Below are 70,934 nucleotides of genomic sequence, written 5' to 3' on the forward strand. Positions count from 1 at the left end.
TTTTTATTGTAGAGTTGCATTATCACCTCTTTGCCTCTAGCGCAAAAAAAACACGAAAGAAGTAAACATAGAAGATGAACTCCAAAATAGAGGAGACCATATTTGATGCAGTTTCAAGTTAAGAAAACGGCCACAAGGTGGCAGAAAAGTACAGTATTTTGTAAAACGCAAGGCATGAATCCCCCATTGAAATACATGCAGCAACCAGGAAACGAAAAGGTGTCTTGCTGTGTTGCACCAAGGAGGTTACGAATTAACGGGAAATTTGAACGCATGCATGCATTTTTTTTGCTGCTGTTCTGACCCGTATGTTGATCAACGTTCTTCTTGTCGTTTCCAGGTCTTTGCTGACGTCCAGCTCATCTTGAACAAAGAAGGTTGACTTCTCTCCCACTGTCGGCACTGCTCATTTTTTTTACCTTTTTACTTTTCTTTTTATCATCTGCCAGTTCATCATGATTACCATAATGTTTATATGTGCATTCATTCACGTCTTTATACTTTCCGTTACTTTATGATTTTCTTTATCTTAAAAAATCTGCACTGTTTTGTTGTTGTGTAGGAAGCAGTATAAACGAATAATGAAAAGTAGAGCAGCTCATAGAGAAAACAACGGAGGCTCATCTGCACTTTTGTCTTCCGTCATAGTTTGAGGGCTTTGTATAGGAACAAAATGTTCTGTTGCCAGACATGAATCGCAGATGTCCTTGCAATATGTGGTTGAAACAGGAAGCAAGTGGTGCTTTCAGACCAAACCATGTTGTCATGAATGAAGGGAAGCCTATAAGGTCTAAAACTGCTGGTTTTCACATCGTTATCTGCCTTATATATTTCATGAACGTGTTTTCACGGTCGTGACCAAGTAGGGCTTTGTCACATGGAGTATTTGTTAACAAAACTGCACAGTGTCATATCCACACCTCCTGACATGACAGACAGTTTGTTACATCTGCAGAAAATAAAACAAGTTGAAACAATTCTTTTCAGTTTTGACTTTGGCTTTATTTGGAGCATGGTAAAAAAAAATACAGATAAGCATAAATCACTTGCAGACCCCAAATGATTCACAATTTGAAGTTAATGTGACAAATTGAATATCAGTTTTCTATCATGCTTGTCTTCCCTGGGGTTGTGGGACATCTAGATCTAGATCAGTGGTTCTCAACTGGCTGCGGGACCCACCATCACCCCTCAGTGAACCCCTTCAGTATCTCCAGCAGATATCTGCAACTGTGCAGTTGCCTGACATTGGGTCATTACATTTTTTTTTCTTTTGGTAAAGCAACCCACTAAAATAGGCTCTCCGACCCACTATTTGAGAACCACTGCTCTAAATATAGTTGGTTTAAGCGATTGAGGTTTCTATATCGCTGTCCAAATTAGCATTATGGGTAACCTACCAACTGACCTCCATTGAGTGGTGTTCCTCATAATTGGCAGCGATATTGCATTCCTGGAAACAAAAACCTTTTAATTTCTAATGTACAATAATTTCTACAGTTTACTTTGGGCCTGCATACAAGTTAACAAGTTAACTAAAGGATTATCCAGCAGGGGGCATCAGTTTGCTGTTTACTCATCGCAAATGAATGTTATTTGGTGTCTCTTCTGTCAAGATATTAACATGCAGTTTAATAGAGTGCTGTTGTTGCAGTATGCATATTTATTTCATAAATATAAATATATATATTATGTATTCTGCAGTTACAAAGACATAAGCAATATTCCTGAGCATGTTTTCCGCTTTTCTGCATCTTAAGAGCCACATACAGTGAAAAAAACTTACACAGAATACACAGAAAGAGCATAAATGTACATCGCATCAACATAAGTCTGGGACTGTAACCAATATAATGTTTGAATATAAGGCACTATAATACACTGGATCAAATGGAGCTAAAAGTTAACAGTTAGCTCAGGACAACATGGCAGCACCAAACATTGTGACAATCAGGCAAGCGTAGATTTGAATATAAATAATAAATGATCAACTATAACATGTTAGTAACACTTGAGAAAAAAAAAATTGAAAAGTCTCAAGACATTTTGAATAACAGCAACATGTGTGTGCAAAAACAACAATGACGGCTTATGTCATATTGGAAAAGATGATACTGTATTAAGCAAAAATGTATATGTACACATATAGTACGTAACAAAAGTGACAACCTCTTTTAGCTACTGTCCTTCAGTAAAGCTCACCAGGGCAAGAAAACCAACGTTATCAAACCCATGCTCTGCCAGCAGATGGCAATGTAATAACATATTTACAAATAGACTTGAAGACGTACCAATGACTTGTACCAATACTACAGCAATACTGTAACATGCATGCTGTTTTACCAATAACTGCTAACAGGAAACACGCGTATGTATCTGCTCAAATTCACATTCAAATTGTACATTCAGTTGTGGTCAAGAATAAACCTGTCACTCTAAAATATATACAAAATATGGTTCTTTGGATTAAAAAAAATATTATTCACCACATGGTGCAAAAAAAAAAAAAAGAAAAGGTCAGCCATGGCCTCAGCAGGGGGTCAAGCTGCTGGGCGTGGGGCGATACTGCGCCTTGGTGTTAGTGATGGCGCCGTGCTTCTGTCGCAGATGTAGCCTCAGCTGACTCTTGTGTCTGAAGTGGAGGTCACACGTTTCACACTGTGGAACAAAAGGAAAAGGCGTAAGTTTAGAATCACGTACAGGGCGGTCGATGCCGCCTCTGCTAATTTCCATAACCCAGTTGGATTAGCAGTCTGGGTCACAACGGTGAGGGGATTACTCCCATTTCCTATCAGCAGGACACGGTGGATAAGGAAAGGAGACTTGACTTGGCACGCTTACATGATAAGGCTTCTCTCCGGTATGAATGCGCATGTGACTCTTGAGCGTCTGTAAGTGGCGAAAGTGTGTTCCGCAGATTTCACAAGGGTATGGCTTTTCGCCTGTGTGAATTAACACATGGGCACGAAGGTGGGCCACCTGAAAAACAAGTAGTAATGATTAACATACATAATAAACATAATTATTTGACAAAATTACATAAAGAAGCAGAAATAAATTAATTAATTCACTTATTACAGTTGGGTTTGGAATCAATTAACAGCAATAAATGTTTTTTTCCCGTAAATTCCGTTGTATGAGCTGCACCAAGTAAATTTAGAGGAAAAAGTTGAATACCATACTAACACTAAATTCATCACACAGCAACTTAATACCCAAAAGGTGTATATAAAAATATACAAACATGTCTAAATACATATTTTCCCATAATGCATTTTGTTTTAGAAAACCACGCTGCAATGTTGTTTTTGTTGAGAGTGAGCCAGAGGACCCCGAGCCTGAATCCCACAGGGAAGCTGACGCCATTGCAGCGCCCCAATGAATGAATGTCTAATGGGAAAAAATTGAATTGTTTTAAACTCATATTGAGACATGTTTGTGTATCTGTATACACACCTTTTGAGTGTTAAGCTGTTGTGTGATGAATTTACGTGCTTGTGTATTTGTATACACACCTTTTGAGTGTTAAGCTGCTGTGTGATGAATTTACGTGCCTGTGTATTTGTATACACACCTTTTGAGTGTTAAGCTGCTGTGTGATGAATTTACACGTTTGTGTATTTGTATACACACCTTTTGAGTGTTAAACTGCTGTGTGATGAATTTACGTGTTTGTGTATTTGTATACACACCTTTTGAGTGTTAAGTTGCTGTGTGATGAATTTAGCGTGTTTGAAAGATGACACAGAGAGTCACACTGTTCTGTTGTTTTACTGTTATATGTAACAGCGATTTCCAATGAGTTGACGAGCTTGCGGTGAGTGCAGTGATAGCTTGTGATTGGCTTCTGCCAAAGAAAGCTATTGTTTCCTCACTGACTTGTGAGCGCCACAGAATTTAAACAATTAGTAGTACTTCTGAAGAAGGAAATGTCACGAGATTACAATTTAGTGATGTATAAGCTGAGGGGGTCAAAGTTTAAGTTGTGGCTTATACACTGGAATTTACAGTAACTTATATACAGAGCCGACTGGCCCGTTAGGCAATAACTGCAGATTGTCCTTCCTACTTTCTCATGCACTTCAAGTCATTATGTTTGTCGTCAATTAAGTTGTCATGTACAATGACTTTTCAAATTTCTGAAATACCAGCCTCTCTCTGATCATCGCCTGTTTCCACTGAACATCCCGCCCTTGTTGTGGCAGAGACAAATACATTCCTCAGCTATAATTAGAGTGAATTTGGGTGTCACTTGGATGCCAACCAACTCTTCAAATAAATACAAAATGTCCTTGAAACCCTGTAAAGGGTGGTGTCACAGAGGCCACAGAAGACACCGTTACTTTACATTTGTTTTACGCACATTACTGCCACCTACAGGCCGAGACGGGAACAGCATCTACTATTGCTATTGATGTTTAACACAACAAACTGACGTCTAAGATATTTTTTATTGTTTAAGGATCTGTTTTCTGCTATTTTGTGATACAGTCCAATCGAGGGTGGAGCTAAGTACACTGCTGTCTGTTGATTGGTCAACTAATGTGTATCTTCGGTTCTCACCTGAACAAATCTGGACCCGCACGTGTCACACTTATATGGCTTCTCCCCAGAGTGGATACGAGCGTGCGTCTTCAGGTTAGCTGGCCGGTTGAACTGAGCACCACAGATGTTGCAGCAGTATGGCTTTGCACCTACAAGGGATTTGAACAGGCGTGAGCTTGATGAATCTTCCGTAACTGCAAAGTGGGAGACTTTGACCTCTCATCTCACCTGTGTGAACGGTCTTGTGGCTGGCCAGGTTCCCCTTGTAGCGAAAGGCGGCTTGGCAGCAGTCACACTTGTATGGCTTCTTCCTGTGGAGCTGGTCTGCGTGCTCTTTGGGGGAGTCTTCTTCTGTGAACTTGGCGTCGCTGCCGTTACAGAAGAAAGAGCTTTCTGCAACCAAAGCCGAAAGATGTGTCATGGTTTTGGGCATTGTGTTTTGTGTCTGCTACACAAAATGAGCGGGATTGTAGTTACCACAGCTAGAAGGGGACAACTTTGAGTCCCTGCAGTAAGAGTCGGGAAAGGGGTGAGCGGCCTCCACGTGCTGAGGGCTGTCACCGCCACAGGAGGAGCATTTGCTGTGGCTGCTAGCAAAGACGGCCCATTCGTGAATAGGAACACAACAAAGTCACTCTGTGTAGCTGTGGATGAAGCTTTTACCTGACAACAGTCATGGGGAGTTCTTCTCTGGCTGCTTCTTCCGTTTGGGGTTCCCTCTGCTCACCGGCGCCCCTGCAGGGACTAAGTGTAGGGGATCCACCTTCGGGACTGCCTCTCCGAACATCGGCTTCCTCGTTCAGAGGGGTTTGGTTCATAACAATGAATTTGTACTTCTTCCAATTTCGGACCTTGGCTTCTTTCGGACAATCCGCGGGCTGTTTGAGGCTCAGGGTGGCGTTCCTGCTGCTGCTGGACTCGGTGGGAGAATTGGGCTGGCAATCAGATCTGAGAGGGCTTTGAGGGCTGCAAATGACACCTTTCCCAAAACCTGGAGACAACCCATGGCAGTTAGGAGGAAGGTGCCGGACACTGTCTTCTTCCGTGTGGGTGGAAGGTGCTGGTCGAATAATCGTGGGGTGGAAAGCCGGGTACGTGATGATGGAGGTGGACTCTTTGTGAGGCACGCTGGTGCTGGGGACTTGCATACGTTGATTGTGGGACAAAGATGATTCTCCGGGAGTGGTGCTGATGTTTTGGGAAGCTTCATGCTTCTCTGCGGCGATATGCCGATCACCATATACATAATAGGAACCAGAGGTGTTGATGCCCCTAAAGACATTGTAACCCTTGCACTCCTGAAGAGGGGGCGAGGTAGCTGTGTATCTGTTTTTGACATCCAGCTCCTTTACATCAATGGGTCGGAAATTAGGGAGCTGATCAACCAACGGTAGCTTGCTCATCTGCACTTCTTCCATGTGCACATTGAAAGACGGCCTAAGAAGATGGGGAGAAAAAACACCTCAACATAAGTCCCACTCAACTTCACAATTCCATGAACACACCACATGGTGCGCTACACTTACCTGGACTTGATGAACCTGTGACAGGTATCAGCCACATGCTCCATCTGAAGGTAGAGGGCGGTGTTCATGGTGCCTACCAGCATACTGTCTGTCAGGTTCAGGCACGACGTGTACATGAAGTCCAAGAGGTTGGAAAAGCTCTTAGGGTCTATTTTGGGGTCCAAACTGATGCCGCTCAGGTTTGCATTCTCAGGGTTCATAAAGACGGAATAAAAGAAGCCGCTGTAAAGAAAACATAGGAGTTAGGATCGGTCACCGCAGCCTCATGATGCTGCACATGTACCTGCACGCCACCAAGATGGCCTTGTGTGCGTAAAAATGCTGTCCGTTCACTTGGATAGTGACATCCGTTAGAATATTCCTACTGCGCAGGCGGTTGAAGTTGAGCAGGACATCCCCTGCATGGCGCGTAAATTGAACGCACCCATTTGCAGTCATGGCCATGCTGTGAAAACTGACAGAGAGGACATGGTTCATTTATATTGGAAATCCCGTATTCGACTTATATTCATATATTCGTATAAGCACCATTGTTGTAAGGTTTGCACCAAAGGGAGCATGACACACGATAATCGAGAAGCATTGCAGTGTTTACCACAGGACTGCACCGTGTCCAAATGGTTTGCCTGTTGGCCTCACAGTGATGAGATCAAAGGTTTGAACATTTGTTTAGGTTAATGGAAGCCTCTAAATCAGGGGTGTCCAAACTTTTTCCTTGAAAAATAAAAGGATGCGCAGATGTAGCTGTGCTGAGATGGTTTTTATATTTAAAGAAAAAAAACAGCCCTCGTCACAGTTTTGTGTGTATTAATAGGATTTTTTCCTTCTTCCATTCCACTTGTTTTTAAACAAATGTCATCTTTATCCTTATAATTTTTTTCTTGTAACATTATGACTTATCTCATAATATTTTGACTTTATTATATTGTTATAACTTTTTTCTAAAATTATTATTCTTAGTTTTGTTTTTCTCACATTACACATTTTTCCTTTGATATTTCAAATTTATGCTAAAATTTGCTTAACATTCGGACTTTACTGTCTTAATATTTAGTCTTTCTTTCTAAGATGACTTACTTTTTTTGTTGTGTAATTGCATTTTTAGAATGTGCCGGCGGCCGTAAATGGCCCCAAGGCCACACTTTGGATACCCCTGCTCCATAGGTGTGAATGCTTGTTTGTTTATGTGTCCTGTGATTGGCAGGTAACCACTCCACTCTTGCCCAAAATCAGCTGGGATAGGCTCCAGCTCGCCTGTGACCCCAATGACGGCAAGCGATATAGAAAATGGATGAATTGATTGTATTAGTTATTTAAAGTGAAGACAGACAATATAGCTAATATATATATAGAAATATATACAATAGAAGTGGGTGGATCAATACTATCAATACTAGGGCACTGTCACTGCATCAGATCAATATTACGGTGATGATATTGCTCTTTATGTTTATTTTCACATTTCTGTTTTTGTCTTGTATACACAACATTACATTTCTATACTGTTAACAAACTCTGAATACATTTTTAATATGTCCACCTCTTAATATACATTATATTTGAACAATATTTGTGACAATAAAATAAAAGATGAGTAGAAAAATATCCATCTGCTACTACTAGTTAATACGGTACAACGAATGTTGCATTCAAGGACAGGTATGCTCGTGCTGCGCAGTAACTTGGGGGCATGTCGGTGCGTTCAAGTTCAGATCCAGTCCGCACGTCGCCATAGTTTCACCACGACTGTCTGCCTACATGGCGTTTTGGATGTTAGGGAGTTTCAGTAAAAAAAAAAAAGTTGTAGTGCTTACTCACAATACTGTAAAGGCAAACGCTGATAAATAAGACACGCAAACCAGAAAGACCAGTTCGATTGCGCTACTTTTTGCGCCTACGCTGTCAGGTAGTAGGCATACCAAACATTACTGAAAAAGCAAGGGCGAGCCAATGTGGTTATGATTAGCATAGTCTGAGTTTATAAAGTATAAACAACCCACTAGCTGCTTTAATTAAATGAATCAAAAGCCTTTTCAAGTGTCAATGAGCACATCCGCTTCGTGTGCACACAACAAGTCACAAAGTGTTCCGCACTGTAGCTTTAAGCTTCTATTAAGGTTCTTTCCAGCTCCAACAAACATAACATATAAGAAAATAGTAGCCAGCTGAGGAAGCAAACAGGAGAAAGTAGTGCGCCTTGCTAACGTTGTGTCCCGGCCCTAGTGAGGAGAGAAAAGGGAAGGCAAGGGAAAAAAAACTAACCTTATAAAAAAGTTTCCTCGAAAATCCGAGCCACTCCACTTCTGTGAATCCAGTTCTAAGAAACTGAGCCGCTCAATTCTCGGAATTTCAACATCGGACCGTACCATGTAGGAAGCGGCGGGGTGGCTTCTGTAACACTCTCCGCCTCATTTCAGGACATCGTGTATAAAAATGTTATCACAACACATAGATTGTGTTTTCAACTATATTGTCGATATATTTGTTGTCTTTTTTTCAAATGCGGTATTTTTAACGTGGTTTTGATGTGTTTTTTTTGAGGCGAACCCATCTTGTCTCGCGGTGGAACATTCCGAGCAAACAGTCAGCTGACCAAGTTATAAATACGGAGAGGAAAACGAGAACATGTTGAACTTGTGGCCGCAGACTCTCACGCATTGGACAGAGTCAGAGTCTCTTTACTGACTACAAATATGGCGACAATGGCTATAAATGTAATCTCATGGTATTATGATGGCTATAGTGTACAGCATCTATTCTATTTAGCAATATTTCACAAGTAATACCGCATTTATTCATACATTATACACCAGTTTTCAACTGTGTTTGTTAATTGTTAGTATTTTTGGTAGTAAAAGAACTAAACAAAATTATTTCAGATTTGTATTTTGAATTTTACCTATGTAAAAAGTGAAGAAATGTGTCACACATGAATGATGTTCCTTTGGGTAACTTTAGGTTAGGTATGTCAGAAAGAAATAAACCAGTGGTGTCCAAATTGCACCCCAGGGGGCATTTACGACTCATGGTTAGTTTTTTATTGGCCAGCAGCACATTGTACAAAATAAATGTAATATATATTAATAAACATATGTACACTTAAAAAAAATAATTAAAAAAATTGTGACACCCCCCTTCACATTATTATTATTTTTTAATATTTTTTTTCTCCATTAGAAAATTTTAAACACAAGAAGTAAAATCCTCCTCCTCAGACCTGTTGAATTGTACAAGTGCAATGTTAAGCCATAACCCGTTTATCATCAGATTTCACGAGAATATTTAAGCGATGTTATTACTAAAAATATCCGTTCTTCCGTTGAAAATCATGTGCTCAACTTTCCACTTGCATGTACGTATATATTCTCTCGTTTGTGTTCCCACCACTTCCTGTCTCACCGCCCCACGGGTATCCATCAAGTATTACAAGGTGCAATAAAAATGACACAGTACACGTGTTAATGAGACATGAAGCAAATGATCTTTAATCAGGGATAAACTACTGTTTATGCTGCATAACATAAAACAACAGTCGTGGGTGGATGTGGAAAAGGGCAGTGTTCATTGAAATACCGTTTCCTCTGTGTGCTATATAAAGCTGATAATGATGTACTGCAGCTTTTTATAAGCGCGCACCAACCACAGTAACGGCTGCACCTACACACTCTATTGAAAGCACTTTCCAAGTATTAATGAAACAATATATTTATCATTGTGGCGACAGTTGTGTGGGTTTGTACGCCACAGCAAACTGCAACCATAATGAGAAACATTGGATCAGATTCATGTTTCTGATTTCTTTGTAAAGGTAAAATTTTTAAATTTTTTTAATTATGCAAATGGGTGGAAATGATTTTTACACTGATTTGTGTTGATGCTGTATTTTCTAAAGCATTCTTTCAAGTCCATCCAGCCTTGAAATCAAACAAAAGACAAACACAAGTCTTATATCCCGTGATTTGTTTTGAAAGAATGTGCTATTTGAAATGAAACGAAATCTTTCTTTGTGACGAGAAACTGTGCAGTGCAGCTCAACAGGTTTCAAATACTGCCGTTCAGGTCACTATGGCAACTAAGAGGTCTATATCTGGTTAATGTTTTCACTTTAGATGTTTTTCCCCTGCGGTTATCTTTAGTAGCACAAGAGTGGGTTTTTCTTCTTCCTTTTCAATCAAAAATCTTTTCTCTGCCCTACATGTAAGAAGACAGAGCTTTTTTTTGTTCAGCAAAAAAAATGGAAACGCAAAAGAAATGACACGACTGAAGTTGAATAAGTTTAGCTCTTAAAGTGAATGTTTTGAATCAGATGAATGGCGTCTTATGTCTGGTGTTTGCTTCAACAATAACGTGAGAGGACAATACTTTTGGCATCACATGTCGGTACGGTGCAGCAGTGGTTAGCATACTGGCCACACAGTCGCATCTCGGTGTGGAGTTTGCATGTTCTCCCCTTGCGTGTGTTTTCCCACATTCATGTTAGTAGGTTCATTGGTGACTGTAAATTATCCATAGTCATCAATGTGAATGGTTGTTTGTCTATATGTGCCCTGTGATTGGCTGTACACCGTCTCTCGTCTGAAGTCACCTGGGATAGGCTCCAGCATACCCCCTCCCCACAATGCTGATGAGGATAAGCGGAATAGAAAATGGATGAATGGAAGTCAGCTGTATAGTAACACATTAACATAAATCCATTCATTTTCAAGACCATTTGTTCTCATTGGTCACATGAGAGCTGGAGCCTATCCCAGGTGACTTCGGGCGAGAGGCGGCATACACCAGAGCCAATTACAGGACACACCATCCATTTATTTTCTATGCCGCTTATCCTCACTTGGGTGGAGGGTGTATGCTGGAGCCTATCCCAGCTGACTTTGATCACCTAAATGTTGTTTTTCTCACATTACACACTTTTCCTTTGATATTTAAAATTCATGCTAAATTTTGCTTAACATTCGGACTTTACTGTCTTAATAATTAGTCGTTCTTTCTGAGATGACTTACTTTTTTCTTGTGTAATTGCATTTTTAGAATGTGCCGGCGGCCGTAAATGGCCCCAAGGCCACACTTTGGATACCCCTGCTCCATAGGTGCGAATGCTTGTTTGTTTATGTGTCCTGTGATTGGCAGGTAACCACTCCAGGGTGTATCCCCTCTTGCCCAAATCAGATCAGCTGGGATAGGCTCCAGCTCACCTGTGACCCCAATGACGACAAGCGATATAGAAAATGGATGGATGGCATGAATTTATTGTATTAGTTATTAAAAGTGAAGACAGACAATATAGCTAGCATATATAGAAATATATACAATAGAAGTGGGTGGATCAATACTTTTGATCATTTTGATCATTCATTCATTTTCTACCGCTTTTTTCTCACGAGGGTCGCGGGGGTACTGGAGCCTATCCCAGCTGTCTTCGGGCGAGAGGCGGGGTACACCCTGGACTGGTGGCCAGCCAATCACAGGGCACATATAGACAAACAACCATTCCCACTCACATTCATACCTATGGACAATTTGGAGTCGCCAATTAACCTCGCATGTTTTTGGAATGTGGGAAGAAAACCGGAGAACCCGGAGAAAACACACGCATGCACGGGGAGAACATGCAAACTGTGGAATTGAACCCTGGTCTCCTCGCTGTGAGGTCTGCGCGCTAACCACTAAATCGCCGTGCCGCCTGGATCAATACTATCAATACTAATACACACCTAAATAAAGCAATGATGACAAATGTAACAAGAGGGCGGGGGTGGGGATGGGGTACCTGACAGGAAAACATGCCATGTTTGATTTCATCTCCTTTATCCATAAAAATCATTTCAAACTCAATTTTTTAAATAGCCAATAGCAAGCATGTGACAGCTCTGCATGGAATTAAACAAAGCGACCCTTGGAGCAAACTTCTTCTGGTGTGTTAACAAGAGCGCCCCCCCCCCCCCCCCCACCCCCCCTCCAATGAACTCGACTAACCCAGAACCTCGACTCAGACGGGATTTCAATGCGCCTGTCCCAAAACATGACCCAGGCACATGGTTGCCTGACAGGGATCAAAGGTCACGTCAGTAAAATATGACTCTAAAACTAGTTTGGTCTCCTCACATGTACAGCCACAGGACGAGGCGTTTTTTTTTTTTTTTCTACTCAACGACAAACTTGCCCTTGAAATTGGGCCAAACATAAATCAAACCAATAAAAAAAATGTTTTAAATTTTTTATGAAATTTATCTCGCCGCAAAACTGCATGTGATTGGGAACAAACAAGGTTCTGTGATGTGTAAACAAGCCCAACAGCTACTGTACCTGCCTTGTTTATTTATAACCTGGAGCTCTCAGTGTCTTTTTCCGCAGCTGCTGCTGAAACGCATGTTCACCGTGTTAAAAACATTCTGGTACGTATGGACAGTCCATGTGAGCTGTGCATTTTTTTTTTTTTAACTTTAAGCTGCTCTAATTACATCTGTCTGAGACTTGACTGCTGGTATGTAGCCTTTGCGTTGCGCAATTCATCACACAACTGATGCTTCACATACTACGTGGCAATGGTGCCTTTAAGAAACAGTATGGAACAATTGTCCAAACACTACAAATACCCGAAACACACAAACACAACAAAACTAGGTCATATAATATTAATAATGAATGTATTTTGCTAACACAATGCGGGAGCTGTCATGCTTGGTTCTATTAAATTAGTCACCATAACAGTGACAACCATTCTATTCTTCTTCTGACCATCAGAACGCTTTTTGAAGTCGCATTTGAGAATAATATTGATTGTTGAGCATAAAAACTATTTCCTGTTTCAGTCAACTCACTAATCTCATTTTATAATTTTTTAAGTGAGGATGGAGGTTATTAGTCAGAGCCACACATGAGTGTTTATATGTCCGTGTAATGGGTCATGTGATTGAAGTTAAGTTTCCATCAAACAGGAACTTTCCTCATTATTCATATTGTTGGTTTCCACGTTCAGGCTCAGCACTAGAGTGCATATTGTGATGTAATGCTCCTAAAATCACGTGTTGCTTTTTCTTATTTACACTGTTGCGGCACGTCATCCTTCACTTAAGAGTGCTCACCTGCTTTTTTTCCCCTCAGTTTTTTCCACTAAAGTTTTTAATTCAGCATCAAATGAACTAAAATACATACGTAAGGCATTCGGAAGACACATATAAAAACCACAATATAATATAATATATTATTCTACACTGCTCACGAGGGGTCAGTTATGTTCCTGTAATATTATGAGAGACACACAAACACCAGACATGATGAACTATCTTGAACTATCTCACAAAAGGTACAAGAATTAGGACTAAAAACCCTGCTGTGGCAGTAACTAAACTATGTCAAGCTAAAACTCAACTCTGAACCTCACTTCCTGTCCACACTCTAGGGAAGACATTTGTAGCAACACACACATATTTTTATTTATATCTTAAATGGCTCATTGACTCTTACCATGTTTACTATTTGGGGTAATATGAGTATAAAGGTGAATATAGGGGTGTTATTTAATGTCTAGAGGGCTCTAATAATGTAAAATCATATTTACAAAGTGCCAAATAGGTTTTCTATGCTCTCAGTATAAAAATAAAAAAAAAATAAAAATCCCAGAAATTCATTAGCTGCGATAAACGCGGGATTCCTGTGTTTCACAAAAATAGAAACATTATTATATAATATATTGTAGCATCGCTGGGAGGGCTTCCAGCTTCCCAGCATGCCCTGCGGCACTTGTTTTCTAAAAAGTAGCCAAAACTACATAGTTAAAGTTAAGTTAGTTGTTGTTTATTATATTATATGTTGTTTATTATATATGTTCTATCTACGTAGTGACCCTACTGTTTTCATTTCACTGTAGGACAAGCTCATGGCGAGTTTAGGTTTGGCTAATGCTAAAGGTGACTATAGGGGTGTTAGATCATGTCTAGAGGGCTCTAATAATATTAAACCATATTTACAAAGTGGCAAAAAATTCTATGCTGTAAGTATAAAAAATGTACATTAATAAATATGGAATCATACTTCATGGAAAATCTAAAAAAATACAAATATTATATTATTATAATATAATATGATATTAAATCAAATCATATCAAATCAACTTTATTTGTAGAGCACTTTTCCTGCAAAGACATGCAACACAAAGTTCTTTACAGAATTAGAAACAATTACCACAATTATTATTTACATTATTATTACATTATTATATATATACATATATACACACACACATATATATAATGTGTATATATGTTGACTATCTCGTATCTTCCTGATACACCATGGCCTTCAATACAGAATAATGAACAGGCTAATTAGCAGCATAATTGACATGCATGATGACATTCATGTAACATACTCAACTATCAGTAGTGTCTAAATATTTATCATCAAGGGCGGGGCATTGGATCAGTAGCTCTCTAATAGTATATCTCATTAGATATATTGGCTGAACCTATGTTTTTTGCCTTATTTTCTATTTTTCTATCAATCAATATTCTACTAAAATGAGTAAAAAGTTTCAGATATTTTGCAGCAGCCTTTGTATGTTTGATAAAAGAGGAAAAAAAAAAGTTTGACGACATGAGGAATTGATCATCGTGCACCTTGACTGTATGGAATGTTAAGCAATAAATGCACAAAACAAACAAAAACACATTGCAACACCACCCGCCCCTTTCACTGTGGAAAAGTACCAGGGTACACCATGTCAATATGGCAGATTCCCCTGTTGTTTTACAGCAAAGCCTGCAGGATTGGTTCCTGGGGCGCTCTGTGCATAAACGGGGGGAGGCGTGGCCAGCGTATGCTTCTGTCTGTGTGTGTGTGTGTGTGTATATGTGTGTATAAACGTGCATGCATGTGAGAAGCACAGGAATGTTATTGATGTTTTCCTGGGCGCTTCTCCAGTAGCTGAGGTTTGGAAGCGTAAGTCGTAATTGAAGAGCTGGGAAAGTTTGGGCGAGGAAAATGAATGAGGTGATGTATTTTTCCTCAACAAGCTTATTCTACGACAGCAGACTCAAACGTCCGTGTGTATATCCGAAAGCTCTCTCTTTAGCCTCGACATTCACTCATTTGACACTGCAAAAAAAAAAAAAAACAGCCTCTGCTCCCAGAATCTCTGTAGAAACGTCATACAAAGTGAACTGGGCTGTTGTTTAATGTCACTGAAATGTAAACAGTAGTCCTGGATGGTGCCGGAAGGTAGCTGCCTATCTTCTGTGTGTTTATTCAACTTTTTGTAAATGGAGGGGGGGAGGAAAAATTCCAATGCTTAAAAAAAAGAGTGTCATTTTATGACATTTTGAAAAAGACACAATAAGTTAGTGTTTTAGCATTCCCGGCTGTGAAAACAAGTGTGCGTGTTTAGTGTGTAATGTTCTCAGCCCAGACAACACTAAAGTGTCCAATGGAGATGCAGTATTTGCAGTATCTCACAAAAATTAGAATTCAGAGTAGCCAACAAACCGACCCAAACTATTTATAAATGGAAATTTTCATAGTTGAAGCATATAAAACCTCCTAAATTCATTTTTTAACATTATTAGAACCCACTAGACATGAACTAACACCCCTATAGTCACATTTACATTCGTATTACCCAATAGAGCGGACATAATAACAGAAAATAAGCCATTTAAGACATAAAAAAGAGTGTTACAGTAAATGTGTTTCATAGGGAAGCTGAATGGCGGCCAGACAGGAAGTGATGTTGGGAGTTCAGATTTGAGTTTCAGATTGACATAGGTTACAGCCACAATGGTAACCAGTGTTTTTTATGAGCGTGAAATCTGGTGCTTGTGTGTCTCAGCGAACATTACAGTAACGTTACTGACACAATTTAGCAATTTTTTATGCCTTAACATGCTCAGTTTAATTAAACAGTTTTAATTAAACAGTGGTCAGTGGTGATTTGTTTCGGACATATGTTCTCAGCCCAGACAACACTTTGCTAAAGTGTCCAATGGAGATGCAGTACTTGTGTCTCACAAAAATGTAGAACTTAGAATTCAGAGTAGTCAACAAACCTACCCGAACTATTTATAAATGGAAATTTTCATAGTTAAAGCATATAAAACCTCCTAAATGTGTTTTTTAACATTATTAGAGCCCACTAGGCATGAACTAACACCCTTATAGTCACATTTACATTAGGAGTACCCAATATAGTGGATATAATAACAGAAAATAAGCCATTTAAGACATAAAAAAGAGGTGCGCCGTGGTGTTGCAGTAAATGTGTTTTGTAGGGAAGTTGAATGGCGGCCAGACAGGAAGTGACATTGGGAGTTCAGTTTCAGATTGACATGGGTTACAGCCACAATGGTAACCGGTGTTTTTTATGTATAAAAAATATACAAAAATATACATAAATATAAGTTTTTATGTATTTTTATTTTTATTTTTATTTTTATTTTTATTTTTATTTTTATTTTTATTTTTATTTTTATTTTTATTTTTATTTTTATTTTTATTTTTATTTTTATTTTTATTTTTATTTTTATTTTTATTTTTATTTTTATTTTTATTTTTATTTTTATTTTTATTTTTATTTTTGTGTGTCTCAGTGAACATTACAGTAACATTACTGACACAATTTAGCCCTTTTTTATGCCTTAACATGCTCAATTTAATTAAACAGGTTTTTTTTTTTACCTGAATCCTCCTCCACGATCATGGTCATAGTTGATTTGTTTCGGACATATTATCATATATGCTCCTTCACCTTCCATGAGCCACTCCATCACGTTCATCTTCATCTTCCTCAGCAAGGCGCTTGTTATCTGTGCCCCTATTTACCAATGGAGGAGATCATGCTGTGATCAAAATGTCACAGTTCATTGGAATGTGTGCTTTGGAACAGATCGCAATGTACATTGATGTTTGTACATTGAGCAAACTTAGAGTTTGATTGGTCAATGGCATTGCATGCAAAGGTGAATATCCATAGTTATATCACAACATTTGTACAAGTTCAAATAGATTAAGACGACAAATGAAAAGAAGAAAGCAAGCATTGTCATTCCAGAGGAAGATCAGATGGAGATACTTTTCTTTAACGCTAAGCCATAGACGAAACAGAACACTCCTGACTGGGGGACGACTGCCAGCTTCTGCCGTGAAGGCCATATGGTCAGCATGTGATGTGTGTGGAGAGGGAAAATTCATCTCATCCTTTGCTGGGGGTTCATCCATATTCAATTGACAACACTCAGTAGGATAAATGAAATGGTCCGTTTCTCCCAGCGATTTGCATTTAACTTGATATTCAAATGGAATGTTAAGAGTCATCAAGTACAATGTCTACTAGTAAAATGCTTGGTGTAAGTCACTTATAAAGACAAAGTAAATCAGAAGTGCAGATTGGCTATCGTTTCCAAGATACAGTATTGGGTCTTCATATTCTAATACATTCATTTTAATATGTCTACAGTTTTTACATCAAATGTTTTGTTTTTATTTGCAGAAATCCCTCTTTTGGAAGTGGAAATGTATGCATGAGAAATGTCATGAACGGTAGCAGAAATTGATTTTTCTTGGAAACTACAAGGCATATAATTATAAGCAGCTGGTGGCAAAACTCCTGAAGTCCTACAAAGCTGCAATATGTCGCATAGTATGTGTGTAAACTCTCATGTGATGCTTTCTCCGGATCTGCAGAGATCTTTTTAGGGGATCTTCTATTCATGTATACTGGATTTTGAAATGCTTAGCTGGAGGTACAATGGAAATTCCATAGGGGTAATTATTACATTATTAAAGTATAACGCTAAAAATGATCTGCTATCAAATAATTTTATATATGGATAATATACAGATATGCAATAACAATCGTTACCTTTGGTGTCAAAAAGGAGTAGGAAGAAGCAAAGCTTATTAAATCCTACCCCTCCATCTGGTACTTTTACAATCAGTAACTGTTACATTTGTTCACTTCCTGCTTTCCTAACATAATTGAAGTTTTTTTTAATTTATTTTTTTAATTGTAATTAATTTTTTTTTTTTTTTTTTACAAATTTTTTAATTTTTTTAAATTTAATTTAGGGTGGAAAGTATCTTGAACGCCTTCTGTTTTACTTTAACACACACCAGTTGCAAAGCAAGAAGCTAAGCTACAGTTTTGGTGCCAATTATGTATTTATTTCTAAAAATCATGTGGTTTCCAATATGATATATTTTTGTTGTCATCATTATATTTGTCCAAACATATGTACTTTTAGACTATAAATTGTCCATAGGTATGAATGTGAGTGTGAATGGTTGTTTGTCTATATGTGCCCTGTGATTGGCTGGCCACCAGTCCAGGGTGTAACCCGCCTCTCACCTGAAGACAGCTGGGATAGGCTCCAGCACTCCCCGTGACCCTCGTGAGGATAAGCGGTAGAAAATGAATGAATGAATGAATGAATATGTATCTTTAGTTTTACCAGACATTATGATAATTTTTCCATGATTGTCGTGTATTTGAAACCATAGAAATTCTTAATAGTCTTGAGTCTTAATCTCATCCTTCATGTATCATAGTTTATAAATCACTGTCAGGTTCAGCTGCGTTCTTGTGAACATTCTTTGCACGTCCAAGCCACAGATACACCCTTGACCTTAAAAGCAGGGGTCAAATCCCAGGCAGGCGACCATAGTGTAAATATCACAGTACGCTATGTCACTGGCAAAGGCATCATTTACATTTGCTGCTTTGCGGATACTTCTGCTAAATATCTATCACCGTAGCAGCCTGAGCTGGGAATGTGAAAACAATGACGAAGTACCGCAAAATAGCTCATTGCATCAACTTCACTCATGTTCCTTGAAGTCAATGATGTACTCAGTGTGGATTTTGAAAACAAAATTGGTCCAATAACTGAACATTTGTTGCTGTCAGTCATGCTATGAAGAAGAAACATCTCGGAAAAAAAAAGCGCTCTTCTCCAGTGACTATAAAACATTCTGGTTAATGTTTAATCTATGCTGTGTGTGTGTGTGTGTGTGTGTGTTGCTCAGAAAATATGACGTTCCCTGCAGCATTGGATGCGTGCCGCTCTTTGCAAGACAGTGTGGAAGATTCACATGGCTTGCCTGACAACTACAATTTATGTGCTTACTCGTCTTAGGAATGCTTGTGTAACATGGAAAAGTGGAGACCACCAAGCAGCACCCTGTACTTCATATTGTGTTGTTATTTTTTGACTTTTTATCTCATATATGTCATTCAATGATTTTGACTTATTTATTCTTATGTTTCCTCCTTAATGTACGTCATGTCGTTATTCTTTCTAATCAGACAACATAACGTAGAAGCTGGAAGGTGCTTGTCCGTGCAGAGAAAGCCACCCGGGTTTTTTTTTTTTTTATAGCAGAAGCACCAGCTGGAGGACAACAAATCATATGCAAGATATTTTTATGCTCTTCTTAATGATGTATGGGCTGCACGGTGGTCGAGTGGTTAGCGAGCAGACCTCACACCTAGGAGACCCAAGCTCAATTCCACTCTCGGGCATCTCTGTGTGGAGTTTGCATGTTTTCTGCGGGTACTCCGGTTTCCTCCCATATTCCAAAAAACATGCTAGGTTAATTGGCGACTCCAAATTGTCCATAGGTATGAATGTGAGTGTGAATGGTTGTTTGTCTATATGTGCCCTGTGATTGGCTGGCCACCAGCCCAGGATGTACCCCGCCTCTCGCCCGAAGACAGCAAATCATATGCAAGATATTTTTATGCTCTGCTTAATGAGGTATGGGCTGCACGGTGGACAAGTGGTTAGCGCGCAGACCTCACAGCTAGGAGACCCGAGCTCAATTCCACTCTCGGGCATCTCTGTGTGGAGTTTGCATGTTTTCTCAGAGTATTCGGGTTTCCTCCCATATTCCAAAAAACATACTAGGTTAATTGGCGACTCCAAATTGTCCATAGGTATGAATGTGAGTGTGAATGGTTGTTTGTCTATATGTGCCCTGTGATTGGCTGGCCACCTGGAGATGCAAAATTGGTTTCCCAGCACATGCTCGTACCTTGACGCCTCTTCTCTGCTTATTGGATACCTGCTTACATAATCGCTAGTTGTGTTCCGTTCCTCCTCTGGCAAGTAAGATCTATATTTAGCTCTGGCGTCTGGCCTACTGCCCGTTTTTTTGTACTAGCATTCAGCTATGTGTTTTACTTGCTCCGCCCTTAGTTCAGCCATACCGTTTTATTAGCATCTTGCTACGTCTTTTTGGGACTTTTTTCAGTGGAACTTTTTCCTAGCCTCTGAGCAATGTCTTCATATTTTTTTGCCATGAAGACCGGAATAATGACTTCCTCACTGTCCATTTTTAAACCGCATATTTTTCTATGCATTTTTCTATGGGTTTTATCCTTAAAGGGGATTTGTTATGCTCATTTTCAGCCCTTTGCATTGAATTGTGGACTCCTATAGAACAGCTACACACAATAACTGGCGCAGACAGCACCTCTTTCTGCACCGTTTCCATATTCATTCATTCCTCACGAGGGTCGCGGGGGGTGCTGGAGCCTAACCCAGCTGTCTTCGGGCGAGAGGCGGGGTACAACCTGGACTGGTGGCCAGCCAATCACAGGGCACATATAGACAAACAACCATTCACACTCACATTCATACCTATGGACAATTTGGAGTGGCCAATTAACCTAGCATGTTTTTGGAATGTGGGAGGAAACCCGAGTACCCGGAGAAAACCCACGCATGCACGGGGAGAACATGCAAACTCTACACAGAGATGGCCGAGGGTGGAATTGAACCCTGGTCTCCTAGCTGTGAGGTCTGCGTGCTAACCACTCGACCGCCGTGCCGCCCCCGTTTCCATATATCTCCTGCTTTTAATTAACTCCACCCACCGGCCCTCCTCAGGGGTACGCCCAATACTACTGTGATTGGTCACACTCCCTAGCGCTCCAGAGGACTTTCAGACAGCTGCCGAGCTCATATTGCTCGATTAGGTACACAAAATTGTTAGGATTCTGGTAAATTGTTACTGACAGCTTGTTCTTTTGACTCTTCAACATGACCGAGTAACATCGGACTTCAGCAACAGTTTGGCGGACAGTCTAATTTCGCCCATAATTTTCTCTTAGTGGCTGGGAATCACAAACTCCAACCACTTTTGTCTGTTGCTTTGTTCTTTAGGCAAGTTGGCTTTCCCTCACACATGAACAAACATTTCCTGGAAGCCATTGCTCCGTGCTAACATGGCGAAATCTTCAAGAAGAGTGAAGCAGAGCGGAGAGGCCTACAGCTTTTTCCCGGGAATGCCTGCATAAGGAAGTCCGCAAACCTCATTATTTGACGTTTTGCCATCGTTTAACACAAGAATACAACATTGTAACAATATTTATTGTTCAGAAAAGTAAAAAAAGGTCCCCTTTAACGGAAAACTAACTAACGGAAAACCAACTGGTTATATAACTTTAGGTCTTGTTCACACTCCATATTTGCAAAGAGACTTAATTCCCTGTGAAGTAACTGCCAGGTGCTCTGCTCGTCACCTCTACTTATGTCATCATGAATATTCAAACGTTTGCTCTCTGCAACAAGTTGTTTATAGCACTCGTAAACAGAGCGATCCCTGCTTTGTCAGCCGCCGCTTTCATTCTCCAACCGTTCAAGGTCAGACTATAAATTGTGGCGGATCCGGTGTGAGAGTTGTGACTTGAAATAAGACACCGATGTTTGTTTATTGCAGTGCTAAATGATACTTCACACAGATAGTAAGCCAACTTTTAAAGATGTAAAGTTCGACTATCGGGAAAACGAAAGGCACGACGCATAAATACTGCAGCTGTGTGATGGGATAACGTCAACAATATTCAACAACAATAGCTTTACAACACAAAAGATGTGGTACTTGAAACGTAACACCACACTTACAGCAGCAACATTCATTTAACAGCAACTACCGTTTTCTTTCGTAACAGTATGCCAATTTTTCCACAAAATCCATCAGTAAGTTTCTGTCACATATTTACCCCAATATTTATGATCTATTGCTTATTTTTCCATATGCAGTGAAACCTTGGTTAGTGTCTTTTACACCCAATTGCTTCAATTTGCATAATATCATGTGCGTCCTGTTGTGTTATTAATACACTGTGTGAGTCCTAACTGTGTTCTTAAAGGGATACTTGGGATTTTTTGACATGAAATTGAATGACATCCCCATCAGCAGTGTAGTGCAGCAACGGTGACTTACCCCCACTCCATCTTGTGAGCAGAGTTCTGGTTGAATTTCGGTGATCACAATCGCTCTGCGCTACTTTCGATGCCGTCGTATCCCTGCGCGCTGTTGCCTGTCTATTGTTCCACAGCAGATGAATCTGTGGCCTTCCTTTGTCCTTCCTTTTCCTCCCCATTGTGGGTTATTTTGCAGCCATAATAAAAAAAAGCACAGTCTCAAGGTGAGGAACACTATGGAATTCCAAAAATAACTGGATTATTATTGCTATTATTATTATTTTCTGAGCATTATTATGTTTACATTGTACAATAATACCTCATTTATCGCGGTTAATTGGTTGCAGACCCGAATGTGATAAGTGAATTTCTGCAAAGTATGATTTTTTTTGTACATAAAAAGATATTTTCATAGTTAGAGCATAGAAAACCTGTTTACAACCTAAACATAAATAAACAATTAAACATTATTAGAGCCATCTACACATTAAATAACACCCATTACATTCATATTACCCAATATAGTAGATATAGTCAGAGAAAATAAAGCATTTAACAGCTAAATACAACTTGCCCAGATGTGTGGAGTACAGGATGTGTCATTGGGGGTTACATTACTGACACCAAGTGACCAGTGTAGAATACTACATTCACAATTTCAATGCCTTTTCTTAATGCTTTGTATTTGTATTTAAGTTAATTTTATGCCATTTTTATGCATGAAAATTCTTCATGAAAATGGGACCTATTATTCTTTTTCCACTTTATTGACCTATAAATGTAGTTAGAATGTTATATTCTCACGTTAAACGATGCCAAAGTTTCAGATAATGAGGTTTATGTATTTGGACGTTAGCCCCAAAAGAAGTTTAGGATGGCTGAAAATGCTCAGTTTGAAAAGGCGTGGTAAAAGTGTTCCTTTGTGATGTCACACAGGGGCAGACTTCCTTATATGGTAAATTAGGAAGTAAGTTAGGAAGCACTTTGGGCATGTGACCAATTACAGGGTATTTATTTATGAAAAACACTTGATCTAAGAAAGTAGCAGAAGACTGTATTTATCAGTGTCATTTATATTTTGTATTCAATTGTTTATTGTTTTTGTATGAATAAAAGGAAAATAAGTAAATAAAACATATTCATTATCGTGTCAACATACAGGATTGAATATGCTTTGCTTCTTCCTACTCCTGTTTGGATATGGTTGTGGAACTGATGTTCCTCAATGTAAAATATTATGCATGTCTGTAACAAATCATAAATCAGATTACTTCTTCAAAATTGCTTATGAACTTTGCCTAGCGACAAGTGGCTGAGCAACCACATGACATAGCCAGAAAAACACACACAAAAGAAATCATCTATGTGGTTGCGTCAGCTTGTGAGGTAATACAATAATGTTTTTTGTTGTTTTTCTGCTACTGCTGATAACATTGCCGTTGGAAAAAAGAAATCGGCATGTTTAAAAAAAAACGTCACAGGAGTACCATTCATGTCGGGGGGGTCACAGGATAGAATTCCAGGTCATCTCTTTGGTTTCACAAGACTTGTCAAGGCACACGTGAAATGGGAGCATGTGGTAAATAAGTAGCTCACACAGAAGCGGCGAGGGAGGTGTGAGTCGAGGCAACGCTCACACTTCGTTGGCCAACCGCCAGCAGGACCTTGCATTTGACACCTGCAGGTGACAGACTTCCAGGGCTGGCAAGTATCCGCCGTCTGCCTGGATTAGTTTGCCCTGGGGTTGGGTTCACGGACTGAAGACTGACTTTCCTACTTGTAATACAAGACTTTAGTCATCACCCTTGCTAAATTGATATGATGCATGTCTAGGGAAAAACATATACCTTCTGTATGCTAGTGGATTTTGTCTTGTCAAGGTTTCCATATTATTAAAGGCCCGATTTAATGCAAAAATGACATCATGTTATAACAGCAATAAGTGTTGCTAGCGCCTGTTTCTGACTACCCGAGCTAGATAAGCATGTCATATATTCTTTAAACAAGTCAGGGCACCTGTTGTCTTGTTGCTTTGCTAGGTTTTAAGTGTTTCTTCCTTTGGTTTGAAAAGATGACGGAAAAAAAAACATCATATTGCCGAGAAACTACTGCAAGATCTCAAGAAAATATTGTGAAATCCTAAGAAAGTTTTGCGAGATCCTGGAAAAAAATTGATAGGTCCCAAGAAACTTTTCAGAGGTCCAGAGAATGTTTTGCAAAATCCCAACAAACTTCTTCGAGATCCTGAGAAAGAGAATGTTTTGCAAAATCCTAAAAAACTTCGGCAAGAACCTGAGAATGTTTTGCAAGATCCCAAGAAATGTTTAAGAAATCTTCAAAAACTTTTGCGGTGCTCAGAGAAACATTTTTGAGAGTCTGTTTTGTGCGTCCCCAAGAAAATTAGCCAGATCCTCAGAAAGTTTTGCGAGATCTCGAAAAAATATTGCAAGATCTTAATAGGTTTTGCGAAATCCCAGCAAACTTTGGCGAGATTTTGATGAAGTTTTGCGAGAGCCCGACAAACTTTTTCCAGATCCTGAGAAAGTTTTGTGAAATCCCAGAAAATTAATCTGAGATCTTGAGAAACTATTGCAAAGTCTTGAAATGTTTTGAAAGATCCCCAGAAATGTTTGCAAGATCCCCAGAAATGTTTGTGAGATCTTGAAAATGTTTTGCGAAATCCCTAGAAAATTTGCCAGATCCTCAGAAAGTTTTGCGAGTTTCCAACATGTTTTGAGAGATCTCCAGAAACTTTTGTGAGATCCTGAAAATATTTTGCGAAATCCCAAGAAACTTTTGTGAGATCTTGAGAAAGTTTTGCGAAATCCCAAGAAACTTTAGCAAGAACTTGAGAATGTTTTGCAAGATGCCAATAAACATTTGAGAGATCTTCAAAAACTTTTGCAGGGCTCAGAGAAACATTTGTGAGATCCCAAGAAAATTTGTCAGTTTTGCGAGGTCCTCAGAAAGTTTTGTGAGATCCTGACGAGCTTTTTGTGTAATCCTGAGAAAGTTTTGCAAGATCCAGGGAAAGTTTTGGGAAATCCAGAGAAAAGGTTCCGCAAAATCGCAATAAACTTTCACCAGATCTTCAAAAACATTTGCAGGACCCAGAGAAACATTTTCGAGGATCTGACAGTTTTGTGAGATCCCAAGAAAATTTCAGTCCTCAGAAAGTGTTTGTGTGATCCTGAGAAAGTTTTGGGAGATCCCGAGAAAAGGTTTTGCAAAATTGTAATAAACTTTCACCAGATCTTGAAAAACATTTGCAGGACCCAGAGAAACATTTTCGAGGTTCTGAGAAAGTTTTGTGTGGTCCTGAGGAAATTTGAGAGATCCAGATAATGTTTTGCGAGATTCCGACAAGCTTTTATGAGAACCTGATAAAGTTTTGCGAGATCTCGAGAAAATTTTGCCGGATTCTGAGAAAGTTTTGTGAAATCCTAGGATCTTGAGAAACTCTTGCAAATTCCTGAAACATTTTGAGAGATCCCCAGAAACATTTGCCAGAGCCTGAGAATGTTTTGCAAAATCCCAACAAAGTATTTCCAGATCCTGACAAGATTTTGCCTTTAGCCTTTAGCCGCAATTTGGAGGAGGAATGAACTTACTGTGGAGTTTGACTTTGAAGTGACTTCTTCTGTGGTCCTGACTGCTCAATGCTCTCTGCCCTGTCAGTTCTGCCAAGAATCGACACTAGTCTTCGAGGGTAGAATTGTATATTCGGCAAAAAAATTACACATCACATCCTGTATTTTTTGCATGTTGACATTGACTTGGTACCAAAGTACTGGTTCTTGTGCCAATACGAGTATACACTATTGTGGGACCTCTGAAACATGCTATTAGCATAATATGGGACCTTGAAATGCTCTATTCATGTTGTATGCAAATCCCTGAGCTGGCTGAACAAGGAAGGAAGTAGAACATCTACCGTGTATGTATTTGACCTATGGATGATGATGATGATGATGATGATGATGATCCTCATCCAGGTCAGAGAGTTCACAAATAGTTCACAGTCTGCACACAGGAGATCAGGGTGGGTTAGAAAGATCACATTCCTCTCTCACAGCACACCAGAATGTAAGACAGTCCTTCACTTTTTAGCTCCACAGTCGTGGAACCGGAAAACACTCAGAAGTGGAACGAAGAAAGAACAAAAAAGTAGACTGAAGTATGAATACATGTGCAAATAATAATACATACAAACGCTGGGCTGCTGATGTTCTCAGCAAAAGTTCATTTGGATCGAGTGGACTTGATGTGACGTGTCCAAATCTCCACTCTTTGGGGAATTTCTTAAACACAGCTGAGCTGTTGTGTGAGGTCATCACATCTGGAAGTCCATGTCTTCCAAATTATGATTTGTGAAGTGCAATGATAGTCGAATGTCTTTTCCTCAACGGTTCCTCCCTTTTGCTAGAACAACCCAACATGGTTGCTTCCAAAGAAGCCCTCAGTAGTACCATTACGTACATGTAATGGATCACTGATTGTTGTATAATGAGAGAGATGTTTTTTGGTAGAAATGATACGATGTTACTTGAACATTTGTAATTCCTGGGGGGGGCATTATTTGTCGTTCTACAGATTAGTGGTACTTACTCTCAATAATTGTTTGTGTTTGGTTGTGGCCACATGCTGAAAAATGAAAATATGCAAGAGCCACTTTGTAATGCTAGGAGTCCACTGGACTGGTGCCAGTTGGTGCCAGTTCGCGCCAAAGATTATGTGATTGCTGCGTGGCTCACTTTGGCGCCGAACTAATGTTCTCTTGACATGTTGCCGTTATTCGGCGCCACAGCAAGCCAATCATATAATCTTTGGCGCCAACTGGCACCAACTGGAGCCGGCCCAGTGGACTCCTCGCATCATTGGCACAACTTGGCTCGCACCATTACATTCCAGTGGATTCCAATTGTTTGCGACATTTGGTTCCACTTTGTGGACACTTCGTGCCGATGCAAGTGTGCAACAAAGATTTTAAATTTTGAAATTTTCTTGCCGCCAAACTCAATTTTTGTCACCGTTACGGGCCACTACGAGCCAGTTGGGAGGCAGTTTGAGCCACTGCATGCCACTCGGCACCTTATTGCCGACACTAGGCGCCAGCCCAGTGGACTCTTAGCATGAAGCAACACATGTAGATATGCTAAGACTGCATCTAAGGTTTGTGATATAGCTGAAAAAGCATATTATTGGTATGATTTTCAGTCTTTTTGTTCCATTTTTTCCGTTTTTTTTTTGTTTATTTTCCAAATATTTAAATTTTTGTCTTGTAAAAGTATGACATTACCATTCCCCAACCAAATTTTCCAAAACTGACAACTTTAATTTGTTTGTCATAATATTGGGACCTGGCTGCACGGCAGTTGAGTGGTTCGCGCCCAGCTGGGAGACCCGAGTTCAATTCCACCCTCAGCCATCTCTGTGTAGAGTTTGCATGTTCTCCCTGTGCATGCGTGGGTTTTCTCCGGGTACTCCGGTTTCCTCCCACATTCCAATTGTCCACTCCAAATTGTCCATAGGTATGAATGTGAGTGTGAATGGTTGTTTGTCTATATGTGCCCTGTGATTGGCTGGCCGCCAGTCCAGGGTTGCCAGAAGACAGCTGGGATAGGCTCCAGCACCCCTGTGACCCTTGTGAGGATAAGCGTTAGAAAATGAATGAATGAATATTAATGTGACCAATCCGACCCTAATGATGATAAGCGGCATAGAAGATGGATGGACGGAACTTCTGTTGGTATGGTTCATTAATTATACAGGCTTCATTTAATAGCTCATGCGCTCATGTGCTTGTAATCATAGACCAGTGATCATAATACACACTTGTTTTGACCCACTTTCAGCAAACGCACAAGAAGAAAACAATATAGTTGTCTCCTAAATGCAGGAGCAGAAAATCAATTCATTTTTTTGCCTCTTTTTTCCTATCTCTGACAAGCCAATGGAGCAGCTGCCTTGTGTTTTCATATTTACTCCGGAGAGTGTTTTGTCTGTCTTCTCAACTTTCTCAGTTAGGATGTCATCCAGACATTTCAAACATTTCATTCTTTTTATTTCTGTGCCAGTCCCCTCAAGGCACAGGCACATGAGTGGGAAAAGGCCGACACATTTAAATGTGAAAAATATGTCAGCCAACACGTGTGGTGGGTTGACTTACTGTTCGTCTTTTTCCTTCACCTGCTTATTTGTCTACTTTGCTGGGGTCGTCTTGGCATTGTGGTGGCGGGAGAGAGCTGCCCTGGGGTTTGGGGTTTCTGGTGGTTTGCGTTTTCGGGATCTGGGTTGTAAGTCTGGGACCATAATCTCTTTATTGTTTAAACAACATCTGCAAATTCAACTGTATTCTGCTGCCATCCTTCTACACACACTCAGTCAGTCATGTTCACAGTCAGTTGGAAATCACAAATCTCTTCACATAGTTGCCAGGTCACTAGCATCCTTGAGCATGTTAAAGGATCTGCTACTATAAAAGCACCAGTAATAACTAAGCAGCATAATGTTTTTTATTCTCTTTCATAATTTTTTGTATATTTTTTGATGTATGTTGTTCGTGTGTTCTGTGTACAGTGTGTGTGACTTAAGGGTTACTGTATTTTTTTTTGTTAAACTTTGAACCCTACAGCTTAAACAGCAATGCGGCTAATTTATGACCATGTTCTAATCTTGTAACATCTCCTTTACTTCAGAAGTACTGCTAATCATTTGAATACTGTGCTTTTCACTGGTCAGTGAGGTAACGGTAGCTCAGGAGCCAATCACGAGCTAAAGGTCATTACTCAGCATAACAGCCTAAAATCACCACACAGCAACTTAACACTAAAAAAGATAGGTAGGTAATATAAAATACAAGTACCAATATTCATTCATTCATTCATTTTCTACCGCTTTTTCCTCACGAGGGTTGCAGGGGGTGCTGGAGCCTATCCCAGCTGTCTTCGGGCGAGAGGTACACCCTGGACTGGTCGCCAACCAATCACAGGGCACATATAGACAAACAACCATTCACACTCACATTCATACCTATGGACAATTTGGAGTGGCCAATTAACCTAGCATGTTTTTTGGAATGTGGGAGGAAACCGGAGTACCCGGAGAAAACCCACGCATGCACAGGAAGAACATGCAAACTCCACACAGAGATGGCCGAGGGTGGACAAGTACCCATATGAGTTTCAAATTTGAAAATATTGCATAATCATGCAAAACTTTTAACTGGCCAAAGCAATGAGATGAAATCAATGAAGTATTCATGTACTTGGAGTAGAACCCACATGATCCTTTAACACGAGTCATAAGGGACCACACTGTTCACATGACGGCTGTGTTACATTCAGACAACCGTGAAGTCGATAGTCATCTCATCCACTCGCTTATGCAACCATTTCCACTGTTACAGTTGTCTTGTTTAAATGACTATGGAGCCGCTGTTGTATTCCATTCATGTGACCATTGCTATATTATTTCCTTCAAGACAGTACATTTTCTCACGGAGTCTGCCTCATTGAATGCATCTATTAGCGTCCAATTAGATTTAAGAACAAACGAGGATGTTTGTTTTTTGGCATTTTCATGTCTTTATGCTTCACTGATAATGTTTTTTTTCATTAAGCGTTGAGATTTCAAACTTTGTTTGTCAATTCGGCCTCAAAACTCAAAACAGCGAGGGGTACACAAGCTAATGTATGATTACAAATTGTTTCTGGTTTTCCTGTCACTAGGCAGTAATGACACAAAAAGCACTGCATGGAGATGTCCAATATATCCTCCCATTTCATGTGGAAGTGGTAATAGTCCCCGCGGTCCCCACTCGGTGGGTTGCCTCGGGCGACGCCTAGCAGCTGGCTTAGAACTGGTGCGGACCAGGGGCATTCAACTGTTTAATTAAACAGTTTAATTAAACAGTCGGCAGGGACTCAAGATGGTCGCGAACTTGCAAGCTAACCAATTAGCTTCAAATTCATTCATTCATTCATTTTCTACCGCTTTTCCTCAAGATGGTCGCGAACTCGCAAGCTAACCAATTAGCTTCAAATTCATTCATTCATTCATTTTCTACCGCTTTTCCTCAAGATGGTCGCGAATTTGCAAGCTAACCAATTAGCTTCAAATTCATTCATTCATTCATTTTCTACCGCTTTTCCTCAAGATGGTCGCGAACTCGCAAGCTAACCAATTAGCTTCAAATTAATTTTTTCTAAACTTAAGAAAAAAAAATGACCACTTCCACATGAAATGGGAGGATATATTGGACATTCCATGGTTGACTTCATGCAATGCTTTTTGTGTCATTACCGCCTATTTGTAATCATAGATTAGCTTGTGTACCCCTCGCTATTTTGAGTTGCGTAATATGGTGTAAACAATGAATAATAGGAGCGTAAAGTTGACTATTTGGGTGTTATTTTATGTCGACAGAGCTGTAATAAAAACTCTAGTAAAAAATATTATAAAGTACTAATAAAATAACGTATGTAGAAATATTTTCTATGAAAATATTTAGCATATTTTTCTCTTTCTGGACGGAAATTAGAAACTCCAACCACTTCTGCCTTATGCTTACCTCTTAGTTGCTAAACAATGTGAACAGAATAAAGCAGAGCCTGAGGGAAAGCAGTTCTACAGCATGTGCCTGGGCATGCCCATATGAGCAAGCGAGAGAATGAGCACGAGATACAGCAAAACAATAGTTCCCCTTTAAGAACTCTACTCAAAAAGTCATAAACAACTATAAAAAAATATTCAATTTACAAATAAGGAATCCTAGTTTCTAAAATGAATTTATCATGGCCGGGTGTGGAACAAATTGACCACAATAAACGGGGGGATGACTGTATTTTTCATCTCAATACCCCCAGGGATATCAGTACTCCAGTACTTGAGGGAGTTCACTGTTCAATTGTTAGCACCCTCTGTCGGCCATGGGAAGAATTACAGCTATTTATAGTGACTGGTGAACATTTCAATGTTACAATTGAGTAAAAGAGGTGTCAATCACTCTTAGCTTTCTTGAGTAAATCAAACATCACTGATTTGTTTGATCATTTTGACCTAAACTTATCAAAATATGCTCCTGAGATTACAGGGATGCAAAGCAAATCTCTTTGCAGGGGTTAAAGTTAACATTAAAACAGGCTTTGTTTTAAAACAACGGGATAGACCCGAATACGCCATGCGCTTGGTTTTTGCGGTCACAGTGAAGACAGCGTGTGCTCGGGTCATAAAATGATTTCTGGCAGTTTGTGTCTCATGATGAGAACCATGTGTTAGCCACGTGGAGGCTCCACTGGATGCGCTTCACACTTTTTCACTTAATATTAATATAATAACAGAGTCGTTGTGCTGGAAGAGGAAAATAAATATCCAACATGTATTGTTTTTTTTTACAATCGATTTGTTTTTATTACCTTTGGCACTGATTTGTCACATGAACGACTTTTTGAACCATCTAAAAATTCACTTACCCTCCACTCCTCCACTGCTGGCTTTCATCAGTGGAATTACTCTCTTTGGTGATGACTATTTAATATGAGTTTTAACGTTAACAAATTCATTCATTCATTTTCTTATCCTCACTATAGGGTCGTGAGGGATGCTGGAGCCTATCCCAGCTGTCTTGGGGCAAGAAGCGGGGTCCATTCTGGACTGGTGGCTAGCCAATCACAGGGCACATATAGACAAACAACCATTCACACTCACATTCATACCTATGGACAATTTGGAGTCGGCAATTAACCTAGCATGTTTTTGGAATATGGGAGGAAACCGGAGTACCCGGAGAAAACCCATGCATGCACGGGGAGAACATGCAAACTCCACACAGAGATGGCCGAGGGTGGAATTGAACTCGGGTCTCCTAGCTGTTAGGCCTGCACGCTAACCACTACACGACAGTGCAGCCCCACGGTAACAAATATTCATTCATTCATTTTCTACTGCTTATCCTCACTAGGGTTGCGGGGGTGCTGGAGCCTATCCCAGCTGTCTTTGGTGCAAGAGGCAGGGTTGCCAGCCAATCACAGGGCACATATAGACAAACAACCATTCACACTCACATTCATACCTATGGACAATTTGGAGTGGCTAATTAACCTAGCATGTTTTTGGAATGTGGGAGGAAACCTGAGTACTCTGAGAAAACATGCAAACTCCACACAGAGATGGCTGAGGGTGGAATTGAACTCGGGTTTCCTAGCTGTGAGGCCTGCACGGTAACCACTACCCAACAGTGCAGCCCCACGGTCACAAATATAAGAGAAAATAACAACAGAAATCATTCATTCATTCATTTTCGACCACTTATCCTGTTCAGGGTCATGGCTTCCATTAACTGGGATAGGCTCCAGCATACCCCTGCGACTTAGAAAATGAATGGAAAAAGAAGAAGATGTGGATAAATAACGTTAATGCCGTAGTGATGACACTCAAGTGGTGATGTGGAAGGCCGTCCTAAAAGCCATGCAGTTGTTTGCTCCTGTTCTATACAGCAGTGGAGAGTCTGGTTCCCATGGAGACGCTCATTTGGTTTGTTCTGGCGCACACACCATCAGTCATTCAGTAAACAACAACAGCAAGTATGACGCATGAACAAAGGTGAAGGACTGAAGAGTGCCTCTATCTCTATTAGACAATGATTAGAAAAGCTCAGAGAGTCTTAAAGGCAGGACTCTGCATTCATTATAACTGTGTGCATGACATAGAGCTGTGCATTAGAATATACTGTACGGTATGGAAGTGTAAAAACCGGCTGATGAAACTGCCAATATGAGTGAAGCATTCATTCAAGATGAGTGACGGTTTCAGTTTGTGTTCACTCGTTTGTAATCCTGTGTCACAAGATCTAGTGACATTAAAATGTGACAAAATTCCTCATTCAGGAAAAAAAAGTCTGGTGGCACGGTGGACGAGTGGTTAGCGTGCAGACCTCACAGCTAGGAGACCAGGGTTCAATTCCACCCTCGGCCATCTCTGTGTGGAGTTTGCATGTTCTACTCGTGCATGCGTGGGTTTTCTGTCGTGTAGTGGTTAGCGTGTAGGCTTCACAGCTAGGAGACCCGAGTTCAATTCCACCCTCGGCCATCTCTGTGTCGAGTTTGCCTGTTCTCCACGGGTACTCCGGTTTCCTCCCACATTCCAAAAAAAAAAAACATGCTAGGTTAATTGGCGACGCCAAATTGTCCATAGGTATGAATGTGAGTGTGAATGGTTGTTTGTCTATACATATGTGCCCTGTGATTGGCTGGCCACCAGTCCAGGGTGTACCCCGCCTCTCGCCTTGTCGGGTGATAATTAATAAATGAATTAATCACACAATTAATCAAAATTTACTTCATAATTTTGCTGGTGGGCGGCACGGCGGTTGAGTGGTGAGCGCGCAGACCTCACAGCTAGGAGACCAGGGTTCAATTCCACCCTCGGCCATCTCTGTGTGGAGTTTGCATGTTCTCCCCGTGCATGCGTGGGTTTTCTCCGGGTACTCCGGTTTCCACCCACATTCCAAAAAACATGCTAGGTTAATTAGTAAATTAATAATTAATAATAGGTAAATTGTCCATAGGTATGAATGTGAGTGTGAATGGTTGTTTGACTTGCGGGTGGAAGTGTTTTCCACAGCTCTCGTCGACTAGCTGTTTAGCTTCCTGTGCAGTTGTAGCAAACATTAGCAACTGAAGTCACATCCAGATTGTTCTTCTCAACTTCTCATACTTATTGTATTTTTATTTATTTATTTTGCTAATTTGCTAATTCATTTTATTTTATTTTATTTTACAAGAAGGATCTTGAGAGTCTTCAGAGTGTGTAGTGACACAGCTACTGCTCTGACAGGATTAACCGATCAGGTTAATTTAACCTTTAATTGACCAATGACCTCAAACGTTGCTTCCCTTTTAGTCCCTTAGTTATTTAGGTTAGCATGATGTAGTGAATTGGGGAAGCAACTGACTTAGCTACTCTACATAGGCTGGATCCTTCAATCCAAGGGTCATGAGGGTCGGGAGACAGTGTTAGTGCAAGTGAAGTGCGGAAATTTCAAACAGTCTGTTGTGCATTCTGGATGATTTTTCACTCGCATAAAACGACAAGCATACTGTGTGAATGTACATAAACTTTTGCAAGTTGATGCATTGCTGCAAAGTCTCTTGTTCACGTTGAAGATTGTTTCCTGTGACCAGTCATGATGTGCTATACATATCATTATATTGACAGTTGCTATGGTACCCATTGTGTCATTGGATGGTCATATCACCTCGTATTTGACAAAAAAAAATAAACCTTAAACTATATTAGGAAAGCAGGAAGTGAACAAATATAACAGTTACTGATTGTAAAAGTACCAGATGGAGGGGTAGGATTTAATAAGCTTTGCTTCTTCCTACTCCTTTTGGACATGTGGAACTGGGAACTGATTATGTGATGCATTCAATTGTAATCTGATGCATGTTCAATTGATATAAAACCATTACCATTACCAAATTTAAAAGTCTATCTTAACGAGAATGTCTTCCGATTTATATCAAAGCCACAAAAACTGTATTTTCCATTCCTGCGTAGTCAAATTTACTCACATTATTAATAAGTACTGAGTTTTTAATAATTCTAAGTATACATATATCATACATATATCATTTTGCGTCACATACTTTTGCTGACTACAATACAACACAATACAGTGCAAGATGGGTCCTCTATTACCCTCTAGCGGCGGTTTTGTGTCATTACATGCGTAATATTTTGTACTAGAAATTTTAAAAATGTGTCTTTCTCTTTTTCAAATGTATGTTCTTTTTAGATTAAAATGCAGTGATGTACAATGGGTACTTACTATGAAAAATATTGAGTATAATTTTGGTCACTAAGATTACTTTTGCGTTTAGAGATGACACATTCTGCTTCAGTGTGTACAAATAAATACTTAAATACAGACTCATGTTCGCCAGATGAGGGCGCTGTTTCTCTGTCGTTTGTAGCTGTTTTTTGTGTGCGTGTAGGATCTGTGGATGTGTTTAGGCATGTTTGGGCAGGAGTGAGTGGACTGAGGTATGCCTGTCTTTCTGTTGTCCCTCCCATGCCTCCCTTTCCAAAGTCAAGAAACGAGCTTTTGACTTTGTTTCACTAGAGGACGCGTGACTGGTACATTTTGGACAATGGAAAATGTCACAGAAGTGTACTTTTTTTTTTTTTTTTTTAGGAAGACATGAGAGGAAGTGAGAGAGCTGCCTACACTCGTTCATGCATGCGTACACTTACATACACTCTGCTTGAGCACATTGCAGTATAGGTATAGAATACCCACTTAACTCAGATCAATTTAGATCTAAAAGTCAGGAAAAGGTTACAAAGCCATTTCTAAAGCGTTAGGACTCCAGCTTACCACAGTGAGAGTCATTATCCACAAAAGGTGAAAACATGGAACAGTAATGAACCTTCTCAGGAATGGCCGTCCAACCAAAATTACCCCAAGAGCGCAGCATTGACTCATCTAAGAGGTCACAAAAGAACCCACAACAGTCCTATCGCAGTGAACCATCTAGTGTTCCTAATATTTTGTCCCTCTCATTTGTAATTTGTTCTAACTGAAACCAAATACATATAATAAATAAATTATGTAATTCCAGTTAATATGTTTCAGAAAGGCAAAAATAATCGGACAAAAAACTTTTTTATGCAGTATAGAATGAACATTTAAGATTATGTTTACATTCACTGAAGACTTGATTCTTGACAGGATATGGCAGCCAAATGATGAGCTTCCTCTTCAACACCTCCTTCTTGTTTTGCCATGAGTTAACAGGTGGTTGGTCGCCGTCACTTTAAACACAACATGCTACCGAACTATCAAGAGAGATTTTTTTAAACAAAGTGGGGAAGGAGGACAAAGTAAGAAACCAAAAACTTACCACTTCCACACGGAATGAGAAGACTCTATATAACTTCATGTGTCATCAATGTAACATTACTGACCACAATAATTGATATATTTGTTCATATTCTTTGGCTAATAATATTCTATTGTCAACCACATAATTTATTTATCAATTAATTTTGAGGAAAAACTAAACTAAAAACTAAAAATAAACGAGAAATCATGATAGAGAAGTAAAATATTGTTAGCTTTATAGAATACCCAAGAATAGTACATGATTTTCATGTTAGGGCTTGCCCATATAAAAACAAAAAATGAGTGCCCGCAAATAAAAAGAAGTCAACATACGGCGGCCATTTTCTATCAGCCTACACATAGTCTTTGCCGGCGTTGCTCGCAGCGTTGGATCGTGGGTAGCGTAACGCTTTCCCTGAATCCTTCTTGCCGCAGTTGCAGCACAGGAAGGCTCCCCCGATGATGATGAGGAAGGCAGCTCCCCATCCGACAAAGAGGGCGCTCCCGAATTCGTACCTGCCGTAGTCAAACATTTAACAACTCGCACGCACATTATCGATCACAGTCACCCCCACCTGGAATTAGTCGGAGTGAAGGGGTCGTAAAAATCCTGCGCTATCCTGTTGGCGTACCACGACGTTCCCACCAGAGCCAGGAGGCCTGGAACGTAAACAATCCAGAAGTCAAAGAAGAGGCGGCGTGTGGTGCGTGTTACATGCGTGTTTCAAGGGGATCACCGGCTATGATCAAGATGATCCCGCCGGTTAAAGCCACTTTGTCCTTCTGCTCGGGCTGATCTGTTAAACAGGTGGTACACTTCATGCCCACGACAGCCACCAAGATGGCGATCAAGCACAGCAAGATGGCCGCCAGCATCAGTCCACGCGTGCCCACAACAATACCTGGTGAGACAATCGCACAAATACATGAAGTTATTAGCGCATTCTTTTTGAAGCACATACAAAAATAATCTCATACAATAACAATACTCAGATCGAGTATACAGAATATAAAAAATATCTTACATTTCAAGAACAAAGTTGTAACTTTAGGAGAAAAAAAGTCATACATTTATGAGAAAAAAAATGTACGAGAACAATGTAACTTTGCAATAAAAAAGTAATACGTTTCCACGAAAAAATTTTTTACCAGAAAAAAAGTTGTAAATTTAGAATTTATTATTTTAATAAAAAAAAAGTTGTCCTATTATGAAAATAAAGTCATAAAATTCAGAAAAGTCAGAAATTTATGGGAAAAAAGTTGTAATATTACAAAAATAGAGTCGTAAATTTACGAGAATAAAGTCAGACATTTATGGAGAATAAAGTTGGAATATTACAAAAATAAAGTCAGAAATTTATGAGATTAAAGTGATACATTTACAAGAAAAAATGTGGCAAATTTATGGGGGAAAAGTTGTAATATTATGAAAATAAAGTAGTAAACTTATGAGAATAAAGTCATGAATTTACAAGAAAAAAAGTGGTAAATTTACAAGAATATAGTCCGAAATTTATGGGAAAAAAGTTGTAATATTACAAAAATAGAATCGTAAATTCACAAGAATAAAGTCAGACATTTATGGAGAATAAAGTTGGAATATTACAAAAATAAAGTCAGAAATTTACGAGATTAAAGTGATACATTTACAAGAAAAAATGTGGTAAATTTATTTGGGAAAAGTTGTAGTATTATGAAAATACAGTATTAAACTTATGAGAATAAATTCATGAATTTACAAGAAAGAAAGGGGTAAATTTACAAGAATATAGTCAGAAATTTATGGGAAAACAGTTTTAATATTACAAAAATAGAGTCGTAAATTTACAAGAATAAAGTCAGAAATGTAGGGGCAAAAAGTTGTAATATTCCGAAAATAAAGTAGTAAATTGATGCGATTAAGTCATAAATTTACAAGAAAAAGGTGGTACATTTACAGGAATAAAGTCAGACATTTATAGGGAGTAAAGTTGGAATATTACAAAAATAAAGTCAGAAATTTACGAGATTAAAGTGATACATTTACAAGAAAAAATGTGGTAATTTATTCTGGAAAAGTTGTAATATTATGAAAATACAGTAGTAAACTTATGAGAATAAATTCATGAATTTACAAGAAAGAAAGGGGTAAATTTACAAGAGTATAGTCAGACATTTATGGGAAAAAAGTTGTAATATGACAAAAATAGAATCGTAAATTTACAAGAATAAAGTCAGAAATGTAGGGGGGAAAAAGTTGTAATATTCCGAAAATAAAGTAGTAAATTGATGCGATTAAGTCATAAATTTACAAGAAAAAGGTGGTACATTTACAGGAATAAAGTCAGACATTTATGGGGAATAAAGTTGGAATATTACAAAAATAAAGTCATAAATTTATGAGATTAAAGTCATAAATTTACAAGATAGAAAGTTATAAATTTACAAGAACTTAAGTCTTTTATTTATAGGGAAACATTTTTTGTAATACTATGAAAATAAAGTTGTAAATTTATGACATTAAAGTCAGAAATATACAAGAAAAAAAGTGGTAAATTTACTAGAATAAAATCAGAAATTTATGGAAAAAAATTGTAATTTGAAGAAAATACAGTCAGAAATTTAAGAGATTAAAGTCATGAATTTAAAAGCGTAGTAAAAAAAAAAGGTAAATTTACATATTTTAGAGTCATAAATGTAATTGGGGTTTTTTCTCATAAATATACAAATTTATTCCCATAAATTTAAGGCTTTTTTTCCTTAGTTTTCCTTAGTCAAGTTACAACTTTATTCTTGTAAAGGTACCACTTTTTGGTCGCATGTCTTTTTTGTCCACACTACTACTACTACTACTAGAGTACTAGAGTCTAAGGAGTAGCCTTAGCGATATTGTAACCACCCAGTCACATAATAAACATTCACCTCACTGGTTGAGGGTATGAATCATCTGTGGCGGGACTGTGCATGTTGAAGATGACAATAGCAAAGGTCCCATATATGAACTGTATGTGTGTGACATCACGGGGAGGGGCTTCCAACTTCTATTCCCTGTTATTGCCTGCGTTCCTCCTCCTCCTCCTCCCATGCACTTCTCATGCTGTTTGATGATGCATCTGTTGGTATTCAGCAGACATGTCCCCGCGTGCATGGAGGGACTGCACTTTTTTTACGCCCCAAGGGAACTTTTGAGTTGAATACGTTACAAATCAATACTTTTTCATACTGATTTTTACACATTCATAGCATCATGATAGTGATAGTGCAGCTCTATTGGAGATGTCATCATATTATTAAAAATAAATAAACATCAATGATAGCATAACACACAAAGGGATTGTTCCAATCAAACATTACCTGGTAGCTGGAGAAGGGAATCGTACACTTTACACTGAACCTGGCCTGTGCTCTGCGACGCACATGACTTCCACAGGCCTTCATAAAGCGCCTGAGCTGTTATGATGTTATCCCCTGCATAAGACGAAGCTTTCCACTCCACCATGACCGTGGAAGCGATGGAGCCGATGAAGCCCAGGAAACCCAGCGAGAAGCCAAGAAGTTGTACTCCAGCATTGGCCATGGTTGAAAATACACTCCACAAAAAAAGCAATAAGAAAATCAAATCCAGATATTATATTTTTTTAAATCCCAAAAAATGTTTATAAAGCGCTGATATTTAGCTGCTCTGATTCCGTCTCTTCTTCTCACAATTTTTTTTTTCTGGTTGTGCATCCTTAGGGAGTGACCTGAAAAAAGGGAGGCTCTACCACTTTTACAGGTTAGTGTGCTTTGGCTGCCCTCTAGTGGATGGAAGAGAATCTGCACCAAATGTGGCGCCTTTATTTATTTATTTTTTTATTATTATTGTAAAAAAAATGGGAACAATAAACATAATCCTTTGTTGCAGTTCGCCCTGACTGGGATTTGAACCTTGGTTACCAAGCACCATGGAGCCACCTACAAAAATAAAAGACATCATTAATAAAGCAGGACACCAGTGATGTGCCAGCACTCCTGATTCTGAAGGCCCTTGCCAGATCACATATGACGACACCTAGAACCTTAAATCTACTGCCAGGAGACACGTTCTTGGGAATAAATTTAAACCCAAAATTCAACCTTTTCAGTGTCGGCCATTTTGGACGATTTTGGACAATTTTTCAAGGCACACAGAATATTGTGTTATATGGCTATATACGTAAATATGAAACCTAAGTTTGTTTCTACCATTTTCCGTTATTTAGTAATAAGCAGTAGCTGATAGGTAAGTTTCAGGAAAATATCAGTTCCCAACTAAAAAATAAAAAAGTGAGAAAAACAGATTTTTGTGAAAAGATTGAACGTTTTTTTACACAACAAATTTTTTTTTCAACTGGATCACACCACTGGATTTTATATGGCACCCCCCCCCCCCCCCCCCATCGCAAAAAAAACCTGAATGTCATTGTTTTTATTGCCGTCCTCAATTTGTAAGATTATGTTTCAGCCAAATTGCATGGTTAACAAATTATACACTTATCCGTATGAGGGTCGCGGGCATGCCGGAGCCTATCCCAGCTTGGATCTTGGGTTGTCAAAGCCCTCTAACTGGTTGCCAGCCAATCACAGGTTAACAAATTACAAACAAACAAACCAAAAAAAAGTACAACAGAAATATTATTATAAACTTCATAAAGTGGGGACAAACAACAAAGCAAAAACGTACCACTTCCCCACGGAATGAGAGGAGAACCATTTTATTTTAACCTTATGTTTATTATTGTGGTTATAGATTGTCGTGGTGCATAATTGCACTGTAGCATACTGATTACCAAATGTAGGGATGGAATGTAATGGTAATGGTAATGGTTTTATTTCATTTGAACATGCATCAGATTACAATTGAATGCATCCCATAATCAGTTCCCAGTTCCACATGTCCAAAAGGAGTAGGAAGAAGCAAAGCTTATTAAATCCTACCCCTCCATCTGGTACTTTTACAATCAGTAACTGTTACATTTGTTCACTTCCTGCTTTCCTAATATAGTTAAAGTTTTTTTTTTTACATTTGTCCCGTACCAAATTACAAGGTGATATGACCATCCAATGCCATAATGGGTACCATAGTAAGTGTCAATATAGTGATATATATAGCACATCATGACTGGTTCAAGACTCTTCATCCTTGTATTTAGTAAACATCAACTGCTTGTATTGTTTCTTGAATTGGCTCATCGTTGTGCATTGTTTGATTTCCTTACTCAATCCATTCCATAGTTTGATTCCACATACTGAAATGCTATGGCTTTTTAACGTAGTCCTAGCATATAAGTGTTTCAAATGTACTTCTTCCCTTGTGATATTAAAAAAATAAGCACAATTATCAGATATTAGTCATAACAGTAGACAACAACAACTACATGTATTTGTATGGTAACTGACGCAAGCAAATAAAAGTCATGCATGTGTATCAAAGAGAAGAACAAGCGGTCATATCAAAAGGATCTTGGCCACCGACCAAAGGTTTTTTGTCTTGCCTAATTCCGGCTCGTTGCGCTGTTTGCTTTTTCAGTCAGCTGGCTGCTAAATCCAAAGAGTATTCCGCTTCTATGCTGCAGGAAAACTGCATCAAAGGTGAGTTGAGCCATATTTTTTTCAAGCACATTTTTAAGGCGATGAAAAAACACGATTTTCTCTTGTGTTTTTTGCAGAACAAAAATGGTGAAAGGATTCCGCCCGACTCTGTTTGTGTTGCTGCTTCTGTGTCACAACGGCGACACGCTGTCCCACATGAGCTGTCCGTACAGATGCCAGTGTTTCACACCGGCTCAAGTGCTGTGCGCCGACGAACGCATGACATCCGCGCCCGCTAACATATCCCGAGAAGTCAAGGAAGTCATCATCATGACATCGGCCATGCAGTACCTGTTCCCAAACTCCTTGGAGAACATTCCCCAACTGGAGAAGCTGATCTTCTTCAACAACGCGCTACGAAGTATTCATTCTCACGCTTTTCACAACTTGACAAAACTGAGCGAGCTGGAGATCAGCGGGAACCCTTGGTTGGAGCATTTGTTTCTGGGGACCTTTTCAAGCCAAGTGAATCTAACGAAGCTGCAGCTGAATTACAACAAGTTCCACACCGTTCTTCCTGGTATGTTTAATTCCCTTAACCGTTTAGAGACTCTACAGATGAAGGGTAACGTCATATCGGAGTTACCCGCTTTTTTGTTTCTCAACCTTCAAAATCTGCAAACATTGGATTTATCGATTAATAAAATGCAACACGTAGAAAGAGAAACTTTCTCTGGTTTGCTTCGCTTGGAGATCCTGAAAATGAACAACAACCTCATTAGTAATATATCGTCAGATATCTTCCATCCTGTCAATCAACTAACGGAGCTTCACTTAGAAGGGAATAATATATCAGAAGTTGCTGATGGGACCTTCTCCATGTTGCCCAAACTGAACGTGTTGAACCTCAGAGGGAACCGACTCTCAATTTTCAGTGATAAAGTATTCGGAAGTGAAGGCACCAATGTAACACAGCTGGACCTGAGAGGCAACAGACTTACGGAACTGTCCTCCTTAAGCACTCTGACATCACTTACTGATCTTCTCTTGTCATCTAATCAACTTTCAAGACTTCCTGAGGACATTTTCAGAAACATCACCACCTTGGAAAATTTGGACCTTTCGGAAAATCAGCTCATGTCATTACCGGAGAAGATCTTTGCTGATTTAAAAAACATGAAGATAATCTACCTCCATAAAAACCAGCTGAGAAGGTTGGATAGCAAATTGTTTCTGGATCAGCAGTTCATTCAGGAGCTCTACTTGTCTGATAACTATCTTCAAAATCTACCTGTGGGTCTCCTGGACCGCTTCGCCCGACCACATATGCTGCGTCTACACGGGAATCCTTGGAAATGCGACTGCCATATGTGGTATTTGCATGATTTAGTGCTGGAGAACAACCAGGATGTTGAGATGATAGACAGGATGTTCTGTGACAGCCCCGACTTCTTGAGGAATCGAGCAGTAGCATCCATTGACAGGGATGAGCTGCAGTGCCATTTATCCAAAGATGAGGTATCGGATGTCAGTAGCTGCAGCCTTCACAAGTCCGATGATTCGCTGGTGATCAAATGCAAGGTGGAGAAGTGTTCCTCTCTGACGGTCAAAGTGCAGTTTCTGGAGAACAATGGTAGCATTCAGGAGAACGTTTGGAAAAAACAGGATTCTCAATGCAGCAATGTGACAGCGACTGAGGCTCCCATGCACAATTTGGATTTTTGGTGATTTCATCATATTTTCGGGATTTGGACAGGCCACTTGGACAATGTGTCAATTCTGCAAACAAACTGTGATGGGTGGATGAACCCTTTTTTCTTCCAACATTCAAAGTTCAGTCTGCGTTTTGTTGCTGTCATCACCAAAAAACGTATGTGTTAATCATCCACTGGTGGTTTTTTTTTTTCACTGTCCACATGAACATCCAGTCACAGTCCAGAAACCTGTACAAAAAATTTAAATGAACAATAAACAGTAAAAGAAACTTCTCGGATTATTAAAAAAAATCATAAAAGTCAATAAATTGGCTACTTGGATTAGTAATTTGCTAATAATGTCTTTCACAAATGAGGATGTGAGGACAGAAGCTTGAGAAAAAAAAATAGTATTGAACCGGTGTTCAAGTGGTTAGCATGCAGACCACATATCTAGGAGACCCGGGTTCGATTCCCCTCTTGTGCATCTGTGTGTGGAGTTTGCATGTTCTCCTCGTGCATACGTGGGTTTTCTCCAGGTATTCCAAATTGTCCATAGGTATGAATGTGAGTGTGAATGGTTGTTTGTCTATATGTGCCCTGTGATTGGCTGTCGACCAATCAGGGTGTACACCGCCTCTCGCCTGAAGACAGCTGGGATAGGCTCCAGTACGCCCGTAACCCTCTGAGGATAAGCGGTACGAAATGAATGAATGAATGAAAGTGTAAAGCTGACTATAGGGGTGTTAGTTCATGTCTGAAGGGCTCTAAAATATATCTATGGTAATGGTCATGGTTTTATTTCATTTGAACATGCATCAGATTACAATTGAGTGCATCCCATAATCAGTTCCCAGTTCCACATGTCCAAAAGGAGTAGGAAGAAGCAAAGCTTATTAAATCCTACCCCTCCATCTGGTACTTTTACAATCAGTAACTGTTACATTTGTTCACTTCCTGCTTTCCTCATATAATTTTTTACTTAATTTTTTTTTGTCACGTACCGAAGTACGAGGTGATATGAGCATCCAATGCCATAATGTGTACCATAGTAAGTGTCAATATAGTGATATATATAGCACATCATGACTGGTTCAAGACTCTTCATCCTTGCATTTAGCAAACATCAACTGCTTGTATTGTTTCTTGAATTGGCTCATCTAGACTCCAACTATGAAAATATTTGATCAATAAATAAAAAATGACTGTATAGCCCACAAATTAAATTAAAATACACATTTTTCACATTAAAATTAAAATGTTTTGCCTCTATGTTTTTTTGCACATTTGTAGTGTATGTCGTGGGACATACTACTATTAGCTTAAAGGGTGTTTTTGTTAGTATTGATTGCTTTTCTCTTAAATTGAGCAAAATTATTCAATTTGCCAACACAAATGCATTTGGTAAAGCAACAAATGTAATAAATACAACACTCAAAACATCTGCGTACATATCTTTTTGACAATTTTAACCCCATAAAATGTCATCTCTCATAACCCTATACAAAGCGTTATGTTGAGGCATGTTTAAAAAGACAATCCCACTGACCAGTCAGTGATCATCCCATGGGTCTCCTGGGATCAGCCCACAGCGCTGTTGAATGCCAAGAGGGATATAAAGGCGAGAGACGGGAGCGGGGAGGAGACAAGGCTGGACACAACAAGGCACACAGATGGCTACACCTTCAATACAGCATGCTAACCCGCGGTTAATAAGGGTCAAAGGTCAGGGGGTTGATTGGTTCCTCCGGCCTGCTGAATGACATCGCAATTCACATGACAAAAAGTGGTGGCTGTCTTACTTGCAAAGTTTGAAGGCGTGACCTCGAGAGGAGATAATCCTCACTTGACCAGAGAGCCGGAGCTGAAAAACTTTTAGCTTACTTAAAATTAATGTTATATATAAAATATATACATTTTATTCAAAAATATTTTTTCCCATACATGCATGTACAATTAAGGTTGAAATTATTTATTAGGATTCAGATTTGGATATTTGGAATGCATAAGAAATCAAAAAGGAAAACATATAGTATCTCTGACTATATTGTCATTTATTAGCAAGTCTTGTGCAAAACATACCATTACAGAACCAATGTTGTAATAATGGTAACCTGCCCATGAGCAGCATTAATCCCATTAATCCCATTATCATTTTCCATAAGTAGAAAATGTGGGATTTTCCCAGTTGAGTTGAGCAACAACAACATTTTACAGCGCATGCAGAGCTAGATAAATTTGCTGGATGATGACCATTCAAATGCGGCTACTGCCATCTTGTGGATTTAAAAAAAATACATAATGAGGTTGCCTACAGCCACAGCTGTTAATACAGGGTTTAGATAGAGCCCTAGTAGCAGCTACGGCAGGGGTGTCCAAAGTGCGGTCCTGGGGCCATTTGTGTCCTGCGGCATATTCTGAAAATATAATTTAACAAGAAAAACAAAAATCTAAACAACAGCTAAAACGTGAAAATCAGCAGTAATTTTAATATTAAAAGAAAAGCTTTTTAGAAAAAATAATGTAATATTATGAGGAAAAATAATGTTATTTAAGAAATATTAAAGATGATGTAAATAAAGTACTCAAAAAAGAAAGTTGAAATCAAGTAGTTGGAAAGAATAAGAATAATAATAGCTGATTGCAAAACCAAAACCCAGTCCATGTCATGAATCCACTGAAGGTCCCAGGATGCCTTCAGAGGTCAATAGAGTTATCCTCCACACCAAACGACCTGTCAGCATCCATCAGTGCCACTTGATATCACTGGCCTGCCAACCTGAAGCAGCAGGTCCTAAGAGGTGACCTGTGATGCCAGATAAAAAAGCAAGTGTCGACCCCCCCCCCCCTCACTCAGGTCACGCTCAGCGGGCAGTGAGTGGCGGACAGCGTGCGCCTCATAGGCCCTCTTCAGATGGGACGGGGCAGAAAAAGAGGAGAGGACACATTATCTGGTGACACACAATGTGCAAAGGAATACAAAGCACTGCCAAGTCGGAGGAGGGGATGGGGGGGGCGTATTCCCACAGAGTTTAGTGCCAGAGATGAGAACATCCAGAGAGGAGGGAGGTGATGAGTCCATAAGGATAGAGGTCATACAACATCGGAAATGTTGATTTATTTTACTTGAATGTATTGCAAGGAACCATATGTATAGTAATACATGAATCCAAATAAAGTAGTACAGATTGGCTAGTTTCCAAGCTACAGTATTGGGTCAAAATAGGACATTTATGCAAAATAAGGCGTATAGCGTTCTATCTGAAAGCCTGTCTGCACATTCCAATACATTCATTTTAATATGTCTGGAGTTTCGACATCAAATCTCTATTGGAAGTGGACAAAATGCATGGAGAGAAATGTCATGAATGGTAACAGAAATTGACTTTTGCATCAGAGTTGCAAGGCAGATAATTATAAGCAGCTGGTGGCAAACATTCTGAAATATGTCACTTTTTGCATCCCAAAATGCACGAAGAGAAATTTCATGAACGGTAACAGAAATTGACTTTTGCCTCAGAGTTGCAAGGCAGATATTTATAAGCAGCTGGTGGCAAACATTCTGAAATATGTCACTTTTTGCATCCCCGTCTAGGTTTCGTTCCATTGAACTATGGAGTCAGTAAGTGAAGGATTACAGGGAACTTTAAGTGATACTTTAGCTTGTTTTTCATGAGATATTCAATCAGATATTCAATTCCACCCTCGGCTATCTCTGTGTGGAGTTAGCATGTTCTTGCTGTGGGTTTTCTCCGGGTACTCCGGTTTCCTCCCACATTCCAAAAACATGCTAGGTTAATTGGCGACTCCAAATTGTCCATAGGCAACCGCAACCCTCGTGAGGAAAAAGCTGTAGAAAATGAATGAATGAATGAATGAACTTAATAATGGGGCTGCAGGACTCACAGCTGAGACCCGAGTTCAATTCCACCCTCGGCTATCTCTGTGTGGAGGTTTCATGTTCTCTCTGTGGGTTTTCTTTGGTGACTCCGGTGTCCCCCCAATTCCAAAAACGTCCAAATTCCAAATTGTCCATAGGTATGAGGTATCCAGGGTGTACTCCGCCTCTCGTTCAAATACAGCTAGGATAGGTTCCAGCACCCCCTGTGACCCTTGTGAGGATAAGTGGTAGAAAATGAATGAATGAATGAACTTAATAATGAATGGATGAAAGTGCTGAAATGAAGGTGGTGTTTTTATTTTTGGAAGCAAAAAACAACCAATCAAATTGTCCGAATCACAATTTTGCTCAATGAGTTAAGCCAGTCGTGAAATGACACCACTCACTATTATACGGACAGGTGTCAATTAGATCCTGTGCACGGTGACACACCTCCTCCATGATACGATGACCCAAACGTCTCAAGAACACAAACGGGCCATTTTGCACTCTCTAAATGTGAGCCTTACTTACAAACAAGGGTCAACATTTACCCCACAACGAACGCAGACCCCCGGGGTAGGGGGGCGGCATTGGTGTTGCTGACCAAATTAACAACAGCTGACCTGATGTGAGTGTTAAGTGGATGCAGAGATGTCACCAGAATGGTAATCTTTGTGCATTCTGGTCCACTCGCCTTTGTCTTGTCCGTCCCCCATTGGAGGATAACAAGAGGCTATAAGCTCCTTATCGTCACATTACAATTATCAAGGATGAATCAAGAATGATCCCCTGCCCGATTCCCCATGACCTGCTCTTATACGACCCTGCTTGTTTTGTTTCCAGCTTCCCAGATGGATTTTATTATGCATGCAAGGCCTTCATTGTGTTTTATTGGTCATTCTCCAATTAGGAGTCATTGCGTTGAAATTCCTCCCACACTTCAACTTCCAACCGCAGGAGTAATTTCTCAAGAGGTCCTTTGTCACACAAGCAGGAGGATGTGCTCAACTGGAAAAGAAAGAAAATAAACCAACGAGGTGAAATCGAACTTATATTTAAATGTTTTAACATTTTATTTTCACAAACTTTGATTCAAAACATTGAAAATCTTACAGTGTTCCACAACCGGGACAAAAACCGCATTTTGAAGATCTTGTAGCAGAGGTTGCGCCAACGGTTCGTAGCCCATGTCACTTAAACGCTATTAGCAACGGGGCTTTTTTTTTTTTAAACAATCAGATTTCAGATTTTTCTGACTTCAATAACGTCAACATTTTTGCGTCCTCGGAGATTCTGAACTACTCGAGATTATGTTGTAGTGTAGCAGTTTTAGGTTGTCTGGGCCCTTTGTTACCGATCTGTTCCTTTTACACTTGTGATGTATTGGATTGATCACCAAATTTATGATCACAGAGGTGATTAAATACACAAGCAGGCTAATCAGTGATGATGCCTTCAAAGATAATAGACTAAGTAGGTGCTACACTAATAACGGGATTGTCATGACCTGGCAGTTATGTATAGTGTTCATATTAATTTGTATTGCAAATGTCTGGCACAGGAGACCAGGGTTTGAATCCCAGTTAAGGTAAATGTTAACATATTGAAAATGTATGGTATTATTTGTATCATTATTTTTTTAACAATACCTTTACAGTGTCTGCTGACAAAATATCTGCCACAAGTAAAATGCAACAATTTTCAGTTGGTTGCACAACAATTGAGTGGTTAGTGCGCAGGCCTCACAGCTAGGAGACCCGAGTTCAATTCCACCCCCGGTGTGTGGAGTTTGCATGTTCTTCCAGGGGCATGCGTGGGTTTTCTACGGGTAACGACTAACAATAGTCACTAAAGTCATCACACAGCAACGTCACACTCAAATATACAAACATGTACCAATATGAATATAAAAAAACAACAACTCCTTAAAAGTTTTCCCATACTGTATTGCATCTGAGCAACGCATTCATTGGGGTGCTGCAATGACGTTAACCCCTCTCTGGGCTCCTCAAATAAAGACACACGTCATGCTAGGTTAATTAGCCACTCCAAATTGTCCATAGGTATGAATGTGAGTGTGAATGGTTGTTTGTCTGTATGTGCCGTTTGATTGGCTGGCCACCAGTCCAGGGTGAACCCCGCCTCTCACCCCAAGACAGCTGGGATGAATATTGTTGTTTTTGGCAAAGATATATTACGGCATCCATAATGATGTTGTTGTGAAAGTGGAGTGAAAGTGTATTCTCAGGGCTCCATCAACGTTCATGGGCAATTGGCCAAGATTTGGAGCCTCCTGGCATCCACCGTCTCCCCTTTGAAGATGGAACGACTTGTAATGTATCACCAAGTCTTCCTCACTTTTAATGGCCTCGCCATTATCCCTGAGTGTGGGTCCTGAGTGATAAATTTTAAACTATCAATGCTGTGGTGTCGTGCTGATACTTGATTCATGAGTACGGAAGCGTCACTTCCACTGGAATGTTGTGGGTTTTTTTTTTTTTTTTTTTTGCAAAACAACTTGCTAAATCAAAAAGGCACAAAGAGCATTCACCATTGATATGGAGTTCCTGATTCATTCATTGGCCTTGATGTGAGCCACGGTCTACTACGTCGACCCCCATCAAGCGCCATAATAACCTTTACAGACAATAGTGCGCCAATTCATTCAGAGAGACGGCGGCGGAGGAGGTTTCCGGTGTGGTGTGTGTGTGTCAGAGGGAGTGGAATCCTGCCACTGTTGTCACTTTGTTTGTGAGCCATCAATCAAGTCTTTAGGACCAGCCCAGCTACTAATGTTTACCCCTTTGGTTTGGGAAAACTGCATCAAAGTAGGGAAGCGAGACAGAGTAAGAATCAATAGAAGGAAGGGGGTTTGACCCTGTAAACATTCCCATGAGTGGCCATCATGTGTTGATGTTGCCCCATGTAAAAGTAAAGCCGCTCCTTGTTCTCCATCACAGTGAGGTGCTGATGGAGGCAACCTGTCGTTACTTCACAGCTCCCCTTATCTGAAGAGCGCAGCCCCGGGGACTGGAGGGCTCTACAAAGCCTTTAAAAGCAGGACCTTAGGGAGCTGATGACAATATCCCTTCTTTAGCACGGTGAAAGTGACAGCATGCTTACCCCCCCCCCCCCCAAAACATCACCCCCCTTCTAGCTATTAAACCTCTTCCTGGACAAACAAGGGGAAGGTCCTTTATGAAGATGAAGAGGGTCGCAGAAGGAGGAGCCATTGAGCCTCTGAGGGGCCCGTCTTTGTTTTTGTGGTTCAGGGGGTCTTCTCAAAGGATGCTCTGATAGTTGTGGGGGGGGGGGGGGCTTGTTTTGTCGCTTAGTGTGTGCTTTATTATCACTCTTCACTCTGTGACTAAACAGAGATGTAACCTAAATTGATCACGCTACGCTGTTTGTCACAAATTATCTTTTTATTTTTTCACTATTAAAATAAAGTGCATTTATCGGTACCGAATGACATGTTGTACCATTCTTGCCACAAGCTTTAAATTCCATGAATGTTAAACAGTAGACAAATGATCATGCATTGTTCAGTCAGTGTGCCACCGTTTGATGCTGTCAAAAGGAGGCCCTGTCTAATGGTGACGGGCTGCCGCAGGTCTGTTGACGGGTTGTCAGATTTAAGGCCACACGCTGGTGGAGCTGCAGCGTCCCCAAAAGTGTGAATAAGAGGAACCTGTGACCTCTGGTGACCTTCGGCCGAGGAGCCAGCTGTGTGAGCGTAACGCTGGGGTCACATGCTGTGGGACTTCAGCTAGAAAGATATCATCATGTTGAAAGCTGGAAATTTGAATGTTGTTTATGTTAATTAATGTTAATGAATTTCATAATCTCGGGTCAAAAATGTGTATTTTACATAGTCATATTTTTCATATGAGCACCATTAAATAGATAAGTAATCATCCTACTTATCTTTTATTCTGGTCTGATGAGTTGAATTTCATTCATTCATTTTATAAAGCTTATCCTCACAAGGGTCACAGGGGTGCTGGAGCCTATCCCAGCTGTCTTCAGACGAGAGGCGGGGTCCACCCTGGACCAGACAAACAACCATTCACACTCACATTCATACCTATGGACACCTTTGGAGTGGCCAATTAACCTAGCATGTTTTTGGAATGTGGGAGGAAACCGGAGTACCCGGAGAAAACCCACGCATGCACCAGGAGAACATGCAAACTCCACACACCGAGGGTGGAATTGAACTCGGGTCTCCTAGCTGTGAGGCCTGTGCACTAACCTGACCTCCAGCATCATTTTTGCATTTTACTTGTGGCAGATCTTTAGTCAGCAGACACTGTAAAGGTATTGTTAAAAAATAATGATACAAATAATACCATATATTTTCAATATGTTACCATTAACCTTAACTGGGATTCAAACCCTGGTCTCCTGTGCCAGCCATTTGTAATCAAAAATGAACACTAACACTATACATAACTGCCAGGTCATGACAATCTCATTATTAGTGTAGCACCCACTTAGTCTTTTATCTTTGAAGGCATTGTCACCGATTAGCCTGCTTTTGTATTTAATCACCTCTGTCTGTGATCATAAATTTGGTGATCAAGCTAAATACATCACAAGTGTAAAAGGAAAATATGTCTGATCAGTCGCACAAAAAAGATGGCTTTGGGTGAGTGCCGGGGTTAAACAAGCATTAACATTTACACCTATGGACAATTTACTCTATTAGAATAATATGCAGGTTTCAGGGCTGGAAACCTTCCCATGCACCGGCAGAACGTGCAGCCCACGAGTCCTTACTTAGTCACAAATTAAGTTGGACTTTATCTTCATTTTACATGTGACAATTAAATTATGCTACTTTCTGTATATTTATGGTACAATGATGTAACCCTTGAAAGTAGCATGTAGTACTCATACAGTACAGGTGAACCAAACAGATCATCAACACAATATAAGCATAAACATCATAGAAACATTTTATTTATGTCCAAAAATACAGTGCTTTTCAAAACCTCTTGAGGCTAACAAATTGTGCCGTATAACAAAATAGATCACATCAAACTGGAGAACTTTGTAAACATTATCCTCTCAAGTAAATTTACAAAACATATTTTTTTAAAAATCAAGTAGATTTGTGCCGTTTTTGCGCTGAGGTACTACCAGGGTCTCCACACAGAGTCTGGGCGTGCACAAGGTGACATAAAATGGCTGCTTTGTGCACCGAGAGGTGTGAGAGCTGCGCTGGGAACAAGAAAGGCAAAATGTCCATCCGGTGTTGGCACCACCTGGAAGGCTCCGTGAAGCTTCATGTTTTCCGGAGGGCTTCGCATCTGTGAGTTGCTTTTGCAAGGAATCTGAGGCGCGGGAGCCGCTGCAATCTGGACTCCAGTCTGTCCGAGTCCTAGCGGGCTTGGGTGAGGCGGGTAGAAGTTTATGGCGTTCATCTGTGAGACGCAGCCCGTCAGGTGGCTGAGGAGACGGCTCCTCACCTCCGAGTTCACCTCTTCACATGTAGATAGGAAGCGGGTGACCTCTCCCATACATTCGCTGAAACCGGCTCTGTATTTAGCCAGGATGAGTGGATCTGTGCTCACAGCGGCTGTGGGGAAAAACATGATGATTAGATAATAAGCAGATGCATAACTGTAGATAGATAATATGTATTACCTGTCAGCTGAAGTCGCTGTAGATTCCTGAGGTGTTTCACAGTCATCTCAAGGATATCTGCCTTCTCTAGTTTGGAGTGTCTGGAGCTCTAAGCAAATAGTCAATGTTATATATTTTTCCAAAGATCGTAGATATTGAGAAGGAGCGCAACCTCTTACATCTTTCTTGAGTGCGTCCAAAATGAGCGTCTTCAAGTGGCCAAGACTCTCGTTGATTCGAGCTCGTCGTCGCTTTTCCATAATTGGTTTGGAAGACTTGAAATAGAAAATGCGTAGTTTTAAAACGTGATATTTAATGTGTCTTTTAATGGTAAACAAACAAGAACAGGGACAATACTTAGACGGCAAAATAGTGAGACAGCGTACCTTTCTGCTTCCTGTCTGACTCCGCGGTTTGTCAGGAGTGGAGTTTCCGTTCGGGGTAGCAGCAGCCACGGATGAAGAAGTCCGTTCCAAAGTACCGGCTGGCATCTTCACATTTACTAGTTCCACAAAACAAATAGTCGAAACCAAGTCCCGCCTTCTCCTGGCAAACCTCCGAGCAGTTTAACGATGACAAACGTCCTTCGTTGACTTGTGTTAGCCAAAGTGACACTACTTCAGCTGCGCCTCTGGTTGTATTTATAGAGACTGAGGGGCTGCACGCGAGCGGCTCGTGCGCGAGTTGACCAATGGGCGCGCGGCCACGAGAAACTGGTGGCAGAGGGCTCGTGATGCAAGACTTTTGGCTGTCACTACGATTCAACTTGATGTTTTTTTTATTTTATCATTATTATTATTTTTTTTTACAATTTATAATAAATAGAAAATATAATAAAAAATAAATACCTATGTCAGATAGGGACAAATGGTCAGTAAAATCCAAAGGCTCCAAAAACAGATACAACATGTAAACGCATACATTGTCTTAATATGTATTCGCTGAGTATGTTTTTCAATGTAATGTTACTTTTTATATTTCCCTCCATAATTGTCAAAAAATGTAAGTCTTTTTTATATAACTTGAAAATATTTTTTGTTCAAGCACAAAATACAGCTCTTTTCCCCCAAACAAGCAGCAAATGGTCCGTTTTAAACTTTATTAGGTGGAATTTAGTGGGTACCTGATATTGTAGTAAAGACCTCATCCATCTGCCATGAACTTTGTCTGTTAACTGGTCACTCAAAGCAAAAAATGCAAAAAAAAAAATAATATATATATATAATTTATTTCCAAAGGTGGCTGAATGTACTTTAAATTTGTTTTATTTTAACAGTAATAGTACTTGAAGAATTGCCTGTTTACCTACAGGATTTTGTGAAGTTTTGGTGGCTCCTGCATGGAAAAATGTGATTTTTTTTCTTTCTTACAATATAGAACAGGGATGTCATTGTGGGGGGAGCATTTTTTACGTTTTTAATTTGTAAAACTGCTTAAAACCAAGTGGTGTGTATATTTAAGGATTAAACATTTTATCAGCTTTGTGTTATGATTTAATTTCTAACAATAAAAAATGAGCTGCTCCTGGGCCGCACTTTGGACACCCCTGATACATGTAAAAAACAGCAATTAACACAACAAATTTATTCATTCATTCATTTTCTACCGCTTATCCTCATGAGTGTTGCAGGGGTGCTGGAGCCTATCCCAGCTGTCTTTGAGTGGACTGGTGGCCAACCAATCACAGGGCACATATAGACAAACAACCATTCACACTCACATTCATACCTATGGACAATTTGGAGTGGCCAATTAACCTAGCATGTTTTTGGAATGTGGGAGGAAACCGGAGTACCCGAAAAAAAAAAAAAAAACACGCATGCACGGGGAGAACATGCAAACTCCACACAGAGATGTCCGAGGGTGGAATCGAACTCGGGTCTCCTAGCTGTGAGGCCTGTGTGCAGCAACAACAAATTTATACAGTAGATAATATTATCAATATTAAAGTAAATACAAAGATCGAGTTCTCTCTCCAAATTAGAACAAGTGACATCTAAATTGTACAATTTGACTAATAAAGTTATTGACAGACATCTCAGCCTGGTCCTACCTTCCAGCTGTGATAGACTACAAGCCCCATGTGAAGCTACAAAGCCCTCAGGGGTGAAATGACCCCAAAAGGCAGGTCAGAGTTTGGATTTGCTCAGAGATCAAGACATGGTCAAGCACCGCCACCTTCTCCACATCTCACTGTCAATTCAAGTCAAAGGAAATCACGTCATACTGATTAAACATTGACAAAACACAACAAAGCATCCAATAATCAACATTTCAACAATTTTGAATTGATAAATGTTGCGTTGACGAATCTCCCAGGATTACATAAAACGCTCAGTTTTGTTTTTTTTTCGCCACCAGATGGTTGAAAGACATTCAATCAGCCCCATTTTGTGCTTGCAGGTCTGCTTGTAAGCATCAGGACGTCACAAACAATCCTTCATTGTTTGATGAGATTTATGATCTGGATGCGTATCCGTGTGGGAATCCTGGGATGGGAAGTTAAAATGGAGAAAGGGTTGAAAGTTATCATGCTCTAACTGGGGAGTACTAAGCCTAAATGGGGAAACGAGAACTTATTGTGCATGATAAGAGGTTCCCACACATGTGTGGGCAAGCTATAGCGAGTATGTTTCCATCATAATTAATAATTAACAATTAGTGATTGTGTTTTGGTTTGTGTATTTGACCTCAATTGCGCCATTTCTGCTGTAGACTAAAAACGTGTGGATGCAAACTTTTGTTTGAACTCTCCCATTTTTCATGTTAATGTCATCAAAGCAAGTGACTGACAGGCGTGTTTTCTTGCTATTTAATTGTTTATTCAATCAGTGCTCAGTTCCAGATTTCTTAGGATACATTTTGCCTGTGTAGACGGCATTTAGAGGTCAAAACAACATTTAAAAAACTGTTGGTGCCATATGCAAAAACCTGCAAACCTGGCTTAAGGACTCTTAATTCTTTTTGAGGTAAAAATGTTGTGTTCAAGGACCAAATATTCTGCAGTATTTAACAAGCGCATACATGGGATGTACCAAAAACAAACTTACATTAAAACCATTACCTAATGTTATTAAGCAAAGACCCAGATTGTCACCGCACTGGCATACATAACTTAAAAATAATGTGTTATTTATGTTATTGCATATATGTACATACAGTCGTCCCTCGCCACATTGCACTCAAAATTTGTTTGCTTCACTATATCTTGTTTTTTCAAAATATATTCATTAACTCATTCAATCTAGCGGCCATTTTAGACAATTTGGGCTGATCTTTCAAGGCACACAGAATATTGTGTTCTATAGGTACATAAAGATGGAACCTACTAAAACAAGGATTAGACTCCCGTTTATCAGAAAAAAAGTTTAATTCCACCTTTTCCTGTTTTTAATAATCAGTTGTTGAACATAAGTAAGTTTTAGGAAAATATCAGTTCCTGACTAAAAACGTTGGTTGTTTTACACCAAACTAAAAATGAATTTACGCATTTTTACATTTGGAAATAAACTGTGTGTGTGTGTGTGTGTGTGTGTATGTGTGTGTGCACAATGCGTAACCTCCTCCACATTTTTCCACTTCCTGCTCATGTATGTTTTTCCATTCACTTATTATGGCTTAAAACCGCTCTGAACATGACATCCATTAGAGTGCAGTTGCGTCATCATCTCTGTAGAACTACATCTTTGGGATCGGGAGTTCGGGTTAAAAAAAAAAGTATAAATATGTCTTTGGAGTAGATAAATCATCACAGTTTTATGTTTAATTACGGCCTATTATTACTTAAAATTATACAATTTTAAGCAAGTTATATGCACTTTTTGGCCTAAATTAAGCATTTTCAAGCATAAAAAGGCCTACATTCAGAAAATGCATTGAAAAATATAATATTCCATACTGATCACTAGGTGTCAGTAAGGGACTAATAATGTCAAAATCTGTATTAGAAGGTCGTAAATATGTTTTTTTATGCAATAAAAGTATTAAATTGCATTATGAAAATGTACTTATTACAGTCGGGTCTGGAACTAATGAATGCATAACGATAAACGATACATATTAAATGCCATGTTAGTGTCTTGTGTCATCAAGAAGTAAAAGTAATATACATAAATTGAGCCTCTCGGCAGCCATGTTTCTGTGAGAAACAGAAACATGTCTCCCTCCGGCTCAGCCACCAGCATGGAGGCAGTAAAGTGACCATCTTCATCATCAAATACAGCGATTCCTTTTAACTACTGTCATGAAAACACTCTCGCCGGCGAGAAGGGGAGGGAGCAGACAGAAGGGATCACTTAAACAACTCATCCAGCTCTCCTCACCCCCCCATCAACCCCACCTACCCCCAAAAGAGGCAAGGGGCGCCCACCCATAGCAACTCCCCTCACAGGCTCTCCTTTTGTCCCCCTCCGTAACAGAAGTTTCTGCTCCAGAAGTCTTAGACAAGGCCTCCATTAATTGCGGTCCTGTGTGGAATACACAGCGGACAATAGACCCAACAGAGTGTCCAGCCCCCAGACAAGACTGGAAACAAGTGGTACAGGAATCCAGCAGAATGGAATCGTCCTGGCTGGTGTCACTGAATACATTTACCTACCTCAGAGCACATTCACTACGTGCTTTGTTTTATTTGGACAAAAAAAAAAAAAAGAAGGAGTTGGGAGAGGGTAGCGGTATCAATAGAGAAGAGGAGCAGTCAGTGGGGGCTCAGGGATGGGAAATAACTGGCTGTCATGGCGACAAGCTGAATCAGAAATATGGTGGAATTTAGCGGAGACAGAGATGTAAAAAAGGGTAGAGGGTGTTAGATTAAACCCCGCGTGAGATAAGAGAAGGTTTAGTTTTTTTTTTTTGGGGGGGGGGGGGGGGGGTATTCAGGACTGTTTTTATGGCAATAAAGGGTGTGGAAAGGAGGGAGGGGATTAGGAGTCTCATCTGTGCTCATGTTTGTCAACATCAACCTGCGCAGTTTCAAGTCTGGTTATTCCAAGTTGGGAATAGCAAATTGGCCATAGTAAATGGTCTACGGAGGAAAAATGCCGTGGAATCATGGCAAGTGGTATCTCCCATCTGTCAAGTAAAAAAAAAAAAAATTGTTAATCAACTTGGATGTAATAGCAGTGAGTCTTATTAAACTCTTTGAATGGAGATCCCAGTCTTTAGCCTTATCCCTCATCAAATTGAAAACGTTTTTTTTTAGCGCCAAAGAGAGGCCTCGTATTTAATTTTTAAAAACCCAAACATAAAAGTGTTCCTCAACTACATTCAAACACTGGAAACTCTTAAAAGGACTAGTTAGCATGTAGATTATATGCATTTCGCCAAAGTGTATTTACATGTTAATATGTTGAGGGATACTTTCGTCTTGAAAAGGTGTTGGGGGGGAGGGGCGTTGGTTAACTGTGTACTTTCTGTCTTTGCAGCATGGGAATGTCGTGTCTTTGTCCTGATGAGGTTCAAACACATTCCTGTAAGACCATGGACATTTTAGGAGGGTTGAATCCCTGCAGTAGAGCAACCTATGAACCTGGTCATTCCCTCGCTAAATACTGACTGTTGTTTGTGGATTACTTTGTTTTGTGTAGTTTTCGCTTTCGCATAAGTGATGATGTGCTATTTAAAGAAAAAACTGCGGCTTGTATAGCGGTGCGGCTCATCTATGGTTAAATTCTAATCCTAAATTAAATACTGTGTGTATATGCATACAGTGGAACCTTGGTTAGCATCAAATGTTACTGTTCCCGGTAGGTCTAACTCTGACTGAAATGTACTTAAACCAAATGATTTGTAATGTAATGTAATCATAATGTCAATCCAGTTCATCTGTTTCATGTTAACACAAAAGCACAATGCATATACATGTAAATATATAGAAATGATGAATGAGATGGATATTGATTAAAAAAATGTAAATATTAAAAATAAATATTTAAAAAAATTATAAATATTGTTACTTTTACCTTCACTGAAGACATGATTCCTGACTGCTCCCAAAGACACAATGTGGCACAGACATCAACCATTACCTTCCTATTTTTGGAATTCACCCCAATAATTTTATAATAATTCAATAATTTATATAAATAATAATTCAATATTTTTAAATAAATATTTTAATTAAAAAAAGTGGAAACTATAAATTTTTTCATTAACATTTTTTATCTACATTATAGACACACATATTGTACACTAACCAGAACATGTATGCAAACCGAGGCAACATTTTGTTGGAAATTTTCTACGCTAAATGAAAAACATGCTAACCGGGGTGTACCGTAACCAAGGTGTACTGTATGTTGAAAGCGGTATTCATCAACGGTAAGCTTTCCAGTTTGTTTTAACTTGGATTTTTTGAGTTAGTTTTTGTGAATTTAATCTGCCAGTCAACTCCAATTGTAACGGAACAGGTTAATTGTAATAAAAATTAAATTTTTTGTTGGTTTTATTTCTAAAATATATAATAGAATTGTTTGATTCATCTTGGCATCGAACAGAACCAGCTCTCAAGAGGTGCTTATCCTGATCCCCGCTTAGTCCATATCCATGAGAGTGTTTGTATTGGGATTTATGAATGTGAAGATGCTTCATTCTTGCAACTCAAGATGGCTCACAAGACCGGCATTTTGGCCACTTATGCTGTGAAAGCAACCCAAGGGGGGATGCCCTTTCAGCATTTGAGGACCTCTGGCTGAGTCCCCTTCACACGGGAGATCAGACTCACTCGGGGAAAAAGTCCCTGCTGTCCACAACATCGGCGCTCTCCTTTTTCCGGGGGCCTCCCTTCTTCACCTGCCGGCTTAGCGGCTCATCACTTATGCACATAATCCCTGGTTAGTGCATGTGATCCACAAGCACCATGCCCGGGCCCCTTGCTCCAAAGCTTGCATGCTTGCTGGGTGGCTCCTGGGTGGCCATGGCAACTCTCATCTTCTCATGACAGTCCCTCTTCAGTTTTGTTCCGTCTTTTTTCCGACCAAAGCTTTCCGCCCGCTAAAGCCCTCCTCCTTTTCTCCCGCTTTGTCTTCTCTCATACGTCATCTCTGTGAAACCACCATAATGGCGCATCCATTCTATTCTTATCCCGAATTTAAAGTCCGGATCATTGTAGGTATTTGACTTAACGAAGGCCTGACCTCGTTGTATTGTATGTCTGATAAGTAAACCGAGATGGTAAAGATACACGTCTTTACAATATGGCCTCTGAGCGCAGCTCGTCTTACCCCGACAGTAAACCATTTAGTTTGTTTAAAACACGGCACAGACCCCAGGGGGGAGAGCCGCGGAGGCAACCCAAGCGATGCTGTGTGGCCCCCACACTAACAAGTGTCACAGTGATCCGAGCTGGTCCTCCCCCTGTGTGAACACCATGTGAGAGGCGGCTCCATCCATGCCCCTGCCACCTCCGCACAAGGCCCTCCATTGACTTCTAACCTGTTGCGGGACCAGAGGAGACAAAGCGCCAGTGGGCGGGGCGTCCCTTCGACAAGCCTGTGAACAAATGTTAACACGGCTGCAACTGTCCACCCCCTGAATCACTGAATTTATTGACCAACCACAGAGCCCATTCAGACCCGGGAGGCTCCGATAAAGGAAGAAGGCCCGAGGAAGGAGCCCATGCTGAAGGGATTGCGGCCTTCTGGTGGGTCACAAACCTTTTACCAGACGAGGTTGCCTTTGTGTTTTTTTTTACGTAAAATGAAGCCAACCGTAAGTGAGCATCAGGTTTGGCCTTGTGTCCTGACTATTAATCACGGCGAGGTACCCGTATGAGAAGCCACCCAGATTGGCGTCTGCCTTCAGTTCCCGATACGTGAACAAGCGTCTAAAAAGCGTGAAAGGACTTACATGTTATTCTGGGTGAGCTTGAAAGCTCTGCAGGGGGCGCTGTAAATAAAGACTGTGCATATTGTCCCGAATCTTGAAAGTACACGGCTTTCAGACAAAAAAAAAGAGAGATGAAGTCCGAAATGTTTGCAATAGCACACGTCTGAGCACAAGCTTGAGAAAATCTTTTTCACAGGATGGCTCGCTGTGAGGGAAGAAAGGGTGTGTGTTTTCGCTTCTTTATGTCTTTCTACCAGCCTCCATCTGTTGCTCTATGGATACAAAAGGCGTACAGCGGAGGGCACAAAAACCCATATTGCTTTGTGGAGAGGCAACACTATCCTCGAAACTACACAGTAAACACATCTCCACTCTGTACACACTTAGTGTTTACCCTAAAGATGATCCGTGCAAGTCAGAGACACGCATCAATTCATGATGCATCCTCATCCTCATCATGAATATTCCCGAAAAGGCTCTTCCCTGATCTGTGGGAGAATCCTTTCTTTTTAGTACAACTGAAGACCCCTTGCCTCATTCACAGTTCCCCCCTAAATCCACCCATTCACAGCCTATAGGCCCTGATCTCCACATGAAATGATACCCCTCTTGTCTCCTCCACTCTCGCGCCTTTAGACTCCCATATGCCAGGCAGCGAGAAGGCTGGGAAAGTCCATAAATGATCAGTAGATGTCGGCTGAAAAAGTGTGACCAATGTCAGCCCCCCCATGAAGTACGCAAGAGTGGCTTTATAGGGCATATGTGTTGTAAAATGGTGTAGTACTTCTGCAGAGTAAACAGAAAAATGTCTCAGATTTGCAATCTCATGCATGTTTATACTTTATTGATCTGTTTGTCTGTCATTCGATATATGACCCGACCAAAAATTCGGAGCAGTATGACATTTCTTAAATAATACAGTTTTATTAACACTTAACACAGTAACACACTAATTTGTCCCACACCTATTTGTAGTCAAGTGGCCCAGCACGCTTGTAAACTTACTAAGGGGACCTGTTGCCATCGGCGCCCGTATGGCCAGTCGTGACCTCGGCTTAACAGAAGAGTTAAAGTTATATCGCCAACTTTTGCCGGTTTTTCAGCCCGCCAAGATTAAAAAGGTCCGCTGTGGAACTGCTTTCCCACACAAACGTTCCTTTTCCTCACGATGACAGCATTATCATGAGATGTGCAGCTTTGGCCTTATTTACAATCACTGCACATTGCATATTTTTAAAAGACAAGAAAGTTAGAAATAATTCCAGACCACAGACATACTGACCTAGGAAGCCTTATCAGCAAAAAAACCCCATACCTATATGAACCGATATAAAATTTCTATACCAATATTGGCTGATAATATTGGTAATATTTAAATTAATATTATTTATTCTAAATTATTTGTACAAATTACTGTTTACGCTGTACATTGTTCATATTTGATGTCATCTATTTATTCTCCACATTATTATTATTTATTTATTATTATACGGGAGCCAGGCAACAGCATTTCGTTGGCAATTTCACTGCTGTGTTATTGTGCAATGACAATAAAGAAAGTCTATCTATGTAGATCAGGGGTGCTCACACTTTTTCAGCATGCGAGCTACTTTTAAAGCAAAAGCAAAGTGCTAAGCTAGTCGGCGAATTGCGAGATTTTAAAGCCCTTGCTAAAGTTTATGGTCACTAAAATGAGTGAAGGAGCTGGACCAAGTAAAAAGGCAAAAACTGGACCAAGTAAAAAGGCAAAAAACATATCACTTCCATACGGATATGGAATATTATACGGATATTATGATACGGATATTATCCATGACTGATAAACATTTGGAAGTGTGCTTGAGGCTGGCTATCAGCAGCTACTGTCCGGACTATGCATCCCTGGCTGGTTCAATTCAGTGCAAGTCATCAAAGTAAACTCAGGTAATTACAAAAAATTTTAATAGTTAATTATGTGTGTTTCGCAATATTGGCTCATTTGGTTATGTAAGGTACATCAACATACATTGTACGTACAAATAATCCTCAATACATTTGAAAATAAATAGATGTTTTGCATTTTTGTAGTGGGTAGATCATTTTGACTCGGTCACTTTAAAAGTAGCTCGCATGCTGAAAAAGTGTGAGCACCCCTGGTCTAGACAGTGTTTATCTTATACAATCGTGCCTCGTTTATCAACGTTAATTCACGATAAACACATTTCTACAAAGTAGGATTCAATATTAATAAACAGAATATTTTCGTAGTTAAAAGATAGAAAGGACTTTCTAAATATTTTTTTTTCACCGTTATTAGAGCCCTGTAGACATGAAATAACATCCTCCTAATTTACACTAATTTACACTATTATTTTTTGACACGTACAGGATCACAGCAAGGGGAGCCTTTTATAGCATACAGCAAGCTACCAAGCTAATTAGTTACCCTCCAATTTAAACTAGAAAGTGTAACAAAGTAAAAAGTCAAAAACATACCACTTCCACATGGTATGGGAGGAAAACTTTTGTTCACTTTATCATTATACACTTAAGGTACTATAATGGTTCTTATTATCCTCACAAGGGTTGCGGGGTTGCTGTCTTCGGGCAAGAGGCGGGGTACACCCTGGACTGGTCGCTAGCCAATCACAGGGCACATATAGACAAACAACCATTCACACTCACATTCATACCTATGGACAATTTGGCATCGCCGAGAACATGCAAACTCTACACAGAGTTAGCCGAGGGTGGAATCGAGCTCGGGTGCTGTGTGGCCTGCGCGCTAACCACTCGTCTACTGTGCAGCCTTTTGTAGAACTATTAATCCTAATACAAATTCAGGCCATTTATAGAATAATACAACTACACTGTGAAACGCGTTGCTTTCAAGTACAGAGATTTTTGGTGTCAAAACGAGACAGAGAAGACAGGCTCAGACATACTTGCATAGGTAATAGTAGATGGTGCAGGAGGCCAGTCAGCCTGCTCCTGCAGACTCAGTGCTAGAGACTTGTATTTACACTCTGGGGGCCGTTTTTTCTGACAGGAGATCCAGGAGAGGAAGGCGGAGCCATAACAGTCATTCGCCATCTGAGATCAGGTTCAGAATGATTGAAGAACACAAAATGTGACTTGAACTTGAAAAGGACACTTTCCAGTTAGTTTGCGGAAATCATCAGAATTTTTTAAAACACAGCAAGGCCACTACATTAGGTACACCTGAACCCTCTGGTGCTAAATAATGGGCATGCAGCAACTGGATCATTACAAGAACTTATTGCGATATACAGTATGCAAATGTAATATACGTATATATTTATGTATGCAGTCATCCCTCAAGATATTGCAATTATTAATTATTGAAGGCGGTTTTGTGGTAGACCATGGTCTATTATGAGTCAAAACATCGAAATGCAAGTGATATGTATTGTAGTATTCTGACCACAAGACAGCAGTAATGTTACCTGGATGAGACACTTAGTGTTGGCGGCCTTCAAGTTCTGCCTCCTATTCCATGTGGAAGTGGTAGGCTTTTGGCTTCTCACTTTGTCTTTCTTCCACACTCCGTTTCCACACACTTCGGTTTCGAAGAAATACATTTGAGAGTAAAAAGCTTAGATAACTTGTTAGCTTAGCTAGCAACCGTTATCAGTACCAGTCCCTGTAGTACAATTGTTGTGCTTTACGGTTTAGACAATGAATAATAAGCGTGTAATAGTAATTGTGTTATTTCATGTCTACAGGGCACGCATCATTTAAGAAATGTATTTAGAAATATACGCTTACTACAAAAATATTCCATTTATTAACATTAAATTCTATATCGTATTAACTTATGGTGGCCGGGTCTGGAACCAATTAACACTATACATGAGAAATGACTGCATTTTCAGGTATACATATGTGTGTGCATACATAATATATTCTATACATCTATACATTTTCTATGCCCCTTATCCTCACTAGGGTAGCAGGTATGCTGGAGCCTATCCCAGCTGACTTCATGATTACATTTCAATATATAACTGGAAAAATTAGAGTGCTCCTAAACATTTGACCGGTATTGTATACATACAGTATGTCATAACCAGTATTCTCACCTATAATAGTCGCTGTAATATAAAGTATAAAGGTGCAGAGGAGTGTGTGTGCCTAATGTAGTGGCTGGTGCATACATGTGTAAAATCGGAGAAAAGACCAGTGCATAAAAAAAGAAGTAGGAAAGAGCTTTTAAAGGACAGGAAAAATCAAAATAATTCGTACCTGTGCTGTGTCTGCAGAAGGGGATTTGGTGGTCCCCTTTACACACAGTTTGGCTTTAACAATCATCCACAAGGTGTCATGGATCAAAATCTGTGATAGATTTTACTGTGAATTTGGCAACCAGACTACACTTGATTGAGTTGTAACCCCACAAATGTACAATAATGATTATTTGATTAATTACAGTGCATATACAGAATGTAAATACAGTAATCCCTCGTTTATCGCAATAATCGGGTCAGGATCCAACCGTGACAATTGAATTTCCATGTATTTCGTATTTTCATTTAACATTACTTTTAACATTGTTTGAGCCATTTAGACTTAACATTACACCCCATTGCCCCCCTTTACACTCATGTGTGTTGCTGTAAATCCACTCCAGTGCTAGGGAAGCTGAGTAGGGGCGGACAGAAAGTGACGTCAGTGATTCAGAGTGGAGTTTTAGCTTGGCGTGGGTTGAAAGATAATTCAAATTTTCAATAACAGCCTGTTGTTCGGGTGTTTGTGCATCTCACCGAACATTACCGTAACATCACTGACACCTAGTGACCCAATGTGGAATACTACATATCACAACGATTTTGAATGCATCTTCAGAATGCGTTATATTTGTATTTTAGTTTCCTTATCCATTTTTTTGTTTGAAAATGCTTAATATAAGAAAATCTGCTGAAATATGCACACTTTGTGCCACAAAACGTGATTTTTTTTCATAGCCATGCAATTGGAAGCATCAAGTGGCCGAGGGATTACTGTACATTTTCCCAATAAAATATGTTCAAACCATCCAAGTGAAGATTTGAGAGTGTAAACATACCTCCAGTGTGACAGACACAACAGCATGTCCTGCAACAATGATGAGGATTGTGACGCGCCAGTCATAGGGAATACACATGATCTGAAGGAAGGAAGGAAGGAAGCGTGACAGGGCGTCGGAAGAAGTTTGTGTCAATCAAACATCTTTTCCAGCTTTATCTTGAATATTCACTTCTATCGGTTGACGTGGACTCTTAAAACATCAACTACAGCATTCCTATTCCAGGAGGAGGACACATACAGTATATACAAACGTTCACACTCACATGGAAAGCATGACAAAGCATTTCACTGGTTTAAAAAAAAAAGACAAGATTCACCATCAACGCGTTGTCTATGGCGGAAATGGGATGCAGTATGATGAACACGAAGAAACAATACAGAACGGAGCAGGACAATATAAATGGCCCTGAAAAGTACAATGGAGAAGTTAGTGAAACGAGTACAGGTTATGGCACACACATATATGTTAAATAATAACCAAGGATTATTCATTCATTCATTCATTCATTTTCTACCGCTTTTCCTCACGAGGGTCGCGGGGGGTGCTGGAGCCTATCCCAGCTGTCTTCGGGCGAGAGGCGGGGTACACCCTGGACTGGTCGCCAGCCAATCACAGGGCACATATAGACAAACAACCATTCACACTCACATTCATACCTATGGACAATTTGGAGTGGCCAATTAACCTAGCATGTTTTTGGAATGTGGGAGGAAACCGGAGTACCCGGAGAAAACCCACGCATGCACGGGGAGAACATGCAAACTCCACACAGAGATGGCCGAGGGTGGGGATTGAACCCTGGTCTCCTAGCTGTGAGGTCTGCGCGCTAACCACGAGACCGCCGTGCCGCCACCAAGGATTATAATAAACAATAAAATGTTAGTCTTTAAACAAGGCTAACAACACAGCGGGCCGCCGCCGATAGGTTATGCTGCATTCAGGACAACTGGGAAATGTTTTACCTCCAGCAAGGAGAAGACTAAATGAACACTGCGCTTGTGCACATTATTTGTGCCCAAGATGAACAAATTTGACGTCACACATTAATGGTGGCGCCCGTCATGGAGGTTAAGTGTTACAGTACAGTACAGTACAGTACAGTACAGTACAGTACAGTACAGTACAGTACAGTACAAACGAAATGTTTCTGTTTCATTTAACACAACCTGGTCTGCATGGAAATTGGTATGAAGACTAAAAGCGCATCTCAGGAAATTAGGATATTATGGAAAAGTCAGATCAGACAAAGAAAGTGGTTAAAGCAGGGGTGTCCTGGCAAGTGTGAGTCTGATAGGCGGTAAAAAATGAATGAATGAATTTAACTTGAAAACAACCACAAAAAACACTATTTTTACAATACAGAAAAAATATATAAGAAAAAAAGTTGTAATCTAACAATATAATACTTCATGGAAAAATAACTTCATTTTAATTGCACTATTTCGCTTGTACTTCTGTCTAAGTGACAAGAATAGAGGGCTATAAAGTTAAAATACAGTATTAAACAAAACAAAACAATGACTGAAGTTGTCATCTTTGGAAAGTTAGTTTGCGGAAAAAGTTATAAAGTCACAAGAATAAAGTCAATATACTACAGGAATAAAATCATAAGAAGAAAATGTTCAAGAAGAACGTTGAAATAGTGTATAATTGTACGAGAATCGAGTCAAAATTTGGAGAAAAAAAGTTGTACTCTTAAAGGAATAAAATATCACAATTTTACAAGAATAAAAGTATAATTTTAGTAGCATCGAGTTGCAAAAACGGTCAGATTTTAAACACTTGATTGGGAAAAAAGTCGTAATATTACAAGAATTAAGTCAAAATATTGTAGGAATATATTATGGGAATAAAATAACAATATCACAAAAAGAGGAAGTCTGAAAAGCAGCATTATCCCAGCCAAATAATATCACATTTATGAATCTGATGGCCAACTTGTCTGAACACAATAGTTCAGAATATTCCAGAAATGAGAATTCCACAAATTCTGAACTAAATGTGTGCAACAACTATGTAGACAACATTCTATGTCCATACTTGTTGTGAAGTGCAAAAATTAATCTTACAGTTCTTATAGCTTGGTTGTCTGAACGGTTTTCCTTTGGAGAAGACAATAGCTACAATCAAGTACTGGAAGGCGGCGACATAGAAGATGGTGGTGTTTTCAAAGGTCCTGATGTAGTATTCGCCTTCAATTCCAAATGTGCTGTTGTCGTGCTCACTGACGCTGGACTCACTGCAGGGCCTGTCATAGAGGAGCATTTGTCAATACTCATTGCTAACAGTTTAGAAGTGCCCTGTTGCAGCATATTTCAGACTCGTAAGAAGAGTTACTCACGCTGGCGTAAGCGTCTCATACCAACTCTGCTGCTTTACTAGGAAAAAAGGCAAAAGCTGGAACAGCAGGCAGTTGACAATCTGAGATATAACGGAGAAGAGCACCGGGCCGGTGATCAGTCTGGTTTGCGGGGTATCTCGCACCAGCTTCTTCCATGCAGGGTTGAGACCCACTAGACGTAAATGTTGAAGTAGTAATGTTGAAAAATGATTTAGATTTTACATGGACTACACAGAATATAAATAAAACTGTTCTAATATGGTGTCTCAGTGCTACTCACTTGTAAAGGGAATAACTAAAGAAATGCCAAGGTCAATGAAAAGGAACTGGACGCTCCCAAACAAGCTGGAAACCTAAAGAGACACCAAATCAGTCACACAGCAGACTGCATCCACACTGTGCATTAAATATTACTACACAGAATATACATTTCAATGAATGTCACCACATTATGGAAACCACACATTTTTTCTATGCTGCGTGTCCTTTTTTTTCCTGAGCTAACTACATAGATTTGTTTTGTTTTGTCATGCGCCATAAATTTTGGTGTATAAGCCACACCCACTACATTTAGAGGAAAAAACTGATTTATTTGTAGCCAATCATGAGCTAGGAAAAAACTCACAACAAAATCGAACCCAGGTCTTCCCGATCTCTGGACTGCAAGGCCTCCATGCTAACCACTCAACCACCGTGCGTGTTGGTGGTGTATATGAAGGCAAAATCATAAAAACCCATTACCTGCGGATCTACAATTATTGTGTCTACACAGCCACTTAGCCTGCGAGGTCAGTTGAATTCTGGCAAAATTGTGTGTACAATCAGTAAGGTACTTAAAATGTACAAATACTGCATAATAGTTACTGAAATGAGCAGATTGATACTCCAGTAAAGGATGCTGCTGAAGACGGCCATGTATTTGAACACACAGAAGGTTGTTACAAGAGCAGCACGGCCCTCCCTGTGGAAAGTTAGAAAAGCATCACAATAACTCAAATGTTTCCACTGGGATCCAAAAGAAAATGTCTGTATGTATTCAGAGATTTCGGCACTGTTTCAAAAGTATTGTATATGTAAACAATACCCCACAGTCAAAACTAGAGACAATTTGAGCTACCTGATCAGGTTCGTAACGCAGGAGATGTTTGGGATGGAGGAAGTGAAGGGGGAAGCCACAGAGGCCTCCAACTTAGACAGAGAGATCCCACTGTGAGCTTTCTTCAAGGCCTGAAAGGAGAGACAGAGAGAGACATAGAAGGATCAATCAAACAGGATAAACACAACAATCTGATATTACATCAGTGCATCGCTTAGAATACTCACCCCACAGTCATTAGCACCATCCCCACACATCCCTACAATGTAACTGGAGGATTGAAAATGTAAATTAAAAACATAAAGTATAATTCACTAATTTTAAAATCAAAGAACATAAATAAATCTGACTCAATGTTCTGAAGATCTTGCACCAGCTGAGTCTTCTGGTCTGGTGTCATACGGGCAAACACAGTGGCTCTCATGAGGAACTGCAGCACCCCCATGAGGAGAGACAAAGTATAACATTCATTCATTTTTATTCTGAGAACCTGATAGATTAAAATGTATCTCAGTACCTTCTGGAAGAGGTCTGGAAAGTGTTCAGTGATGACAGCAAAGGCTTTGCCACTCACAGCAAAGTGATAGTCCGGCTCCTCCACAGAGAAGCTGACCTCAGCAGTCTGAAAGAGGGCAGAAAAATAGACAAAATCTAACAAATCAGACTCAACTATGAAAGTATTTAAATGAAAACAGTACTAGTACCAACTAGTAGTGTAGTAGTGCTGCCCATAAGATTAAGGCCCTATCTCTATGAAACCCATATATCCCAGCATGCACCGTGCACTATTTCTTCTTTGGGGAAAATGGAGTCGGCGGCTGCTTACCATAGTTGCGAGACCTGTTGCAGCTCAATATTGATCCATACATAGGGCGCACCGGATTATAAGGCGCATGGTCAGCTTTTGAAAAAATTGAAGGCTTTTAGGTGCGCCTTATAGTGCGGAAAATACGGTATCTACATGTTGACCAGATCACAGGTGTCTTGCACGTTTATTGCACAGTTTATTGCATGGTTATTGCACAGTTATTTCATCGTTATTATTCTGATTACAAATAAACTAACTCAGCAGTATTATGCCTATACGTACATCTAAAAGGTATCCTTTCATTAGCAGAAGGTAGTTATGTAGAAAAAAAAAGTCAATAGTTTATTGGCTTTCCTGAACTCCACTATAAAAATGCTTGTTTCCACCTGTTAAACTATTATTTCATAATTAAATGGAAAAAGTACCCATGGCTGAAACCTTTTTAATATGTTCCCTTGACTTCGGCTGCATTGTCTTTTCCATAATTATTTCCATTTGTATATCGATAATGTTTGATAGCAAATGCTAACTGGATGTAATACATGAACTGTGTGTCTAATGAACACTACGTAGCTACTTTAACTGGCATGCTACTCAGGTTATATACACAACCATTTCGGAATTATATGTGCAATTATCTTTATTGCTATATTGAATTGAATTGTCATCCAGTCCAGGGTGTACCCCGCCTCTCGCCCGAAGTCAACTGGGATAGGCTCCAGCATACCTCCACTGACCTTTGCTGTCCCTGCTTTAAGTGCTGCAGGATGCTTTCCCCATGAATAAACATGCCGGGCTACAAATACTGCATCGGCAATAGGCTGGGATCCACTGTGATAATTTATGTATTATTCAGTTTTTTACCTGATTGTTGATCAAACCAGGCTTGTCAAAGTAGC

At 39.8% G+C, this 70,934-nt stretch overlaps 6 protein-coding genes and 1 long non-coding RNA gene across 9 annotated transcripts in view; 3 read left to right on the plus strand and 4 right to left on the minus strand.

Annotated features, from left to right (window-relative positions):
- The window catches only part of cmpk (cytidylate kinase), a 7,231-nt gene extending 6,251 nt beyond the window's left edge, over positions 1-980 (plus strand). Inside the window, exon 6 of the mRNA XM_058064986.1 lies at positions 341-980. Coding sequence (XP_057920969.1) covers positions 341-382 — 42 coding nt within the window. The 3' untranslated portion in view covers positions 383-980. The remainder of the gene's footprint in view (positions 1-340) is intronic.
- Positions 981-1,011: 31 nt separating this feature from the next.
- bcl6ab (BCL6A transcription repressor b) lies at positions 1,012-8,376 on the minus strand. Of its 3 annotated transcripts, none has more exons than XM_058064922.1 (9): positions 8,334-8,376; positions 6,355-6,525; positions 6,072-6,293; positions 5,209-5,982; positions 5,023-5,135; positions 4,774-4,938; positions 4,564-4,694; positions 2,842-2,979; positions 1,012-2,658 (listed from the first exon to the last, which is right to left on the minus strand). In XM_058064922.1, exons 2-9 carry the CDS (start codon positions 6,513-6,515, stop codon positions 2,530-2,532), a joined length of 1,833 nt encoding a protein of 610 aa, XP_057920905.1. In that variant the 5' UTR covers positions 6,516-6,525; positions 8,334-8,376; the 3' UTR covers positions 1,012-2,529. The 3 variants fall into 3 exon arrangements, with proteins under 3 accessions (XP_057920905.1, XP_057920897.1, XP_057920891.1); XM_058064914.1 differs by lacking the exon at positions 8,334-8,376 and adding an exon at positions 6,600-8,295 and having other exon boundaries at positions 5,023-5,132; XM_058064908.1 differs by lacking the exon at positions 8,334-8,376 and adding an exon at positions 6,600-8,295.
- Positions 8,377-35,926: 27,550 nt separating this feature from the next.
- Positions 35,927-39,882, minus strand: cldn1 (claudin 1). Its single transcript, XM_058073082.1, has 4 exons — positions 39,495-39,882; positions 36,899-37,063; positions 36,737-36,821; positions 35,927-36,677 (listed from the first exon to the last, which is right to left on the minus strand). The coding sequence occupies exons 1-4, from the start codon at positions 39,715-39,717 to the stop codon at positions 36,515-36,517; spliced, it is 636 nt and encodes a 211-aa protein (XP_057929065.1). The 5' UTR covers positions 39,718-39,882; the 3' UTR covers positions 35,927-36,514.
- Positions 36,506-40,450, plus strand: LOC131129474 (uncharacterized). The gene is made up of 3 exons (XR_009129841.1): positions 36,506-37,066; positions 39,876-39,915; positions 40,045-40,450. It is a non-coding gene; the product is annotated as an uncharacterized LOC131129474 (long non-coding RNA).
- Positions 40,451-41,668: 1,218 nt separating this feature from the next.
- On the plus strand, positions 41,669-44,709 carry LOC131132401 (carboxypeptidase N subunit 2-like). Its single transcript, XM_058077998.1, has 2 exons — positions 41,669-41,750; positions 41,828-44,709. Exon 2 carries the CDS (start codon positions 41,835-41,837, stop codon positions 43,416-43,418), a length of 1,584 nt encoding a protein of 527 aa, XP_057933981.1. The 5' UTR covers positions 41,669-41,750; positions 41,828-41,834; the 3' UTR covers positions 43,419-44,709.
- Positions 44,710-52,204: 7,495 nt separating this feature from the next.
- On the minus strand, positions 52,205-53,516 carry LOC131131730 (transcription factor HES-1-like). Its single transcript, XM_058076698.1, has 4 exons — positions 53,285-53,516; positions 53,078-53,173; positions 52,920-53,007; positions 52,205-52,851 (listed from the first exon to the last, which is right to left on the minus strand). The coding sequence occupies exons 1-4, from the start codon at positions 53,387-53,389 to the stop codon at positions 52,409-52,411; spliced, it is 732 nt and encodes a 243-aa protein (XP_057932681.1). The 5' UTR covers positions 53,390-53,516; the 3' UTR covers positions 52,205-52,408.
- An 8,030-nt stretch (positions 53,517-61,546) lies between these two features.
- The window catches only part of LOC131139851 (polyamine-transporting ATPase 13A3-like), a 19,352-nt gene continuing 9,964 nt past the window's right edge, over positions 61,547-70,934 (minus strand). The window contains exons 20-32 of the mRNA XM_058089780.1: positions 70,900-70,934; positions 69,745-69,849; positions 69,578-69,657; positions 69,455-69,497; positions 69,249-69,358; positions 68,996-69,092; positions 68,412-68,484; positions 68,132-68,303; positions 67,860-68,038; positions 66,107-66,195; positions 65,788-65,868; positions 64,968-65,057; positions 61,547-63,794 (exon numbers count right to left, since the gene is read on the minus strand). The exon at positions 70,900-70,934 is cut by the window's right edge and continues 123 nt beyond it. Coding sequence (XP_057945763.1) covers positions 63,612-63,794; positions 64,968-65,057; positions 65,788-65,868; positions 66,107-66,195; positions 67,860-68,038; positions 68,132-68,303; positions 68,412-68,484; positions 68,996-69,092; positions 69,249-69,358; positions 69,455-69,497; positions 69,578-69,657; positions 69,745-69,849; positions 70,900-70,934 — 1,337 coding nt within the window. The 3' untranslated portion in view covers positions 61,547-63,611. The remainder of the gene's footprint in view (positions 63,795-64,967; positions 65,058-65,787; positions 65,869-66,106; positions 66,196-67,859; positions 68,039-68,131; positions 68,304-68,411; positions 68,485-68,995; positions 69,093-69,248; positions 69,359-69,454; positions 69,498-69,577; positions 69,658-69,744; positions 69,850-70,899) is intronic.

The sequence above is a fragment of the Doryrhamphus excisus genome, chromosome 1, assembly GCF_030265055.1.
Source record: "Doryrhamphus excisus isolate RoL2022-K1 chromosome 1, RoL_Dexc_1.0, whole genome shotgun sequence".
Taxonomy (NCBI): domain Eukaryota; kingdom Metazoa; phylum Chordata; class Actinopteri; order Syngnathiformes; family Syngnathidae; genus Doryrhamphus; species Doryrhamphus excisus.

Coding starts and splice junctions, on each gene's coding strand:
- cldn1 (XM_058073082.1), bottom strand. CDS start 39,717: ATGGCCAATGCTGGAGTACAACTTCTTGGCTTCTCGCTGGGTTTCCTG. Junction 37,064..39,494: donor TTCCCTTCTCCAGCTACCAG/GTAATGTTTGAT, acceptor TTGTCTCACCAG/GTATTGTTGTGGGCACGCGT. Junction 36,678..36,736: donor TTCACTCCGACTAATTCCAG/GTGGGGGTGACT, acceptor TGACTACGGCAG/GTACGAATTCGGGAGCGCCC.
- LOC131131730 (XM_058076698.1), bottom strand. CDS start 53,389: ATGCCAGCCGGTACTTTGGAACGGACTTCTTCATCCGTGGCTGCTGCT. Junction 53,174..53,284: donor GTCAGACAGGAAGCAGAAAG/GTACGCTGTCTC, acceptor TTCTATTTCAAG/TCTTCCAAACCAATTATGGA. Junction 52,852..52,919: donor ACAGCGACTTCAGCTGACAG/GTAATACATATT, acceptor TTTTCCCCACAG/CCGCTGTGAGCACAGATCCA.
- bcl6ab (XM_058064908.1), bottom strand. CDS start 6,631: ATGCTCCCTTTGGTGCAAACCTTACAACAATG. Junction 6,526..6,599: donor GTGCAAACCTTACAACAATG/GTGCTTATACGA, acceptor CCTCTCTGTCAG/TTTTCACAGCATGGCCATGA. Junction 6,294..6,354: donor GCCATCTTGGTGGCGTGCAG/GTACATGTGCAG, acceptor TTTTCTTTACAG/CGGCTTCTTTTATTCCGTCT.
- LOC131132401 (XM_058077998.1), top strand. CDS start 41,835: ATGGTGAAAGGATTCCGCCCGACTCTGTTTGTGTTGCTGCTTCTGTGT.